This window comes from Passer montanus, unplaced genomic scaffold (genome assembly GCF_014805655.1).
Source record: "Passer montanus isolate IOZ18808 unplaced genomic scaffold, ASM1480565v1 scaffold140, whole genome shotgun sequence".
Taxonomy (NCBI): Eukaryota; Metazoa; Chordata; class Aves; order Passeriformes; family Passeridae; genus Passer; species Passer montanus.
In genome coordinates, this window is record NW_024360942.1 from 937,060 (window position 1) to 1,008,239 (window position 71,180).

The 71,180-nt window shown below is 48.3% G+C and overlaps 1 protein-coding gene across 1 annotated transcript; it reads left to right on the forward strand.

Moving 5' to 3' along the window:
- The first annotated feature begins 4,161 nt into the window (after window positions 1-4,161).
- LOC120498089 (tyrosine-protein kinase ZAP-70) lies at window positions 4,162-39,745 on the forward strand. Its single transcript, XM_039700414.1, has 13 exons — window positions 4,162-4,305; window positions 22,224-22,702; window positions 25,958-26,118; window positions 28,047-28,185; window positions 30,209-30,287; window positions 30,949-30,989; window positions 32,214-32,262; window positions 33,290-33,470; window positions 34,277-34,483; window positions 35,076-35,268; window positions 36,290-36,430; window positions 37,122-37,234; window positions 37,688-39,745. Exons 2-13 carry the CDS (start codon window positions 22,301-22,303, stop codon window positions 37,809-37,811), a joined length of 1,830 nt encoding a protein of 609 aa, XP_039556348.1. The 5' UTR covers window positions 4,162-4,305; window positions 22,224-22,300; the 3' UTR covers window positions 37,812-39,745.
- Window positions 39,746-71,180: the final 31,435 nt, after the last annotated feature.

The window sequence follows — 71,180 nt, forward strand, 5'->3', positions numbered from 1 at the left end:
AGCTGGCTGAGGGTGGGAGATCACAGCCCCCAGCTCCACTCCAGCCACTCTCTCTGTGCAGACTGGAAAGGGCTGGCTCTGCACTGGAAAAAAGAGTTCAAAAGGGACTGGGATTGATTGCTGGGCTGGATTTTGGGCCAGTTCCCTGGCTGGGTGGACAGAGTGGTTTCCTTCCTCCCCAGGCCACGCTGGCCATTGTCTGAGCCCCCAGAGCACACCCAGAAAAGAGCAACTGAACAAAATATTTGGGGTTTAATTGAATGGTGCTGCTGCTGGCCAAGGAAAAACTAATTGCTGCAAGTGTGGCCTGGTGCCATTCCAGGGGTGTTCTGTCTGCTGGAGCTTGTCTCAAACACACTCTGTGTGGAATGAACAGGGACAGAGGGGCAGATTTCCTTCCCCAGAGAGTGGCTCTGTTCTGCCAGACCCTTTGGAAAACTTGTTTTTCCCTGATTCACAGGGTTTCCAGTCCCTCCTGGGTGGTAAATACAGAGTCAGACTCTCCTGGCTTACAAGGCAAATTCCCCCAGCCCTGTACCCCAACCCAGCAGTGCTTTGAGCACCCTCATATTTGTACCAGACCAGCTCCAAAAATGGGCTTTACTCCAGTCCTCACCTGTCTCTGAGGAGGGGATGGAGCAGCACAACCCTGACAAGCCCAGACCTCCATCATCTGCACAAATCCTGGAAAACAGGGAATGCTAAAATTACCAGAGGGTCACAGCAAAGAGGAGGAGATGATAAACAGCATAAAGAATAGAAATTTTCAGTCCCTGAGGCTGCTAGAAAGTTTATTTTTCAGATTAGTTTGATATCAGAAAAATCTGATACCTGAAAAATCCGAAGATCAGCCTGAATAAATGGTTTCACGGGGCAACCAACAATTCCCATTGAATCTCCAAAATCACCCAGCTGCTTCCTCTCCCTAGCATGAGGAGACGAGGCTGAATTTCCATCAGAGATTTGCAATCCTCGCTGTCCGGGGGGATGGAGAGGAGCCGGGAGCAGCCCGGTGACACTGCACCCTCCTGTGGCTGCACGGGGCGGCCGGGGCTGCCGGCATCCTGAAACAACGGCGGGAGGATGGAAACACCTCGGGGTGGGGGAAACACTTCCAGGATGATGAAAACTCCCTTAGGATGATGGAAACCCTGCTGGGATCCTGAAACCCCCCAGGATGATGTGCACCCCATTGGGATGCTGCAAACCCTGCCAGAATGATGGAACCACTTCCAGGATGATGGAAACTTTCCCAGGATGATGGAAACCCCAGCAGGATCCTGAACCCCCTTGGGATGATGGAAACCCTGGTGGGATGATGGAAACACTTCCAGGATGATGGAAACCCCTCAGGATGATGGAAACCCCACCGGGATCCTGGAAGAAACAGTGGGATCCTGAAACCCCTCGGGATGATGGATCTCCTTGGGGTGATGGAAACCCTGGTGGGATGACGGAAACCACGTGGGAGGGTGATGGAAAGGATGATGTAAAGCCCCTCAGGATCATGGAAACCCCCTTGGGATGATGGACTGAACCCTCCCAGGATGATGGAAACCCCAGTGGGATCCTGCAAACCCTGCTGGGATGATGGAAACCCTGGAGGATGATGGAAACATTTCCAGGATGATGGAACCCCCTCGGGATGATGGAAACCCTGCTGGAATGATGGACTGAACACCTCAGGATGATGGAAATCCCAGTGGGATGCTGCAAGCCCTGCTGGGATGATGGAACCTCTCCAGAATGATGGAACCCCCCAGGATGATGGAAACCCCTCAGGATGATGAAACCCCCCCCAGGATGCTGGAAGCCCCTCTGGGCTGCTGGCCTGAACCCCAGGGAAGCACAAAGGCTGACACTTCCAGGCCAATTTGGTGCTGCCCAGCGTTGCTGGATGGTGCCCAACGCGTCCAACCCTCACCACACCAAGGCCAGGGCTCGTCTGGAGGCTTGAAAATGCTGCAGACTCTGTCCTGGTTGCCATTAGGACACACAGGGAACGCTGCTGAGGCCTGACGGGGTAATTCTGTGTAAGCATTTTGTACATAAAATGAAATATTCTCCCTGCCTTGCTATGTCTGAACTGCAGGGCCTGGGCAGAGTTCCCAGCTCTGGCTCTACATCACAGCCTGGCCCCAAGTCCGTGTTGGGACAAGCTCCTTGGCCACAGACTCACCCTTTTTATGGCTGTTCAGCACCCAACACAACAAAGCTCCATTCAGCCCCTCAGCTACTGCAGCAATAAACAAAGTGCTCGGCTTTGTTTGGAGCCCAGAGGCTGCAGGTTGGGAACCTGCGAGTGAAACAAGCTGGAAACAAACGGGTTTGTTTTTCCACCGGGGCACAGACATGTAAACTAATTGCCCAACAGTAAAGCCGGGCTTAATTAGTCCCAGGTGTTAAATAAAATGGGCTTGGTGTTTCCCAAAAGTGTAACTCTGGCTTGAAGGAGGCACAGGCTTTGAGAGCAGAGCCATCAGAAGTGATTATCGAGATCCCTGTGCCTGATCCCAGAATTTTGGGGGGATTTTGGGGCAAAGGACCCAAAATCAGGTGGGTTTTGACAAGGGCACTGCAGTGGGGTGCTGCATTTTCATCTCAGGATCTCACCTTGTCCTTGGAAAAAGCTTTGTTGTGGATTTTTGCGTAAACACTGTGAAGAACTCCACGTGAAAACAAAACCAAAGGGCTCCTGGGGGAAATCAACATTCCATGGGGCTGAGGGATGGTCAGGGGTACCTTGTACTCTGACAGTCCAACCTATTCCCATTTTTTTCCTGATTTTTTTTTTTTTTTTATTCCAATCAGTTCTGAACATCATTATACTCATCCTGCTTTATCAGGGCCTTAGTCCTGACTTCTACAGTACAATTTTCTGCCAGCAAAAGTTAAGAAACTTTGGGATTGCCCATTCATCTCCTTGGGACACCTCTTTGCATTCAGCCAGAATCAGTGATGGATGGGGCTGATCCAGAGGGAGGTGTCCCTGCCCATGGCGGGGTTGGAAAGATGGGATTTAAGGTTCCTTTCCAACACAAATCATTCCATGATTCCGTGGTGCCACAGCCTTTCTCCAAGGCTGGCCCTTGTCCCTGTACCCAACAACTCCAGGATGGGTGGCAGCCAGCTGGGGATGAGACACAGAGATTTTTCCTCCTGGAAAGGGAGACATGGAGCAGCTGGAAATCCTGCAGAACTCCAGCACCCTTTGGTGGGACTGGAGATGGAATGTCCCCAGCCCAGCTGGCAGTGGTAGCACTGCAGATGGAATGTCCCCAGCTCAATGGCAACATTCTGGCCACTCTGGCACCACAAAGAGCCCAACACTGATCAGAAACAGGGAGGAGAACCAGGCCAGGAGAAGTTTCTTGGGCTCCTGAACCTGCTCTGGCCCATCACAAACCACAACGCCCAAGCAGCCCCTCCCAGAGGGCCTTTCTGAGTAATTCCTGGCTTGGATGTGGAAAATCCAAAGAAATTCAGTTTTCCTTACTCCTCTATGTCTTCCAAGAGGCCCAGCCTGGCATGACCATGGCTCTGACAGGAGGGGCAGCTGGGGGGGATTGGGCTCTGCTGCCAGGGAACAGGGACAGGATGCAGGAAATGCCCTCAAGCTGCTCCAGGAGGAATTTGGAGGATATCAGGAGGAATTTCTCCGTGGAAAGGGTGGTCAGGCCTTGGCAGGGGCTGCCCAGGGAGGTTTGGAGTCCCCATCCCTGGAGGTGTCCAAGGAAGGGCTGGAGGTGGCACTGAGTGCTCTGGGCTGGGGACAAGTGGGGATGGGGCACAGCTTGGATTTGATGACCTCAGAGGGCTTTTCCAGCCCAGCTGACTCTGTAATCCTGTGGCAAAGACATGCACAGAGATTCCCTTTCCAATCCACATCTGCTCAGTGGGAACTGTTCAAGAAGAGAACTTTGCTCCTCAAGCAAATCTCCTCTAAAACATCCTTTTAAATAACAACAGTTCCTCACTACCTCCTTCTGACCCATTCCCTTCCACAGCAGACCTCTACCCTGACACGGAGAAGATCTCAGAGCTCTTTCACTCTTCAGAGCTGCACAGCTTTTGTTTGCTCTCCTTTCCTTTCCTGTGCAACGAGGAAATAGGGTCACGTTTCAGAGAAACCCAGCCAGCGGTGGTTTGCGAATGCCAGAGCTCTCGCTGGATGCTGTGGCCTCTTCTTTCCCAAAATCGACACAGCCTTCGCTCCACAGAGATTATTTTCCCTCTTTTTTCCCTTCCTGCTCCCCAGCTGCTGTAGGGAAGCCCCCAAAGCTGCCGTGCTCCTCGGCAGAGCAGGTAAGAGGCGCTTTTTGTTCGCTGCTGTTGTTTGGGGTGGCGGGTGCATCATGGCTGCTTTGTTCCCTGCCTGGTGCCTTTCTGCAGCACCAGGGCGTTCAGAGGGAAGATCCTGTGAAGTGTCGGTGTTCAGATTCCAGATTAATTCCTCATGCATGGTTTTCCTACTGATCGCTCCATTGGAAGAAAACGGGGTTGAGTTGGGGCCATCACGTTCTTTTTGAAGCTGAGGGGGTTTAGACAGGTCAGAAGACAATGAGATGATGGCTTGTGGTCCAACACTCCTGGGCAGCCATTCCCTTCCCTTTGCCTCTGGACATGGCATCAAAACTCTGGAAGTTTCTCTTTACATTCCCTGTGAGTCTTGGTGGCACTGCGGGAAGCTTTAGGATCTCAGTGGCAATGTGAGGAGATTTAGGATCTCAGTGACACTGTGGGGAGATTTTGGATCCCAGTGGCACTGCGGGAAGGTTTAGGATCTCAGTGGCAATGGGAGGAGATTTAGGATCTCAGTGACCCTGTGGGGAGATTTTGGATCCCCGTGGCACTGCGGGAAGGTTTAGGATCTCAGTGGCACTGAGGGAAGGTTTTGGATCTCAGTGGCAAGGTGGGAAGGTTTAGGATACCTGGCACCTGCTGGATAATGCTCCAAACACTCCAGAAGAACTTCAGAGGTTTACTGCTGGCCATTACAGCAATAAATAGACTGAAATCCAGAGGCAAACTCACTTTTATTTCCTTGGATTCTTTGCCATCTCCTCGGTTGCTACTCGGTGAGGACAGGCACAGTTCCAAGTCCAGTCAATCCAAACACAGTCTGGGGTGGTAGGGAGCAACCTGGGACAAAGGAAACTTGGGCTTGAACCTCAAAAAAAACCTTTCCTATCTGTTAGACTTGGAATAAACCCCTCAGGAACACCAGGGCAAGCCATCCCAGGGAAGAACTGGAGAAGGGATCAGGCTCCTCACTGACAGAGGATGAACGAAGGGATCTACGGGGCTCTGCTTCCTGATTTATTTATGATTCTGCTGATTTCAATCCCTCATCCTCCTTTTTCCTCTTGGGAAAAAGGACACAATTCTCTGAAAAGTTTGCTTATGCTGCTGGGAATAGGATTTCCTAAAGAAACATGGGGGCTGCCACGGCAGGATTTAGAATTCACACATGTTAATATACAACTTTAAAAGGTAATTCCCATTAAGATGTTAGGGAAGAGGCTTTCTTGGAAACTCCCAGGTAACCAGGACAATCCATAGTCTCTGTGTAAAGCACCCAACTCCACGAAAAGCAGAGATCCTGGGAATTCCCAGGTTCCCTCCATGATCTAAACCCACCCAACCAAGCACAGAGAACTTGGCTTGAGCAGCTGAGGCCAGGAAAGACAAAGGTGACAGTTAAGCCAAGCTTTTCCTCTCACAAACCCCAAGCAGGTGGGACTGGAGGTGCAAAACCAGAGAGGCTGAAGGCAAAGAGTGGAGCTGAACGGGTTTTTTTACCTCTGACAACATTTGGGGTTGAGTTGGGTAAAGAGCAGGGAGCAGCTCCTTGTGGGGCAAAGCAGGAAGTTCTGGAGGGTTGGAAATACTCAAAAAGTACAAATAATTGTTATCAGGTGATTGAAAGGCTGACACGTTTTGTTTAGTGCTTGATTTCCTGGGAATCTCTGTGGACTCCTAGGGAGAATTAGGTGGTAACTGCAAGTGGATGGGTTGGGAATTAGAGCCGTGGAATCCCAGAATGTTTTGGGTTGGAAGGGACCTCAAAGCCCATCCAGTGCCACCCCTGCCATGGCAGGGACACCTCCCACTGTCCCAGGCTGCTCCCAGCCCTGCCCAGCCTGGCCTTGGGCACTGCCAGGGATCCAGGGGCAGCCACAGCTGCTCTGGGCACCCCAAGCCAGGGCCTGCCCACCCTGCCAGGGAACAATTCCTGCCCAATCTCCCATCCAGCCCTGCCCTGTGGCACTGGCAGCCATTCCCTGGCTCCTGTCCCTGCAGGCCTTGTCCCCAGTCCCTCTGCAGCTCTCCTGGAGCCCCTTCAGGCCCTGCCAGGGGCTCTGAGCTCTCCCTGGAGCTTCTCTCCAGGTGAACATCACCAATGTTTAATGCTGGGTAATATAATACAGGCTGTAAGTACACACACCTAAAGTATAGACATAGATACAGTAAATCCAGGTGAAGATCACTAATGTTTAATATAATACAGGCTGTAAGTACACACACCTAAAGTATAGACATAGATACAGTAAATACACTAATATTTAATATAATTAAATGTAATAATAGAATAAAATAGAATATAATAACATAATTAAATATAAACTTGAAGTATAACCCTAGTCCTTAGAGCAGAAATGTGCATTTTTAAGCACAGCTTTGATCCCTGAATGTGCTGATTTAGCCTTGCCTAAAGTATAGACATAGATACAGTAAATACATTAATATTTAATAGAATGAAATATAATAATAGAATAGAATATTTAACATAATTAAATATAAACTTGAAGTATAACCCTAGTCCTTAGAGCAGAAATGTGCATTTTTAAACACAGCTTTGATCCCTGAATGTGCTGATTTAGCCTTGCAATATCCCAGAGGTGCCAGGAAAGGCTCTGCTGGGTGTGGAATTGAATGGGCACAGCAGAGAGAGCCCAGAACAAGGGACAGATCCCAGAGGGCCATGAGGATCATGGGCAGCTTCCACAAACTCCACACAGAGCCAGGAATCAAATTCCAGCCTCAGTGAGGGAGGTAGCAAGGATAAAACATGAACCAGTCTGAAATAACTCCAGTTCCCCACATCCTATGCAAATCATTGGAACAAACGCCCTTTGCTGCTGTAATTAAAAATAAACAAAATGCCCTGGGCAGATCTGACCCTTTATTTCTGCCTCAGAAAATCTTGGCTCAGCTTTCTACTTAGAAAATAGGGATCCCAGGCTGCCTGTGAGTGGAGCATTTCCACACTCAGGGAATGTGGGAACAAATTCCCATTGTCCCTCACAAATCACTGCTCACATGAAGGGATGTCCCGACCCCTCAGAGCTGATGTCCAACACCTTCACTCCCCAGTTGTCTTCATTTTTCTCCTCAGAATTTCCTCTTCAGGAATTTCCTCTGGCCACCCTCTAATCAAGCCCAGTTAGATTTTCTCTTTGATCCCCAGAACAGGGGATTAATAAAGATTAGTAAAGGATAGTAAATGATAAAGATTAATAAAGGAATAGTCTCGGTCTGCTTTGAAATAAAGTTCCAGCAATGATCAGGAAAAGTTTGAGCTCCCAGTCCCATGGAGACCCTTCCAGAGCATCACCCACCACCAGGACATTTCACACATGGGATTTTGGGCCCTCAGCTGCATCCTGCAGAATTCCTTTCCTTGTTGCAGTTTTGATTTCAGCCTTACATTCATCTTTCCTCTTTTAAAACTCCAACCAGAGCATCTGATACACAATAAACTTTCCTGCTCTTAAACTTTCTGCTGGCATGGAGCTCAGGGCAAGGTTCTTGCCCCCGAGGGTGCTGGCACTGCCCAGGCTGCCCAGGGAATGGTCCCGGCCCCAAGGCTGCCAGAGCTCCAGGAGCGTTTGGACACAGAATTCCCAGAATCACTGGATTGGAAGAGACCTCCAAGCTCATCGAGTCCAGCCCAGCCCCAACCCCTCAACTCAACCCTGGCACCCAGTGCCACATCCAGGCTTTGTTAAACACCCCCAGGGATGGTGACTGCACCACCTCCCCAGGCAGCCATTCCAGAACTTTATCACCCTTTCCATGAAAAACTGAAAGAATGATAAATTTTTCCTAATATCCAACCTATATTTTTTTCCTAATATCCAGCCTATATTTCCCTTGGTGCAGCTTGAGATTCTGTCCTCTGGTTCTGTCAGTGCTGCCTGGAGAAAGAGCCCAGCCCCAGCTGAGCACAGGCACCTTCCAGGAGCTGCAGAGAGTGACAAGGTCACCCTGAGTGTCCTTTTCTCCAGCCTGAGCACTGCCAGCTCCCTCAGTGGCTCCTCTCAGGTGTTCCCAGCCCCTCTCCAGGTCGATGACAACGCTCTCAGGGATGCTCAGGGTGGGCTTGTTGGGGTGGCTGTGCAGGGACAGGGGCTGGATTTGATCCCTGATGGTCCCTTCCAGCTCAGGTTATTCTGGGATGCTCAGAAAATCTTCTGTTGCAAGAGTTAAATCCCAAAGCAGAACCTTGAGCTTCCCAGTTCATCCACCTGGAGCTTTGGCAAGGCCTGGAGTGGATGGGATGGAGGAAATGGGACATTCTGGATTCTGCCCAGGGCTGGGGTGGGCAGCACTGGATGAGCAAAACTGCAAAGCAGAAATCACTGAGCAGCAAAAAGCAGCAAAAAGCAGCAAAAGCAGCATCTCTGGGGTTATTTTATCCACCAACTATACCAGGAGTACTCCAGCACCTGCAGGAAATAAATATCAAATTTTCTTTTATGATGATTTCACCAAACCAGACAGTCTCTCCCAGCACTTCAGGGATGTTTCTGCCTGTCAGGAATTAACTGGGCAGGAAGCACAGGCAGGGGCAGAGCTGGAAGAGACCCCAGCCCCAGCATCTCTCAGTGATTGACTCCATCCCTGAGCTCAGATCTCACAGAAAATCCTTCTGCCTCCAAGGTGGCCAACACAGCCACATTTTACCCAGATTCTCTCTTATTGTGGCCAAAAAAAAAAAATCCAGGGGCTGAGTATTTTAAACCTTAAGAGTCTCTTACAAAACCAATTGATTTGTGACTCTGAAAAGCTTCCAAACACCCTCCCAAGCCAGAGCCTCTGAAGTCACTCAGGTGTGACAGGTTGGGCAGGGAAGAAGAGATTATTCAGGTTTTTGGGTCTCCTGCTCCACATCTCTCCAGAAAACTCCCAGCGTCGGTCTCTGAAGCAGAGTGAACCCTTCTCACTTGATTTTGGAAAGGTGCAGTCAGCACTGAGCACCTTGAAGCAGATCACACCCGAATCTGTTGCTGAGATCTGCAGGGCAAGTGGAAAGTGCTGAGTTTTTCAGTGAAAATCACAACTTTTTTCCTGTCAGTTGTTTGTGCAGATCCAGCAGATTATCTGTGAACACATCCATGTATGGTTTGCCCCTCAGTTTTTATCTGGGCTTCTGATCTTTCACGCACAGAGGCCGAGGTGGGAGCACCCCCACAAATAAAATATCACAACCAGAGCTTAACTAATTAATTAATTAATGTTTTATTAATGCAGCCCTAGGGAGGAGGGTGAGACTGAGCATAAACTAGTGGAAAAACATCTCCCAATTTCTGTGTCAGACTTTCAAGGTCCTGTTGTGGTTGTCCCCTCCAGGACAGAAGGGGGTGGATGAGGAGGGTCCTGCCAGAGCCAAACTGGGCAAACTGGGCAAAACTGGGCACAGACCCCAGAGCTGTGGCTGAGCCTGGAAAGCATCCAGCAAATCCTGGAAAGATCCAGCAAATCCTGATGATATATTACTCTTTGAGCTGGGTATTATGAGGTCTCAGAGATCCCATCACACCCGAGATAGCCCAGCTAGCCCAATGGCATCAAATTAGCAGGATGGCTTCTGAGGTAGTGCTGGAAACAGAAAAAGGTTTAATGAAAGGCAAAATAACAAAGCTCTTGCAGAGAAAAACTGAGCTAGGGGTGAGAGGTCCTTGCTCCTGCTAAAACACCCCACAAAAGCAATTATTTCCACTGTTCTCTTCCTTTTCTAGTGAATTACCCAGGTGAGACCTCTTGGCCTCTGTCTCAGCCCCAGGTCTGAGGTGAAGTCCCAAAGGTCCTATGAGGTGTCTTTGTACCAAATTGGGAGAGAAACTTCTGGGCTTTTTGTCTTTTTAATCAGACAAAGAATTATTTAGTCACTCCATCAACAGGGAGCACATCCCTACATCCTGCCCCAGGGAACATCATTTGGATGTGGAGGCAGACAAGAGTCTGGAGAAAAGCCCCACAGCAGAGCAGAGCAGGGTGAGGGGTGCCAGAGGGACAGGCAGAAGGTTCAGGGGTGCTCAGTGCTGTCTGCACCTCCCCAAAATCCTCTCACATGGCTTAAACCAGGCCTTTCTGGGCACTCAGCTGGGCCCAAGCAGGGCAGGACAGGCCCAGCTCAGCTGCCATTCCCTGGGATGTGGAGGGTTTTCCACCCTGCAAAGTGCTGAATAAAAGCTGCTGGCCCTGTGGGGGAAAAAAACTCTGCTCCCAGTGCCCCAAAACACAGCCAGGAACATCCCCCACAGCTGAGAGGGACCTCCAGCACCCATCCCCACTCCTCTGAGCACAGGGAAATTTGTGTCCAGTGAAATTTGTGTCCATGGGCTCTTCTTGTCCCCAGGTCCAGCTGAGGGGGAGCAGAACATGAGGGCCCCAAAGGTTTTCTGTGGGGCAGCAGTAACTCTCCTCTGCTCCTTCTGGAGTCCTTTCCAAGAGGGAAGTGCTGGGTTTTGCCTGCTCTGGGATTGCAGCTGCAAGGTCACCTCAGAGATATTTTTCCTGGGTGGAAAAGTGAAGGGAGAGGTGAATAGTGCCCATGTGAGAGCAGCCTGAGCACGGGCAGTTATTGATTAATGCAACCTCCCCTCGAGAGCACAGGAAGGACAAACACCAGGAACTCACCAGACCATGGAGAATGAGTTGTTTTTTCACCTCAGTCCTGATCACTGAGTTATAAAAACGTGCTAGAGAGCATTTACTGCTGTGCATGGGGAGGGTTTCACTCTCCTTTCATACAAAAACACCACCAAAAATGTCACAAATCCTTCTGTGTTCAGTGGTTTTCAGTTTGCCACAAATGGCTGACAGAACTGGAAATCACATTAGCCCCAGAAAGAAACTGAAAGCAGGATTTTCCCTGATGGAACTCAGGATTGCAGGAATTAGCTATGGGAAAGTCCTCTGAGCTCATCCCTGTGGGTTCTTCCTGCCTGGGGAGGATTGTTCCCATCTCTGATCCAGTGCTAAGGGCCTGGCAATGGCATTTCCACACTCTCCCTGCCCCAAATCCTGATGAATCTTCTTGCTTGGAAATGTTTCTTGATACCCAGACTTCCTTTCCACTGATTAATTTCTTCTGCCTTAGTCCTGTTCCATTTTAGCAGCACATCCAAACCAGTTTTTCCTCTCTGAAGGAAACTTGTGCTCCTCAGATGCTTCTCCTTTGCTCTCAGATGTTCCCCCATCACTCTTGGCCAACAATTAATGTTTGTCTCCATCCCCCAGGGCCGAGCCCATCAATCAGCCCAGCCAGGCCCTTCATCTCTTCCACTGCTCTTTCCTGAACTTGTCACATTTCCAACACTTTGAGGCTCAAATCACCCCTCAGAAAAACTCATTTCAACCTCACCAACGTGCTGGGATCATGGCACTGAGCCCCAGGGGTGGTATTTATTTTACTCCTTAATTTTCAAACTGCAGGGAATGTTTAGGTCTGTCTGTGTGGACTGAGCTCCTCGTGGTGTGTCTGAGGAGCAGTGAGAGCACGCAGGGCTCCTCCAGCTCTTCCCCACCTGGCAGCAGCTTTCACCCTCTGTGCCCACAGGAATATTCTGATTATGAAGATGAACCCAACACGTTCATTTAGTGGTGCTGGGAGCTGCTGGTGGCCCCTTCACCTGAGGTTTCAAAGACTGTGACTCACAGACAGCAGAGCCCCTGGCACTGCAGGCACAGAGAATTCACTTTGGTGCCTCAGCCAAATCCAGAGCTGCATATTTCTGTATTTTTGTATTCCTAACCTGCCCAAATCCCCTCCAGCAGGGCTACAGGAGGTTGTGTCCCTGCTCCAGGCACTCCTGGAGCACAGGAGCTGCTGTGCCCCACCAGAAGTTGAGGATGAAGCAGCTCCAACATCTGCTGCAGATGTTCAGAGACCAAAGTGGTCTGGGGCTTCCCCTTGGCAATGCCCCAGGCAGAACTCCCTGTCCAGTGGTTGTGGGCAGTTTTGGGGCAGCTCAGGGAAACCTTTCTGTGTCCAGGCTGAGGTGATAAATGCGTGGCACCAACACAGCAGCAGGACAACGAGCTCAGGGCTGGTTTGGGTGGCAGTTGCTGGGGTTGGGATGGATGATGGGGAAAGTTCCTGACTGAAAGGGTGGGCAGGCCCTGGCTTGGAGTGCCCAGAGCAGCTGTGGCTGCCCCTGGATCCCTGGCAGTGCCCAAGGCCAGGCTGGGCAGGGTTTGGAGCAGTGGAAGGTGAACCTGCCATGGCGGGGGGGGATGAGGTGGGATTTAAGGTCCCTCCCAACCTAACCCATTCCTTTAAGGTCCCTCCAACCCAAACCATTCCATGGTTCTGTGACTCCCTGTTCCAATCCTCCTCTCCAGGAGGGATCTGTGAGGGTGGCTCCAGTGGAGAACTGTGAACCAGAAATGTCCAAAATTCCACATCTGCACAAAGATGCTTCCCAGAGTGAGAATTCCTTAAAAACCCACCTTGGGAAGCAGAGAGAGGAGAAGGGAGGTGGCTTTGGGCAGGACCAGCCGTGTCTGGCAGCACCCAGCACACAGAGCCAGAGCAGAGCTCAGCAGGGAGATGTCACTCAGGGAGACACAACAACCGTCTCAGAATAAATTAAAGAAGAATTTAATAAAAAAATAAAATTAAGTTTTAGTAAATTTAAGTAAAATTAAATGAGAAGCAAATGAAGGCAGAATTACTGAAGGAAGGAAACCCAGCCATGCCAATAACTTCACACATGTGTCACCTTAATTTTCAAACAGCAGAGGCAAGGCAAGAACACAGCTGTTCATGCACCAAAGCCACTGTCACTTGTGGTTAGCAATAGAACTGTGAGCCCCTGCAGCACGTGGAGCAGGGAGTGGGGCAGGGGCGAGGAGGGCTTGGTGCTCAGGGCAGCTCAGAACCTGCTCAGCACCTTCAGGAGGACCCAAACCAGTGCAGGTCAGGGTAAATTTATTTTCAGGGCTCTCAAAGCCCTCTGTGCCCCCTTTCCTACACCCTGCTCAAGGCTGTGCTACTAGCAGGAGTAAGGAGGTAGTAAAGTAGCCAAGGAATGGGCTCAGCCATAATTTCCTCACATAAATATCTCATTTAATCTCCCTGCAGTCTGACACTCTCCAAATCCTCTGCACTGGCAGGGGTCAATCTCCAGGTCCCTGATGCTGTGCATAAGTTGTAATTTCAGCAAAAGGTGATGCAGGGAGGCCAGGGAGAAGCAAAGGAAAAACCAGAGCCCTTCTCCTCCAACTTGTGCACAAACTGCTGCAGTGTCCTGTCCTTGGTTCCCGCTCCATCCCAAAGCCAGAGGAGCTGCAGCATTTCTGAGTGCTCTCCATTTGTTGCCAACACCTGCGTGGCAGGAACGAGCTCTGTGCTCCTCCAGCCCCAGGACAAAGCTCCTGGCATCATTTGCCGAGAGCCAGGGCTGAGCTCTCAGCCCACAGGAGCACAGGGGGGTGCCAGGCAGGAAATGGGGGGGTTGAGTTTAACTCTGTGCCCCAGCCCCTCATTAAAAACTGTTCAGGATCAATGGCTCTGGAGCCAGGAGCGTTTCCAGTGGCCCCACAAAGGCTCAGCAGGGTGTTTTCACAGATTTCCCAGCCCAATCCACAGCCAGCACAGGAGCCCAGGCTGCCTGAGGACAGCACAGTGACATGGCTCTACACAGAAGTGTCCCAGCAGTGCCACCCTGGGCCCAGCACTCTCCTGCTCCCTCCTGTTCCAGGGGGAAGCTGCTTACCAGGGACATTTGGCTTGGGAGAAGATGCTTCCACAAACCAGGGGCAGCTCCAAGGGCTCCTGTCCCTGCTCTAACATCTTGGAGTCTTGGGCAGCACGAGAGCCCAGCCAGGGCTGCACCCCAGGTGAACCAAAATGGTCACAAAATGCATGATAGCTCATGGGGTCTCTCAGTTTTATAAGTTCTGCTCCATTTCCATCTTGGAGTTCATTGTCAAGTTACAGCCCCAGCCCATGCAGTCCCATCCTTCTTGTTTTTCTCTCTTCATTCCATGTTGTTTGTGCTCTTGGGTCTGAGATTTGGATCCTTTGTCCCCAGCTAGAGCAGGAATTGTTTTGTCTCCCTGCTCTGTGCACAGAACTCACCATCCCTGATATGAACCCAGACCCACACACTAAAGAAGCACAGAACCTGAAAAACAGAAAAGCTCAAACCTGAGGCATCAACCTTCTCTGGTGGCTGTGACCTCACAGAAATTCCTGTCCCAGCCTCTGTGGGGAGGCACCTGAGAAAACCCAGAGGAAGCAGGGTGACACCAAAAAATTGCTTTCTGAGAACCAAAACCTGCTTTCTGGCAGTGCCAGCCGTTAGAGAAGCCCAGCCTGAAGGGAGCAGCCACAGAGGTGTTCCCAGTGCAGGTGGCCCTGTCCCTCCCCTCCCCTGCTCCCAGAGCAAATCGCTTCCTCCTGTTAACAAATAACCCTGAGAGGAAAAATCCCTGCAGGATCAGGAGAGCCCAGGGCTTTGGGGCCATCTGAGGGCACCAGACCCGCCTGGCAGGGACCTTCCAGGCTGCCTTTGGGGAGGGAGGAGCATCCTCAGCCAGGAGAGTCAGAGCAGGGCAGCAGGAGCATCTGAGAGGTGACACCGGGCAGAGGTGACATGAAGCAGAGGTGGCACAGGGAAGAGGTGGCAGAGTGTCAAGAAGGGCTCTGTGAGCAGTGTGACCCCCTCCAACACGTGAGAAACGACTGCTCACTTTTAAAAATCTTATTAAACTTTGACAAAAACTAAAACAAAGAATTAAATAAAGAAAAAATACAGCACTGAGAATCCCCGTAACTACCAGCCACATACTCATCTACAAAATGGATGCTCTGCCTTTTATATCTTTAACCCCTCCTAAAGTTTTCTCAGTTAACTCTTTCTCTGCCATCCAGGTGGAGACAACTTTTTACACCTTGATTGGAGGTCAGCTGTTGTTATGCCACACCTCCTGTAACAACCAGCCTCCTCTAAATGTCCTGACTACCAAGGCTATCACAAGGGGGGAGGGAAAGATGATTATGAGATGAAATATGACAATAATATTATAAATACATCTATAGATCGACATAATATCTACATATTAATACATAATATCTATATAAGATTAATATAATATAATATAATATAATATAATATAATATAATATAATATAATATAATGTAATATATAATATAATATTATATATATCAATTACTATCTAATATCTATCTATTAATATATTAATATCTAATATATATATACACTATACTATACTATTATATTACATATATCAATTACTATCTAATATCTATCTATTAATATATTAATATCTGATATCTATCCATCTCTATCTATACAATATCTATCTCTCAATTGTGAGAGCCAACTGTTACATCCCTTATCTATTACAAACCCTCCCCAGAAGCACTGACTGCGGTGAGGAATGAATGTTGAGCAGGGCTCAGGGTCCCAGGGCAGCCTGTGCAGCTCAGCTCCTGGCTGGGCAGTGACAGCAAACCCCTCACTGGGTCAGCCCTGGCTGAACCACAGCGTTGCTGAGGGTGGAAAAGGCTTTAAGGTCCTTTAATCCAATGGTAAACCCAGCACTGGGAAAGCCACTCCTTGCCCTGTCCTCAAGTGCCACATCGCCCTAATCCCTCCAGGGATGGGCACTCCCCTGCCCTGGGTTTAAAAGCCTGCTCCCAAATTCAGCCTGAGCCTCCCCTGGCACAGCTTGGGGCTGTTTCCTCTTGTCCCATCACTTCTGACCTGGGAGAAAGGACTGACCCCACCCAGGTGCACCCTCCTGTCGGGAGAAGGGAGAAGGGAGAAGGGAGAAGGTGCCCCCTGAGCCTTCTTTTCTCTGAGACTCACAAACACTCGAACAGAACCATCCCCTCTCTTCTGGAGCTCCACTAACGCTGGGATGGGGTGGCATGAGGTGTCTGGAAAGGATCTAGAAGGAGGTAGAGGGACATGAGGTGTCTGAAAAAGGATTTAGGAGGGGGTAGAGGGACACTGAGCTCCCCAGGACCAGGTTTTGCCTGCCACTGCCAGGAGCCTTCCCACACTGCCAGGTCCCTCCATGGGCCTTGCCAGTGTTGTGGAATTCACTATTTTTCCCTCTGAAAAGGACTGGGATTGTCCCTGGAGCCAAATGGCTCCCACATTTCACCCCAGAGCGGGAGGAGGATATCAGGGAGGATTTCTTCATGGAAAAGGAGTCAAGCACTGCAATGGGCTGCCCTGGGAAGCAGTGAAACACCTTGGGGGTGTTCAAGAAACAACTGGACATGGCACTCAGTGCTGGGGTTTAGGTGTTGGGTCAAAGGTTGGACTTGGCCTTGGAGGTCTTTTCCACCCTTGGTGATTTTTTCTGGAGCATTTCTGCATCAGGCAGCGCTGGGGCACTGAGGACCCAGCTTGTTCAAGGCCAGACCAGGTCCTTGGTGGGAATCAGGGAGATTTTCCTGCAGATTTACTGTAAACTCACCCATTTCAGGCAGCTGTGAGTCAGTGAGCTCCCTGAGCAGGGGAGCAGATCGTTATCTGCACACAGCCCGTGTTTGTGAGCACAAACACAGACAGGCTCTCACAAACTCCCACACAGCTCAAGTGTTAATCAAGAGCTGAGCAGCTTTGGCTTTAATTAGCAGCCAGCAGGGAGGGCAGAACAGCAGCTCCAGCCAGGAATCTGAGTGCTCCTAAATGTTGGGAAGAGCTGCCATGGAGTGCTTAAATAATTAAACATTAGTAATTAGAAGAATGCAGCCAGGTCAGGGCAAAGTGAAGTTTTTCAGGTTTTTTCTTTGAACTAAGGAACATTGCATTGAATCAAAGTTATTGCAAGTAAATCAAAATTATAGCAAGTTTTCTGTTTAGGATTTAAAAAAAAAATCTCATTTTTTAAAGATTAAGATATTTAAGATTAAAAAAACCCCACATCTCCAGGAATCCTCCAGGAATCAGCTCCTCAGTTCCTCCTCTTGCACAGTCCCAGCCAGTCCTGGGATGAACGATCTGCAAAAGCAACTTGGACACTGCAGGTGTTTTCCAGCCTTTTTCTTATTTTCAACCACAAGTCAGAAACAAGAGAATGAAATGCAGGGAAGGGATGGGGACAAGCAGGAGGTCCCTGGTCGTGCCCATCACCTCTGCAGCAAACAGCACAAAAACAAAGTGCATTTATTCTGGCATTAAATGTGCATTAAATGCAGGTGGGTCCAGGCAAGGCACCACCAGAAGCAGCTTTGTGGCCATTTGGCATCAGGAGGGGACAAGGGAGGCAGCAGAGGCTGGGGGTGATCAGGGCAGAGCTGGTGCCCCACACCCACCCTGTGCCTCCACTTGTGGTGCTGCTGCCGGATGGGCAGTCCCAAAACTGCTCCATCCCTTGTCCATCAGGAATGACCCCAGAGCAATCCCAAACCTGGGCTGTCCCCTGTCCATCAGGAATGACCTTGGAGCAATCCCAAACCTGGGCTGTCCCCTATCCATCGGGAATGACCTTGGAGCAATCCCAAACCCATGCTGTCCCCCTGTCCATCAGGATCCCACTTTGGAGCAATCCCAAACCTGGTCCATCCCCGTGCCTGTCAGAACCCACCCTGGAGCCTCTCCACAGGACACTCCAGCCCTGAGGGCAGCAGAAGGAGCCCCTGGAGCAGTGCAGAGCCCCCAGGCCCCATCCCAGGCTGAATTTCCCTCTCAACCATCCCCAGGCACATTTTCCTTTGAGTTGCCCTCCCCAGTTAAACTCCATTTAGGGAATTGTTAAAACCACCCCACACTGGCAACACAAACCACCCCCAAAGGACAGAAGCCCCCCAGATCTCCCTTTTTACCTCTCCAGGCAGGTTCCCATCACAATTCCCACCCTTCAGCCCTTCCCCACCTGCTCCCCTCCAGACAGGTCCCTGCTTCCCACCAGACTGTCTCAACCACCTTATTGTGGATGTGTTATCAGGGATTATTTGTGGTGTGTGGGATTATTGCTGCCAGGAGAAGAAGACAGAAAACATGGTCCTAACAGGATGCTGAACATTCCAGTGCTGCCTCCAGTTTCACCAGTACAACCCCTGCTCTCAGGAACTGGTCTGGATTTGCATCAAGTGCTGTTCTGGGAAATTATAAAATCAAACCAGTTCCTGCTGGTTCTTGTCTGATCTGAGTAAAAATGAGTGGCCAGCTATAAATAGATCTGATTGAGTGACATCTCCAGGGCTTCCTGCCTGCTTTTCCTGTGTTGTGGGGCACAGACCCGACTGATTTCACGTGGGAGGTGGTTTTTTTTGGGTGCATCTTCACGTCATCACACCAACTTGCCAATGTGGCCATCACCAGAGGAGCCCTGGGCTTCCAGCCCTGCCTGGAGAAAAGGAGACTCAGGGGTGCTCTCATCACTCTGCACAGCTCCTGAAAGGTGCCTGTGCTCAGCTGGGGCTGGGCTCTGTCTCCAGGCAGCACTGACAGAACCAGAGCACACAGCCCCCAGCTGCACCAAGGGAAATTCAGCTTGGATATCAGGAAAAAGTTTTTTACAGCAAGGGTGATAAAGTTCTGGAATGGCTGCCCGGGGAGGTGGTGCAGTCACCATCCCTGGGGGGGTTTAACAAAGCCTGGATGTGGCACTGGGTGCCAGGGTTGAGTTGAGGGGTTGGGGCTGGGCTGGACTCGATGATCTTGAAGGTCTCTTCCACCCCAGTGATTCTGTGATTCTGTACACAACCTGTGGGACCACCCAAACCCAAGGGAATGCCCAGCACCTGCAGACCCAGGGACACAGATGAAACTGGAAAAACGAGGTCCTGTTAATTGAAATTAATAATGGTGGAGGGTGCCTTGCACAGGTTCTTTCAGGTGTTGGTCCATGAAATTGGTTCTCATTTTTGGCTGCATTTGGCAGCGTGGGAGAACAAAGTTGAAGGAGATTTGTGCAGGTCTGTTGAGGTTGTTCAGGGTTGCTCATGTCCATGCAGAGGTGGTGCCAAGGAACAGAGTTTGGAAGAGGAATTAGAGGAGACCCTGAGCTGGTGTGTGGGCAATAAAACCAGCCAGGACAAATATTTAAAACTAAGAGCTTTAAAGGGATTAGAAATCTTCCTGTTCAAATCTGCTCTCAGGCTTCAGGGGGTGACTTTTCCTCATGTCTCAGTACTGGGAAGGTTTTTCTCAGCAGAGTAATTTCCTACCAGGAAATCTGTGGCAGCAAGGCTTGGGTGGCACTGCCTGACCCAACCTCTGTGCCCTGGGTCCCTCTCCTATCTCTGTGAGGGTTTCTTCACTCCCACCTCTGTGTTTGGAGAGGAAAAACATCCTGTTTATTACAGAGCACCCTGTGTGGGCAGCTGGAAATTCTGTGAGGGCTCACATGTCATCAATAACTTCTGACCTCTCACTTTCACCTGGCTGAGCTACTGACACAGGTGCTCCACTTGCTGTGATGTTCTGCTCCTGGACTTTCCAGGGAAGGGATTCAGCAGGTTTGGGTGCAGATGTCATGGTGTTTGTCCCAGTTCAAAGCAGCAGCTCACAAAAGAGGCCATCGACGTCCCTCTGCCCACTCATTATTTCCTGTTCCTCATGAACGTGACTCATGAACCTGATTGCAGCTAAACCCAAGAGCTGCAGTCCTCACTGCTCATCTCCTCCAGCCCATTTTCCTGGGAGTTGCTCTCTTGGGAGCAGGCTGAGGTTGGGCAGAGCTGGCACCCAGCTGGTCTCAGGAGCTGAACCTGGGGAACCAGCTCTGGGAACCTGTCTGGGGTTTCATATCTGGAGCTATCACAGGATTAGGATGCTTTGCTTTGGCCCCAAGCACCAACTCCAGTTTGGGCTTGAGCCTCAGGGTATTTCCATTCATCTCCATGTTCCAGACTGGCAGCTGTACCAAGACCCCACTTTGCTCCATTTGGTGAATTTGGTGACAGGGCCTTCAAAATTTGGGCTGATTTGAGCTGTGCCTGGGATGGTTTCTGCTGGTCCCTCACCCTGGCTGTGAACCACTGATGCTTCCTGTTGTGGTTTCCTGCCTCAGCTGAGACGCCTCCTCTCTGCTCTCCCTTCCTGTTCTCATCAGGGCCATTTCAGAGCCTCATGGGGACAACAAATAGGTCGAGGAGGCTCTGGTTGCCATAAATCCAGCTTCTGGCAGGCCTTTGCTGCTGAGAGCTGAGCAGGGCAGGGTGCATGGGGCAGAATGGCTCCTCCTGAGCCCTTCCAACACAGAAATCCACCCAAGCCCTTCCCAGCTCCAGTGATGCCAGGGGATGGCAGGAGGTCCCTGTGCTGCAGGGAGGGATTAACCAGGCTGGAATGAGCCAGAGCAGGGCAGGCCTGACCACATGCCCAGGCACAGCTCCGGCCACTGCCTGGGAGCAGAGACCACAGCAGTGGGCTCAGCCCATGGGGAAGAAACTTCTCCCACCACGTCCAGGAGAGTGAAATTAGGAAGAATCAGGGCAAATACCCAATGTGCTGACTCAAAATCTGGTGTTTCTTTGCTCCTTACATGAGTGACATGTTTGCAGGAGGCGCAGGCGGAGAAAATCTCTCTGATCTTTTTGGGGTCATTGTCTGCGCAGGAGCAACCCCGAAGTTCAGGCTCCAGGGAACAAATGAGACCCTTTGGTCACAATAATGTTTCCATTGATTACAGCAAACACCCTCTGGGTGGGATTTTAGGTGATTCAAGACAGAGATACAAGCCCTGTACAGAGACAAGCCCTAAAGCTCTTCGGCACCAGGGCTCTGCAGGGACTTGGTCAACGAAGGACCCTTTCTGCCAAAGGGATCAGAGCATCAGGAACCAGCCAGAGCCAGGTATTGTAGGGAAAAATTCCACAGATTGTTTAAAAAACAATTCAAGGAAGGTTTCTTCTTGTTTCTGCTGGCTGATGGTTGATGTCTGCCCAGAAGCACTTGGGTTTCTCTCCTTTTGCTGTGCTTGGTGCATTTGTTTATTTAAATGTTGTTTTAGACGTTTCATACCCACTTAGTGTTTTAATCTTATTGCATTTAAGGTTTTGGCCTTCTAGATCTCCATGGCAAAGCTCTTTTAGTCAGACAGGCCAAAGAATTTCCTTTTATTGTGAACAGGGTTGGAAAGAAAATGGTAGGAAGTCAAGGCTAAAAATGTCAGGATGGATTTAAGGAGCATATTTTTAATAGTGAAGGTAATCAAGGACTGGAGGGACTCACTGTAGGATTTGGGGCATTCTCTCTTGCTTGGGATCTTCAAATCAGGTTCAGCTAGTTTCTCTATTCCTTGGCATCTATAAAGCAAGATCAAGTGGATTCTCTCTTGCTTGGGATCTTTAAGTCAAGATGAGGTGGATTTTTATTTGTACTTCCCAGCACCAGTAAGAGCAGAATAGAGGGATGTGGGATGCTCTGAGTTTGAAACAACGCCACAGAGAGCCAGTGGGAGAACTCTAGACAGGGAAGTCTGAACCCCAATTAAACCATTTTGCAAAATGATGCTTCAGAGACCAATTTTTCCTTCCAGGAAAAATTGGGGAATTTTTCCTGGGGCCCCAGCAGTGCATTGTCATTGTGGGTGTTGTTCAGAAGGCTGTGATGTTCCCAAAGAAACATCTCGAAAAAGACACCTTGGGGGCACAGGCATGTCTGTGATTCTAGCTCTTCTGGGATCCAAGTGACACAGAAGGAGAGATGGGGTTTTTGTGTGGGGTTCCAAGGAAAACTGGAAAACCTTTACTGAGCCTCTGTCCCAGAGGGATCCAGACACCAAGAGCCACTCAGGCAGGGAAAAGCAGGGGGTTATACAGGAATCTCAAGGGGCGGGACAGAGCACCAGGGCCAATGGGATGAGTGCACAGGGGTGGAGTGAGGCAGCAGGGCCAGTGGGATACATTGAATCTGCATTCACAGCAAGGCACACTGGGAGAAGCCTTTTCCCTCACCCTAACAAAGGTGGTTATAACCTGAGGGGTTTTTTTCCTCCAGGGGAGCACTGTCTACTTCTTCCCTGTCGGCCCACCAGCCTCCACAGCGCGTGAGCCATCACGGCGAGTGAAGGGGAGATGCCGGACGCCGCCGCCCACCTGCCCTTCTACTACGGCAGCATCGCGCGCTCGGAGGCCGAGGAGCACCTGAAGCTGGCGGGGATGGCGGACGGGCTGTTCCTGCTGCGGCAGTGCCTGCGCAGCCTGGGCGGCTACGTGCTGTCCATGGTGTGCGACCTGCAGTTCTACCACTACCCCATCGAGCGCCAGCTCAACGGCACCTACGCCATCCTGGGGGGCAAGGCGCACTGCGGCCCCGAGGAGCTCTGCGAGTTCTACTCCAAGGATGCCGACGGGCTCTGCTGCCCCCTGCGCAAGCCCTGCAACCGCCCCAGCGGGGTGGAGCCCCAGCCCGGCGTCTTCGACAGCATGAGGGACAACATGGTGCGAGAATATGTGCGGCAGACCTGGAAATTGGAGGTACTGGAGCTTTCCAGGGGTGGGGTGGGGTGGATTCCTTTTTTTTTTTTTTTGCTTTCCTTTTTTTCCCTTCTCTTTTTTTTTTGGCCAGGGTCAGAATTAATTGCGCAAGATGGTATTTCTTGTTGGGACTGAGATGTTTATTAGTTCTTATCTGTGTTACAGTCTCACAAACCCTGAATTCTACAGCACTTCACTCTAACAAACCAAAAAATGGAGCCCCATCTCTCTCTACAAGGCCTTTTAAGGATAAACTGTCCAATTAAGAAATGACACCTAAATTATTTTTACTTTTAACCCAATTACCAACCACCCCTGCCCCGCAATGTGGACTTTTTTATCCAATTACACAAAACCACGCAAACCCATGGAGAAGAAGGTGAAGAAGGACCAGCCTTGGCCCTAAAACCTCCATTTTGCTTTATATATATTACTAGATTCTAAAACCTCAAACTCTAAGTTTTCCCCCCTGTGCTATCACACACTTCTGTTCAAACTCCACACCCACAATCCCAGTTCTATCATTCCATTTTGGAAGCCTTCTCCACGGCCTCAGGTCAAATGCAGTGTTCTCTTGGGGGTCAGCACCTGTCAGCAGAGAAAGTCTGAAATTCTCAGCAGCCAGAGTTCCAACAGGGTGGGGAGCTGTGATCCCTGTGGTGCTGTTGTGTCCCACCTGCAGCACAGCAGAGTAAGGTTCCTCTCCTTGGAGGGTGCTGGCTCTGTGAGAGGTTTGAATCCTTCTCTTTCCCAGTTTCTTCTTCACACACTGGTCTAAACATCTTCCCAAGCCTTCAGACCCGTCCTTGGAACAGCTGGAGCTCACTTTGCAGGCCTTTCCCCAAAATGTCCTTCTCCTCTGCAGCCCATAGAATGCTCCCTGCCTTAGACCAGAGCTCTGATCCCAAAAGCCAACAACCCATCCCAAAAGTCAACCACCCATCCCAAACCCCAACAAACCCATCCCAAACCCCAACAAACCCATCCCAGAACGAAACCAACTCATCCAAAGACCCAATGACTCATCCCAGAAAAAAATAAACCCATCCCAACCCCCAACAAACCCATCCCAGAACTAAACAAACCCATCCCAACCCCCAACAAACCCATCCCAGGACTAAACAAACCCATCCCAAAACCCAGCCACAGAGCTCCAGAGGCACATAAAGACATGACCCCCATGCCATGGATGTGTCCCTGGCGCTGCTGGCAGCAGATTCTCCATCCCAGTCCTGGGATTGGCTCAGTTGGTCAGAGCATGGTGCTAATAATGCCAAGGTTTTGGGTTCCATCCCCATATGGGTCCATTTACTTAATAATTGGACTTGATGATCCTTGTGGGTCCCTTCCAACTCAGAATATTCTGTGATTTCTGGGCACATCTCTCCATATGTGAGGTGCTTGTGCCTCCAAACATTGTGCTGAAGATTAAATGAAACCAGACTTAGACTTTTGCTCTGGTCTTTTCACTCTTTGGAGTGGAATTTTTGCCTCTCTGGAGAGTTGTTTTTTTCAGTGAAACTTTTACCCATGAGACCAAGACAGGGGGCACTGGATCAGGTCTCTGCGTTATTTAAACTTAAAAATAGCTACAAACATGTTCCTGCATTTTATTGCAAACTGGAATATCTACAATATATGCATAAATCAAAACTCTAAATGGTCCCACTGGCAGCCATTTCTTTCTGTCTGCTGCCACCTTGGCTCCTCATACACTTCCAGGGGTCATTTTGTTGTTTCCTTGGCAGGGGCTGCCCAGGGAGGTTTGGGGTCCCCATCCCTGGAGGTGTCCAAGGAAGGCCTGGACATGGCACTCAGTGCTCTGGGCTGGGGACAAACTGGGGATGGGGCACAGCTTGGCCTCAATGACCTTGGAGGTCTTTTCCAACCTAAATAATTCTGGGATTTTATATTTTCTTTTAAGTCCTCAGAGAAGTATGACTCAGGCAGTGTCCTTATGGAGCCTTTCTACAGAAGCTTTCTAAATTTGGCCTATTTACACCAAATGTGTTTGACAGAATGAGGTATTTTATAGGATGAATGAGGTGTTCAGTAGGGTTTCTATAGCCGATTGAGGTGTTCTCTGTTAAATGAGGTATTTTCTAGCAGAATTCTCTCCCAGAACCAGGGATTCTGTAAGATTTTCTCCAACACAGATAGGTAGCCACCTGTAGATAGGACAAAGGACATCGCCACCTCCTGGCAAAGGAACAGTAACGGTTTAACCCCGGCGTGAGAGGAACACAATGCCTCCCTCGTGGCTGCCAGACTGCACCGACCTTGCCAAGTCCTGGTGCCTGTGGGTGGTGGGCAGCCAGGAGGGCAGGGGCACCAGAAAGGCTGTGCTGTCAAGAAAATCATGGAGTGATGGAATATCCTGAGCTTGGAGGGACGCCCAGGGATGCTCAGGGCAGCCCCTGTCCCTGCACAGCCACCCCAACAGCCCCACCCTGAGCAGCCCTGGCAGCGCTGTCCAAACGCTCCTGGAGCTCTGGCAGCCTTGGGGCCGGGACCATTCCCTGGGCAGCCTGGGCAGTGCCAGCACCCTCGGGGCCAAGAGCCTTGCCCTGAGCTCCATGCCAAGCCCTGCCACAGCTCCAGCCCTTGGTGGGCTCCTGGCCCTGGCCCAGAGCAGAGCTCAGCCCCTGCCCCTCTGCCTGCCCTGGGCAGGAGCTGCAGCCCCCAGGAGCCTCCCCTCAGTCTCCTGTGCTCCAGCTGAACGAGCCAAGGGCCCTCAGCCGCTCCTCAGAGCCTTCCCCAGCTCCGTGTCCCTCCTCTGGGCACTCTCCAACAGCTTTGGATCCTTCTGATCTTGTGGTGCCCCAAATTGCCCCCAGCCCTGGAGGTGAGGCTGCCCCAGTGCAGAGCAGAGTGGGACAGTCCCTCCCTGGGCCTGGTGTCCCCAGGACAGAGTGGCCCTTTGGGCTGCCAGGACACCGATCCAACTTGCCACCAACCAGGAACACGAGGCTGAATGACACCCCCCAAGCCCAGCATTAAGATTCCCCACATAAACGTGGTGCCTTCTCTCTTCCCTCACCAAAGTCAAAGGGCTTAGCTTGGTTTAAAGTATTTGGTCAGTTGAGATAAACCAGAAATTCTGCTCTGCAGCAGAACAGAATTCAGCTGATATTGGGTCTCAGTTAATCACGAGACTTTCCAAGTTTCCTGTGTCCCGTGTCCCCAGTGAGTTGTGCTGAAGCCATCAGCAGAGCAGCAGGATGGCAGGAGGTCTCTTTTCCTGCTCTTTCCCAGGGGGATGCCCTGGAACAGGCCATCATCAGCCAGGCTCCCCAGGTGGAGAAGCTCGTGGCCACCACAGCCCATGAGAGGATGCCCTGGTACCACGGCAATATCAGCCGGGAGGAGGCGGAACGGAGGCTCTACTCGGGGGCACAGCCTGACGGGAAATTCCTGTGAGTATCCAACCCCTGCACCATCCTGGCATCCCAGGATTTTTGACCATTTCCCACCCCCAGTGCCCTGCTGTTACTGGTTTCACCTCACAGAGGAGATGTAGCTGAATTTTCTCAGAGTGGTTACAGATATTTCAAAGGTGGGCTGAACCCCAAATCTGTTCTTCCTCACATGGGGCACCACTGTGTGGATTCTTTGGGGGTTTTCCTTCTGTTAAGTAGGGGTTATGTGTGAGAAAGTATTTTTTATTCAGACTTAGATGTTTATTAGTTCTTATTTATATTATAATTTCATAAACTGAGTTTTATAGTACTTAACAAGCTTAAAATGGAGCTGTATCTATCTCTCTACAAGGCCTTTTAAGGATAAACTGTCCAATTAAGAAATTACACCTAAATTATTGTTACTTAATAACTAACTACTCATTACTTGTAATGTGGACTTTTTAATTTAATTACATAATACTACTCAAACCCATGAAGAAGAAGGTGAAGAAGAAGGATTAGCTTCTGCTTTAAACCTTCTATCTTGCTTTATATCTATTACTGTATTCTAAAACCTTCAACTCTTAAGTTTTCCCCCTTGTGATATCACACACTTCTATTCAAACTCCACACCCACAATCCCAGTTCTATCATTGCATTTTGGAAGCCTTCTCCACAGCCTCAGGTCAATGCAGTGTTCTCAGGGGGGTCAGTGCCTGTCAGCACAGAAAATCTGAAATTCTCAGCAGCCAGGGCTCCAACATCTGCCCCTCCATGAAGAGCCAGTCTGGAGTTTTATTTGTTTCTCATATTTCAGTATGTCTATAAAGTTTGGTTGCTGCCGCACAGGATGATGAGGGATAGAGGGTTCAGTAGGGGAAGATATTAAACACTGACAGGCTGGCAATGTAAGGCCCAGAAAACACAGGAGAAAGTTTTTCTCTGCATCTCTGCCCAGGTGAGATGAATTATTTTAAATTAAAATAATTTAATTCTCTCCTGGATGAGTTGGGGAAGGAGAGAATTAGCTAGAGAACAGTTCATCAGGAGCTGGAGTGATAGGACACATGGAAGTGGTTTGAAACTAAGAGTTGGTTTAGATGGGAGATTGGGCAGGAATTGTTCCCTGGGAGGGTGGGCAGGCCCTGGCTTGGGGTGCCCAGAGCAGCTGTGGCTGCCCCTGGATCCCTGGCAGTGCCCAAGGCCAGGCTGGGCAGGGCTGGGAGCAGCCTGGGACAGTGGGAGGAACTGGAACTGGGTGACCTTTAAAGTCTTTTCAAACCGGAATGATGCTGAGATTCTCTGGTTCTATGAGAGGGGCAAAAAACTGGAGGTGGAGGGTCCCTCCTCAGCCTCTGCAGAGGATGGTGGGAGGGTGACAATTCCAATGAACCCAGCTTTAGGCTTTTGGTGAGGTCTGCCTTAATCTTTGGAGTGGAGTTTTGGCCTCTGTGGGGGTTTTTGCCTTAATGGATGGGTTTTTTGCCTGAAGTAGCAGGTACTGGATCAGGTCTGTTATTTAAACTTAAAAATAGCTGCAGACATCCTCTTGCATTTTATTTTAGACTGGAATATATACAATTATATATAAAATATAAAATAATATAAAATATAATATATAATATATTATATATATTATATGCATTATACATTATGTATCCTATTATACATAATATATAATACATAATATATAATACATAATATATAATATATAATATATAATATATAATACATAATATATAACATATAACATATAATATATAACATATAATATATAACATATTATATTGATATATAGGTACACTTTTATATGTAATATATATAATTTTATACAGGGATGCAGGGACTCCTCTCCACGTACACATGCCCACTCACCACTGACAATCCTCAGAGTAAAACCAAGAGCTGCTTTTAATAATTTTCCTCATTTTCCTTCCTGCCAGGCTGAGAGAAAAGAAGGAGAACCGTGCCTATGCCCTGTCCCTGGTCTATGGCAAGACCGTGTATCACTACCGGGTGGATCACGATAAATCTGGGAAATATTCCATTCCTGAGGGCACCAAATTCGACACACTCTGGCAGGTACCAAGAAATTGAGGCACCTTTTCCTTGCTTTGAAGCATTACCAAGTCCCTCAAAATCATCAGGATAAATAAACCTCTCTAATGCCATGTTTTTAGTGTCAGCAAGTCAGGAATTATTTTATTCCTGGCCAGGGTTTGTGTGCGTGGCTGACAAAATTCTGGCCTCCACACAGACCCTGATCCAAAATGTTGTTACTTGATTGGACATTTTATATTTATGTAAAATTATATAAAACATAAATATTTATTTATATTTACATATAACAGATGTATATTTTTATACAGTTATTATGTTTATTTTTATTTTTATATAAACTTTATATTTATAAATATATTTATATTACACAAAATATATTTTTATGATTTAAAAAAATTTATACTTATTTATACAGAAAAATAAATGAATGTTCATTGGTTCTAAACGACATCATAACACCATGGCTGTGGTTTGATCCCCATCACTTAATAATTAATAATCATCACTATTGATCCTCAGGGGTCCCTTCCAACTCAGACTATTCCATTATTCTATGCTAATTCTCTTTTATTAATTAATATTCTCTCCATTATTGGGTATTAATTTCCCTTTTTCTGCTAAGTAGATAATATTTTAATATTTTTAAAACTAAAAAAGATTTTTTCTTATTTTTTTTCTATAGCAGGGACTCTCCAATGCTTAAACTGAATATTTTTTGGTCTCTTTTTCTTCTTGTTTCTCCAAAGTTTCCTTCTGATCCATAAATTCTGCATTCCAGATGTCCAACCCCAATCCATTTTTCTCTCCCAGGCTTTGTTTATTGGGATATATTAGAGTTAGTTTATCAAAACTTAAAACTCCAGTAATTTTCCCCAGCTGTGCTCCTGCAAAAGTAGCTCATGACAACCTTGTTCTATGCTGGCTGAGAGTAATTGAAGAAAAACCCAATATTTATAATTAATACATATATTAGTTGGGATTAATTAATTAAAACCAGTCATTTAAGAGTTAAACCATTAACTAAAATTATCCAGGGAGTGGATGCCAGAGCTTCCTCCTGGCTAGGGCTGTCTGAGGGACAACAACCCCATTTTTGCTGAATTTTCTGAAATCCCAGGGCTATTTTCACTCGGAATTTTATTGAAAACAAAGATTTTGGGGCATTTTTATGGTGACAGAGCCGTGCCGGGCTCCCGATTGCAGCTGAAATCTGAGCCAGCCAGGAGGGAAGGGAAAGCCTGGTGTCCCTGGGCTGGGCTGGCTGTCCCCAGGCTGAGTGATGTCCCCTCTGTGCTGGATCCAGTGGTGCTGCCACCCAAAACTGCCTGGGATCCACAGAAAAAAACCCAAACTCTGGAAAAAAGGATCTGCTTTCTCTCAGGATTTATCCCACACAGCAGGGCCCAAACCCCTTCCTGGCTGCCACAACAATCCCACTGCACTCACTATGCCCTGCTCAGACTGCAGATTTTGTCTTTCCTTGGGCCTTATTGAATTCCCCAAGCTCTTCCCAGCTCTGGCAGATATCCAGGGATGCAATCACACCCGGGGACATCCTAAGTGCACGCACAAAAGACAGAAACAATCTGGTGCCTGACTGCCATAAATCTGAGTGTATTAATTGCCCTAAGCCACAAAAGATTAATAATAATAATAATAATAATAATCGTTCTTCATAGTAATAATACTAGAATATTGACAATATATATTATATTATATATATAAAATAATATAATGTATATTTTATTATATATAATAATATATATAATAAAATATATTAAAATAGATATAATTAAATATATATTATAGAGCATTATATACTTTTATAGAATATATAATATAATAATAACATGAAATTACTGTTGTATATAATATATAATAATATATATTATAATATTAAGATATCATATATTTTATATATTATCCATAATATATTATATATTACAATATTAATATAAATACATATTATATTTTCTATAATCTATATTATATATTTTTTTAAATTCCTCACAATAATCTCTTTTTCCTCCCATCCCTTTCCCAGTTGGTGGAGTACTTAAAACTCAAACCAGACGGGCTGATTTTCTACCTGAGGGAAGCCTGCCCCAACCCCAACATGCCAGGTGAGCTGACACCTCTCAGTGCCACTCCTGCTTGGTTTGACACCAAATGGTGCCAGTTGGAGCAGTGCCAGCCCAAATTTCCCTTCCTGTGCCCAGCCCTGGTGGGGGCAGTGACCCTCTGGCAAATGGGGTCAGTGTCCCGTGGCACTGTCACTTGCCAGGTCAGCCTGAGGTGGCCCAAAGTGGGGGAGTCAGTGGCCAAATGGATTTGGTGCCCAACAGATGGATTTGGAGTGTGACCTGCTTTTGGGGCAGCAGGAAAATCCCTGTCCTGCAAGGCTGGGCCCTGCGGGCTCTCTGAACACTCAGAACCAGGGGCCACTTTGGGTCCATGTGTCACAAATGTCACTTGAGACCCTGCCCTGTCCTGGGGCACAGCTCAGCCGGTCCCTGCCCCTGGACCCATGGGGTGCTCCAGTGCTGGCACTTTCCCTGAGAAAATCTGGGAATAACAGCCACATCCAGACACGTTTCCACATGTTTTTAGGCTAAAGCTGGTGAAATTTTCCTCTGGGGGTTGGAGGGGATGGGATCAGACCCACAGGGTCCTTCAAGGACCCATGCTCTGGCCCTGCTTGGGGCAAACTGCTGACAACAGACTCTTGATAACAAATTCCTGTTGACAAATTCCTAATAACAAATCCTCTCTCTTGTTTTGCAGCCTCTGCAGCACCAGCTCCACCCACCCACCCCTCCGTGAGTGTAAGTTTTGGGGAAGCTTTGTTTCATTGGGAACTCAGTGGTTTTAATATTGCTGCATTTCAAGCTTGGCTGATCAAACCCTGCTCTTCAAACCCTGCTTTTGTCTAAAAGCTCAGGAACTGTACTGGACTTTATTAAGCCCAGCTGGGATGTTGTTCCCTTTCCAGCTTGGGTGGGGGTGGGGAATAGCTGGGCACAGCCCTTGGTAGAGCTGAGAAGGGTTTCCATTCATCCAGAGCTCCTTGCAACATGTGGGCCAGTCCTTGGGGAGCCCTCCATCCCTGCCCTGCTGGCCAGGCAGCAGCGAGGAAGCCATGCTGGGATTCTGGGAATGCTCAGCCCTGCTGCTCCCACTGGCCCCCAGCCAGGGCTTTGTGCTCATCCTGCCCTGGGGAATGTCCCTGCTCAGCCCCTGAGTGCTGGGCTGGGCTGAAAGCAGCGGGTTTGGGGATCCCAGGGGGGCTGAGTGAGGCCTGGGGGCTCAGCCATCACCTCAGTGGGCTTTCAGAACCCTCAGTGGCCTCCAGGGTGCTGGGCACTGCCCAGGCTCCCCAGCTGTTGGAGAGTGCCCAGAGGAGGGACACCCCAGCTCAGGATATTGTGAGGCTGAGTGATGTCCCCTCTGTGCTGGATCCAGTGGTGCTGCCATCAAAAACTGCCTGGGATCCACATTCATAACTCCAGAATTCCTCTGGGAAAAAGGATCTGCTTTCTCTCAGGATTTATCCCACACATCAGGGCCTAAACTCCTTCCTGGCCCCTGGGAAAAAGGATCTGCTCTCTCTCAGGATTTATCCCACACATCAGTGCCTAAACCCCTTCCTGGCTGCTACAACAATCCGCTGCACTGAACATGCCCTGCTCAGACTGGAGATTTTGTCTTCCTTGGGCATTATCAAATTCCCCAAGCTCTTCCCAGCTCTGGCAGATACAGTCAGGGCCTAAACTCCTTCCTGGCTGCCACAACAATCCCGCTGCACTGAACATGCCCTGCTCAGACTGGAGATTTTGTCTTCCTTGGGCATTATCAAATTCCCCAAGCTCTTCCCAGCTCTGGCAGATACAGGAACAGGAATGTTGCCTCCAGATCACTCCAGTGTCAGCCCACCTCAGAGGGATCACCAGCTGGGGCTGTGTTGGGGTGCAGTTTCCCTGTCCCTTTCCCCTCCATTTGCAACTGAAACAATTTCTCCTTTATCCACTTTCTCCTCATTTCTTTTCCAGAGAAACCTGGGCCCTCTCAATGCAGACGGATACACCCCAGACCCTGTTGGTGAGCACCTACAGAGCCCTCTCCTCCTCATAGGGGACAGGACTGGGGATATTCCAGGAGCCCATGGGTTCCCTGGAGCCCTGCTACAAAGCCCCTTTCTTACAAAAGCACTCAGGAGCACCACAGACATTTTGGTGCCCTGCACCCACACTGGGCTCCCAGGAAATCAAGCCCTACCCCATTCCTTGCCTTACCCAGGAAGTAAAGCCCTATCCTATCCCCGTTTTTCACAAAAATTTACATTTTTTTCACTAAAATTTACATTTTTCACTAAAATTCATATTTTTCAGTGGATTCAACTGAATTTCAGTGGGGTAAAGCCCTGCCAAGGCTGGCAGGGCAGATGTGTGGAGTGGGAATGCTCAGACCCCTCTCCTCATCCCACCTCTTTCAGCAACCAGGACTGTATCAATGCAGGATGACCCCCAGCCACAGGAATAATGTGTAATGACTCCAGGATTCAGAAGGCTGAACAATTGCTTTGTTCAAAGCAATTGAACAAATTAAGTTATACTATATTATAGTATATATTAAGCTATATTATATTACACTACATACTATACTAATACTATACTAAACTATACTACTAAAGAAAAATCCATGACCCTCACCAGACAGGGACGACACAGCTTTGACCTAATTGGTCAATCAATCCAAACCATCACCAGAGTCCAATTAACAAATCACTTTGGGTGAACAATCTCCATAACACATTCCACACGTGCCAAATAACAGGAGCAGCAAAGAGAGATAAGAATTGTTTTCTCCTCTTTCTCTGAACTTTCCCACTGCATTCCCCAGGAGAAATCCTGGGAAGGTTTTGCCTGCTGCTCTCTGTGAAGAGAGCTGCAGCCACAGGACTGGGAGGGACCCTGGGTTGTGAAAGGAAGGGAGATGCCCAGGAGGGACCAGAAATGCTAGATTTGACGGTGAATTGGCCAAAAAGAGCAGAGAAACCCTTCCCAATCCATGAGGGACAGCAGGATGGGGAAGGGCAGGTTTATAACCTAGTTCTCCTCTTGGGAAGGGGCAGGAAAATCCCGCCTGCTGCCCATGGACACCAGTGTCTACGAGAGCCCCTACAGCGACCCCGAGGAGCTGAAGGACAAGAAGCTGTTCCTGAAGAGGGACCACCTGATGATTGATGAAGTGGAGCTGGGCGCAGGAAACTTTGGCTGTGTCAAGAAGGGAGTTTACAAAATGAGGAAGTGAGTGAGAGTGCTGGGGAAGAGGGAGGAGAGGGACCTGGCTGGGCTTGAGGTGTCCCCAGCTGTCCTGTTGGTCACTATATGGGCCCCAAAGTGACAATGGAGGGGATTAGAAATAATCTGGAAGGTCAGGGGTGATGGATATGATGGTTGAGGCACCACCCCTGGAAGTGTTCAGAAAATGAGCAGGTTTTGTGGTGGGATTTATTGGGGATGGTGGAGTTCAGTCAGGGGTTGGACTTGATGGTCTTGCAGGTCTTTTCCAACCCCAACAATCCCAGGATATTATGACATGATGCTGTAATTCCATGGCTTCCCATGGATTTTCACTGACAGCTGCATTGCCCTGGGTGTGTAATTCCACATTCCCAGGCACACAGCTGCCACTTCCAAAGGGACTTGCTGGGCTCAGAGGAACAACTCCACATTCCTGAGGTCACCTCTGTCCCTGCCAGGCCAAAGCAGTGACACTGAGGAGTTGTGCCACCCTTAGCTCTGTTGCTGATTGTCTGTGATGGTCTTTACCTACTTGTGCCTCAGTTTCCTCCTGGAAAAATAGCACTGATGACCTAGATCTCAGTGTGGGAGGGGAGATGCCTCCAGATCAGGGATGTCAACTTCAGGCTACACCCACAAGGGTTAGGTGACCTTTCCTCTCCATCCTGGACACCAGAATGGTGCAGGGCCCTGCCAGAACAGGCTGTTGAGAGGTCAATCAGTGTCCCAGGAGAAGGGATTTTCATTCCTGGCTGTGACCCCTGATTCCAACTGTGCTCAGCCCATCCCACGGCTGTTCCCCCATACAGGAAGCAGATCGATGTGGCCATCAAGGTGCTGAAGAGCAACAACGAAAAGACAGTGAAGGATGAGATGATGAAGGAAGCACAGATCATGCACCAGCTGGACAACCCCTACATTGTGAGAATGATCGGGGTGTGCGAGGCCGAGTCGCTGATGCTCGTGATGGAGATGGCTTCTGGAGGGCCCCTCAACAGGTTCTTGGCTTCCAAGAAGTGAGTGTTGGATAAAACACGGCTGATTTTCTGTGTTTCTTCTCGAAATCTACTTCAAAAGCCCACCATTGCCTCACCATTGAGTCAGAGATGACACATAGCCAGATCAGAAGGCAAAGTGGCAAAAAAGCCTTGTTTAGGTCATACTCTCTTTTTTTTATAGCTTAGTTTGCTACAGGTGGACCTGATTGGTCATTTAATCAATACATTTCACATGATTGGCTAATTAACAAAACACCCATTTGTAAGAAATCTTATGAGAAAAACAGAAAACCAGATTATTATAAAAACACCACCTGCAGGTTGTTTTTAATATTTGGCTATTATTGTTTATTTCCAGTTCCCTAAAGCTTCCCAGGCTGATTCTGGGGACACTTATCTAACTTTCCGTCTCTCTGACCAGGCTGTCACATCCACACCCTTGTAGATGCAGGAAAGCTGAAAAGAGCAGAAAGAAATCTTTCATGTGAAGCTCCAGGGGCTGCTGCTTCTGGAGCAGAGATCTCCATGCTCATTCTACCTTACAGCTAGAAAAGTCAGAGGGGACCACAGCAGGTCCTTTATGACTGAGTTCTCCTTTCACCCTCTCCAGGGATGAGATTACAACGAGCAACATCGTGGAGCTGATGCACCAGGTGTCCATGGGGATGAAGTACCTGGAGGAGAAGAACTTTGTCCACAGGGACCTGGCAGCCAGGAATGTCCTGCTGGTGAACCAGCACTACGCCAAGATCAGTGACTTTGGGCTCTCCAAGGCTCTGGGAGCTGATGACAGCTACTACAAGGTGGGTGTGAGCATAGCAAAGGGTCTGGAGCAGGAGCCCTCCTGGCTGGGAGGATGAGACTCCCAGAGACTTGAGGATCTGGGCTGTTCATGGACCCCTCTGCAGAACACCAGGCTGTGCCTCACTGCTGTGACATCAAAAGGGGCTTTGCAGAGCTCTGGTGACAAGGAGGATGCAGAGGCAGCCAGGAGGATGTGGGGCAGGGGGATGAGAGGAGCCAGAGAGAACAGAAGGTGATGAAGAGTGAGCCAGGGCTGATCTTCCCAGCAGTGCTCAACTAAAGGAGAAACCCCACCTGGAATTCTGTGTCCAGCTCTGGGGCCACCAGCACAAGATGAGGACCTCTTGGAATGAGTCCAGACAAGGCCACTAAATTGGTCACAGGGCTGGAGCCCCTCTGCTCTGAGCCAGGCTGGCAGAGCTGGGGCTGCTCCCCTGGACAAGAGAAGGCTCCAGGCAGAGCTCAGAGCCCCTGGCAGGGCCTGAAGGGGCTCCAGGAGAGCTGCAGAGGGACTGGGGACAAGGCCTGCAGGGACAGGAGCCAGGGAATGGCTGCCAGTGGCAGAGGGCAGGGCTGGGTGGGAGATTGGGCAGGAATTGTTCCCTGGCAGGGTGGGCAGGCCCTGGCTTGGGGTGCCCAGAGCAGCTGTGGCTGCCCCTGGATCCCTGGCAGTGCCCAAGGCCAGGCTGGGCAGGGCTGGGAGCAGCCTGGGACAGTGGGAGGTGTTCCTGCCATGGCAGGGGTGGGATGGGATGGGATTTAAGGCCCCTTCCGACCCAAACCATTCCATGATTCCATGGTTTAACTGAGTCCTGGGGGCGGGTGGAAGGAGGAGGGTGGCACCGTGGTCACTCAGCACCTGCACAACAGGACAGCAGGGCCTGGACTGGGTTTAGGAGCTCCATTTCGGCTGATTTTTTCAGCAGTGTGAGATTTAACACAAACACTGAGCAGAATTCAGGTGCAGCTCCCATCACTCCATGTCTCAGGCTGCAAATGCCCCTCCTTGCTCTGCTGCAGGCCAGGACAGCAGGGAAGTGGCCCCTGAAGTGGTACGCCCCCGAGTGCATCCTCTTCCACAAGTTCTCCAGCAAGAGCGACGTCTGGAGCTACGGTGTGACCATGTGGGAGGCCTTCAGCTTCGGGCAGAAACCCTACAAGGTGAGGCAGGGCCTTACAAGGTGAGGCAGAGCTGGGTCTGTCACCCATGGGTGTCACAGCCCCACTCCACTTTGGGAAAGGCACAAATGAGGATGGATCCTGCAGCTTTGTGTTCATTTTAAGAGAGAAGAAATAGAAAACAAGTGGAATTAATTTGGGTTTGAGTCAAAACAGAGTTTTTTTATTCTTCTCTTTGATCCTTCTGCTCACCTGAGAGATAAAAAAATCACTTCTCATCCACTGCTGGGCCTGTGCTTGGGTGGGGTGGGAGCTGGAGAGTGGGCAGGATGGGTGGAGTGGGGTGGGCAAGCTGAGTGGGATGGAATTGGTAGGACTGGAGGGATGGGGTGAGTAGGGTGGGCTGTACTGGGACCATACTGGGATCATGGGATGGGATGGGATGGGATGGGATGGGATGGGATCTGCAGGCTGGGCAGAATGGATGGCTGGGATGGGGTTTGTGGGATGAGGTCTGCAGGATGTCTGGGATGGGGTCTGTGGCATGGGGTCTGTAGGGTGGCCTGGCCACAGCGAGGGACACCAGTTCTGGCTGCTGGGGTGGGAACAGTGACTGTCAGGTGTGGGGGGTATGGGACCAAAGCTCCACCCCAGGCCCAGCTCTAACCCATCTCCTCTAGCCCTGCTGCCTGCTCTGAACACCTTAATCCCCTTCCCCTTGCTCCCATCCCAGAAAATGAAGGGCCCCGAGGTGATCAGCTTCATAGAGCAGGGCAAGCGCATGGACTGTCCCCAGGAGTGCCCAGCAGAGATGTACTCCCTGATGCAGCAGTGCTGGACATACAGGTGAGCATTTCACCACGGTCTCAGCTCTGCTAGAGTCACCAAATTCCAGAATGGAATTGGAAATTTGGGTTGGAGAGGATCTTAAAGCCCATTCAGTCCAACCCCCTGCTATGGGCAGGGACACCTTCACCACACTGTTTGCATGCTGACAACAAAAAGCAAATGGTGTCTCCTGCCTTTGTTTGTGATGATTCCTCAGGCCAAGATGATTTTTTTATTATCAGACCCCCCCCATCTGCCTGTGCCAATCCTGGAAGATCCCCAAGGCTCGGTGTCTTTGACCCTCTCTGTCCCTGAAAAGTCTCAGCTGCCTCCTGAGCCCTGGCACAGCCAGGCTGCTGCTCCCCCCCAGTCTCTGTGTGTCCTCTCAGTGCATCAGGCCAGCTTTGTCCTCTCTGACGACTTTCTTTGTTCCTCTCTGACGACTTTCTTTGTTCCTCTCTGCCCTTGCAGATGGGAAGAACGTCCAGGATTTGTGGCTGTGGAAAACACCATCCGCTCCTACTACTACAGCATTGCTGCCAAGCCCGAAAATGGGCCAGACACAGGGGACAGGGCCAAAGCAGCTCTTCCTTGAGGCTCCTTCTCTGCTCCTCCACCTGCCCTCAATGGACCTGGAAAGGCTCTTTGTGAAGTTTTGCTTTAATCTCTCAAACTCTCCTCAGCAGCTGTGGAACTGATGATGAGGGGGACGTTGGTGTCCCCACAGACAGGGACACCCAGCTGTGCCCCCCAGCTCCTCCAGCCTGACCCAGCCCAGGAGCACAGACTGTCAGAGTCCTTCCCACCCAATTCCAAAGCTGTCCCAGGACCCCAGAGCTTTGTGCCTCCCAGGCTCACTGAGGATGAACTGTGTTGGCTCCAGAAAATCTGGATTTTTCCAGATGCCTTAACAGTCAATGCTTTCCCAGGAAGCCACCAAGTGCATGTTGGGGTTTGCACGGGTTAGGACACAGCACAGGGAGCCTGTGGTGGCCTTTTCCCCTTGGATTAGGGCAAGAAGCAGCTGGTTTGCAACTGGGATGGGGAGGAGCAGTGGGACAGAGCTGGTCCCACTGGTTTGTACCCCTGCACCCCAGGCCAGCACAGAGCAGGTGTCACCCAGCCCTCCAAGTGGCTCCCAAACAATTCCAGGGCCAATCCCCCAGCTCCTGGATCCCACCTGGCCCCTCTGCACTGATGAAATGTTTTTCAAGCTTAAAAGCTGGTCATCCTATAAATAAACTATTCCATGTTCTGAACATCCCATGGCTTGGATCACTGAACTTTGAGAAATGCTGGCAACTGTTTCAGGCTTGTTACCAAAAACCCCCAAACCCATCAGGATAAGAGAACCCTCCAAGGCTGCATTTTTTGTGTTAGAAAATTGCTTTATTCACAGCTCTGGGTGTGGATGGGGCTGACAAAATCCCAGCCTCCACACAGCCCCCGATGCAAAACCTCCTCACCTTTTTATACATTTTTAGCAAACAAAGCAGTGAATGTTCATTGCAGCATATCAAGGTTAGCTCAACAAACTTTACAGTTTTAGTTGTTTTTCCAGCCTGTGTTCCCACAAAAGGAGCTTTGCTATATGCTAAGAGTAATTTAAGACTAACACATTGTCTATAATTAATATATTGGTTATGATTAACAACTAAAGCTTATTTTAATAATTTTATCATTTCCAACAGGCTGACAAGAAAATAAATGTAATTTCCCTCTGTTAAGCCAGGATGTCCCTCCTTGATGCTCCCCTTGCCAAACTTTGGGCTGGTTTTGCTGCACAGCTGGAAGGTTTTTGGCATGTTTTCTTGCAAAAAAACCTAAAATTGCTCGGCTGGGTCTGCAGTGGATCCCAGCTGCCCCCAGTGCAGGGGATCGGCCGAGGTGGGGGCTGTGCTGCAGAGGACAGAGAGATCTGAAGGCTGGGACAGCGGAGGAAGGAGGAGGTGGGAGCCCTGCGATGCAGAGAACACGAATTTATCTCTCACCATCTCCTGGTAGTTAAAGCCACAGAGCAGCTCCCCACCAGCACCCTGTCCTGGGGGAAAACAAACAGCCTCAGGCCAGGGCATAGCCAAAAGCCTCGATGAGAGTGGGATTTGTGCTGAAAACAAAGTTCTGGGGAGCATTTAGATAGTTAACCTTATCAACCTCTGTCCCAGCAGTCACTGAGCCAGCTTTGGTGACAAACAACTCCTAAATTTCCTTGCTTAGACAGAAGCCTCCAGAGACACCAACTCTTCACATGGTATTTTCTCTTTCAACCCCATTTCCTTGTCCAGAATGTTGAACTTGGGATCTATTATCCCTCCCAGCAGAGAGGAAAACAGGTATCCAGGAGAACCTGCCTTGTTCCTGTTTGTTCAGTCACTTACTGCAGAGAGAGGAAAAAATTCTCCTCTCTGTCCTGTTTTCCTCCCAGAGAAAGCAGCTCTTTAGCTGGAAAAGAGAAGGCTCAATGTGTTTACTACTTGAGAGCCACTGCCAAAACATTTTGTTTAGACTTTGTTTTCAAAACAAATTCATTTTCTGGTATGAAATGGTTTCTTGCAATAAATTTTTAGTTCACTGGACACTGTTATTATTTTTTTTTTCAAACAGGGAAGGAAAGCACCAGTATTCCCAGAGAAACTTCTGCTTTAGCTGGAGACAGCTTTGAGTTTATCAACACCCTGACAGACAGGACATAAATAATCCCTTGGGATTATTCCAGAGGACCAAGGGAAAGGGTTTATCCTGCCTGGGCTGGGGATGGTTTGGGTTGGAAGCTGTCTGTTCCAAGAGCATTGGAAAATATCAGGAGTTGCTGGAAGGGGAAAAAGGAGTGAGACAAGGAGGACCTGAAGTTAAAGGGCTCCTGTGAATCTTTGTGATTCCTGCATTTGGGATGTGCAGAGTCTGACAGTCACCCCTGATGGGAATTTCCTTGGAATTGAGGCCCTGATCATCCCCACTCTGCCATTCCAGAGGGGAATTCCTTGGAATTGAGGCCCTGATCATCTCCAACAGTCACCCCTGATGGGAATTTCCTTGGAATTGAGGCCCTGATCATCCCCACTCTGCCATTCCAGAGGGGAATTCCTTGGAATTGAGGCCCTGATCATCCCCATGATGCCATTCCAGAGGGACTCAGCCCCCTCAGTGGGAACATCTCCAGGTCTCCAGGCTCTGCAATCTCTCTCTGCCATCCACAGCAGGGATTTATCCAGCCCTGCCTCTCTCCCTGCTCCCTGCTGCAGGTGGAACACCCTGCTGGACCTGCAGCCCCTTCCCTGTCTGGTCCCAGGGGTCTGGGCTTGGAGAAGAGCTGTGTCACTGATAAAGGCAGCAGTTGGAGAGCACAGAGCTGCTGCTCTTCCAGAAACTTCCCCAAATCCTCTCCTTCCTTCCTTCCTTCCTTCCTTCCTTCCTTCCTTCCTTCCTTCCTTCCTTCCTTCCTTCCTTCCCTCCTTCCTTCCCCCCACTCACCCATCTCTCTATTTTACCCAAATCTTTGGAATTTTCCACTCTCTGTGTTGTGAGGGAAGGGATGAACTTCCCCTCCTGTGCACCCACAGCGATAGCGTGACAGTGCTGGCACCCATCTGATCATCACTGTGACACCTCATCACATCCCCCAGCCTGATCTAGCTCATCCCAACCCATCTTATCACCAGCACACCTATCTTATCACCAGCACACCTATCTTATCACCAGGACCCCTATCCTATCACCAGAACACTGGTGGTTATCAGATGAACACAGCACAAGCACAAAGTGACCTTTCCATCCCTCTCAGGTTTTGGTCAGCAGCACAAAAATGGGACCAAAACCAGCTCTGGGCTCCCTGACCTCTGTTTCAGAGCCCTGAGGAATTCTCTGAACCCACAGAAAAGGAGATTTTCCAAGTTATTTTCCCTTCACCACTGGGCTGTTCCCTCCTTGGCCAGCAATGAAATGTCTGGCAACCATGAAGGCACAGAGAGCTTTGGGTCTGCCAAAAATGCACCTCCAAATCTCACATCTCGCCATGGAATTCAGGTGAACCTCTTATCCTACACTGTCCCCTCCTCACCCTGCAGGACAGGAGATCCTGTTCCTTCTGTTCCTAAATCCATGTGAGGCAGGGAGGGTCTGACTTCTCAGGGGTTGTCAGTGGCCTGAAAGAAAATCTCCCACCCACCTTTGTTTGTTTTCCTACTTTCCTCCCCTCCTTTTTATATTCCAAGGCTTTCCTAGCTCAGAGCAGCCAAACCACACCCAGCACAAGCAGTGCATCCATGGACTGAGCCATGGCCACCTCTGCTCTGCTCCCAGGAGATCCCACCTGGAATTCTCTGCACGTTCTGGTGCTCCCAGCATGAGAAGGACACAGAACTGTCCTTGAAACCAGTCCAGAGGAAGCCACGGAGCTGACAAGGGGACTGGAGCACCTCTGGGTGGTGGGGACACACTGGGACACTGCTGGCAGGCCCTGCAGCAAGGTGCAGAGAGCATCGATGACACCCATGTCACAAAGAGAGGTTATTTGTGTCCCTAACTGCCACCAGCCAGCACAGACAGTGACAGTGGTTTCAGCAGCTCATTCTCTGGGCTGGTTCTTGTGGCCATCACCAATGAGCCTTGGCCACTGGATGTGCCCAGGGGACAGGGCCTGGTGTCCTCCTGGCCTCCTCAATGCCTCTGCTCTGCTGAGGAGGCACTTCTGTGGCCTTGTTCTTACAACCTGGAGAATTTGTGGGTACCCAGGAATTTGGCTCTCGATCCGAGGTGCCCTTGGGTCCCATCCTGCTTCTCTCCTCCACTTCTGGGCTCTCCCCTTTGTGACTTTCAAGTCTTCCTCCTGTGACCTCCAACTCTCCCTCCTCTGACCTTCAGCTCTCCCTCCTGTGCCCCTCAGCCTGGGCTTGTAACTCTGGACCAGCCTGAGGGATCCTCAAACTAAGCAGAGAAATAATTGGGTGTCAACAGGTTAAAAAACACCTCCAATAAATAAATTTTGCTGTTGAATCAATTAATTTAATTAATCTACAAAGTCATTGCTGATGGAACTTCTTCTCTTTGCTGCCCTGGCTCATCCATCAGCTGGGAAATGCTGTGGCCACAGCTCCAGGGTGTGTGGGGAGGGGGTTGAGCTGGCAGGGCTTGAGGGCCCATCCGAGGGCCTGGCCAGGCCTTGCTTTGTTTCCACCGAAAGCTCTGATGAAATAAAAACCTTCCCCAGAACTCTTCAGTTGGGCCTTGTCAGCGTTCTCAGGTGGAAAACTCTTCTGTTGGAAAATTCCTGTCCAACCCAGGGAGTGGGTGTAGAGCACGGTCCTGGCAGGGCTGTGGCAGTCCCCACATCCTTTGACGTGATGGAAACAGGGATGTGGTGGAGCAGATCCTTCCCCAGACCTACAAAATCCACGTGCCACATCATCCTGGGAAAGATTTTGGCCATGTGCCAGTGAATTTTGGGCAATAGACTGGAATGACAAATAATCATCAAATAATTTAGCCCTTGACCTAAAAAAGAATAAAAAATCCTGTCGAGGTGAGAAGCATCTGAAATGTGTTGATATCTCCTTATCTTCTCCCAGGGATGGGATGAGAGGAAATGGCCTCAAGCTGCTCCAGGTGAGGTTTAGATTGGATATTAGGTGGAATTTCTTCATGGAAAGGGTGGTCAGGCACTGGAAGGGGCTGCCCAGGGCAGTAGTGGAGTCCCCATCCCTGCAAGTGCTCAAAAAAACCTTTGAGTGTGGCACTTGGGGACACGAGTTAGTGGTGACCATGGTGCTGTTGGGTTGATGGTCAGACTTGATGATCTTGAAAGTCTTTTCCAACCTTAATTCCATGATTCTCTGTGAAATTCTGTGACCCTCTGATTTATCCCTCTGACTTTCTTGCTCCCAGAGCTGTGATTCCGGAAATTCCCAGTTAATCCTTTGGGAATTGGCCTCTTTGTTGCACAGCAATGCCTCAACGTAAAATAAACATTTACATTAATAAATATGAATAAATAAATAAATAAATTAATAAATATTTTGATAAATAAATCTGTTAATTTGCAGGTTTTAGTACATTTTGCTCTACTGTAGCAAATCTCACAGAAAATGATGATTTTATTTGCTTTTAAGAAGCACCTGTGCAAGAGACACCTTCAGGAAGGAACTCAAGGTGTCTGTGGTAAAAATGTAAGGGAATCACAAAAGTAAGGGAATCAGAGAAATAAGGGAATCACAAAATCTCCTATCTTGCTCCAGCTTTTAAAATTGAAAATGTAATTGGTAGATATGCACCAAATTAAAAGGAAAAATAAAAATACCGATTGGAAAAAAAAGTGTTTGCAATGATTAATAAAAGATAAAACATCTCCTCCAACCAGTGGAAAAGGGGAAAGTATTTTCTTTCATGTGTTTTTGCTTCTACAAAGAAGAGAAAAAAGGATGGAAAAAGTGTCTGATGCACCAAAACTGGGTTAAAAACAGACACAGGAAGGCAGATACTGAATCCTGCCAGCAGATCCCCAAATTCAGCACCCATTTTCCCAAATGTGAAGCAGCAAAGACTCAGCAAAGAGGAAAAAAATACGGTAGAGAAGGCTGAGAGCTGTTATTTAGGGCAGCCTGTTTAACACCCCAGGGCTGTGCTGGCACAGTCAGAAAAATCACAACTGAACTGACACTGGGAGGAGCTGCAAAGACACTGCAAAGGTGGAAAAGAGACAGAGCAGCTGCTGAGAAAGAGCAGAAATAATGACACAGACTCAGGTACTGAAAGTGGAACAAAAGGAGGAAATTTTGGGGTAGAATATAAAAATCTACCCACAGACAGAGCAGGGAATTGAGTGAAGGACAGTGGAGCCTCAGAACAGGGAATATTTCAGAGATTATTCCAAGTATAAACTACAGGAAGCAGATTTAAAGGGAATATTGGATTTTACTTTGCCATGTTTAATTCTGATTTCATGTCAAATCATCTGGTTTATCTCTGTTATTTTAACTTTAGAAATGAACAAAAAAATCTCACCTCTAGGTTTTCTTAATTGGCTTTTCTAAATCAAGGGTTTGGTTGTAGCCCCTAATCAAGAATTCTTCATTAGGATTTAGTGATTTTTGACCTTTTTAATCTGGCAGTAGAACAGGCAAAGGCCATTCCCCTGAAATGGGTCACATTTGCCTCCAAATCCACCCTGCTTTGCCCTCAGGGATCAGAGCCCTTGAGAGGATGGGGAAATCCAGCTGGACAGGATGGAAATGGGAGCTCACTCTGCTAGAGGACACTCCTTCCACAGTTACCCCTTGGTCCCTGGGACCAAGATGGAGCAAGATGCCCCAACACAGCCCCAGGCTCAGGAAAACCAATGTAAGGGAAAATCAGGTTCACAAGCAGAGTCAAATGGAGAGGGAATGAAGTGATGGGAATTTGTGGAGGTCATTCTTCCCAGCAAGTCAATGGAAGGAGGATGTCAGTGTTCCCTTGGAGCAGTTTCCAAAGGACAGTGTCACTTAGGGCAGATTTAATAATCTTTTTCTCTTCTGGTATTTTTGGGCTGGAGCCTTCAGAGTGGGGAATGACATCCCTGGGGCTCCTGGGAATTGTCAGGTGTGTCCTGGTGTGTGGAGGAAAGGTTTTGTGTGTCTGAAGTCACCCAGGGCTGTGTGTCCTGCACACAGGGACAGAGCTGGGACTCTGCTGGCACGAGTGGCTGTTATGGAATCATGGAATGGTTTGGGTTGGAAGGGACCTTAAAGTTTATCCCGTTCCATGGGATACCATGGCAGGGACACCTTCCACTGTCCCAGGCTGCTCAAAACTCCCTCCAGCCTGGCCTTGGGCACTGCCAGGGATCCAGGGGCAGCCACAGCTGCTCTGGGCACCCTGAGTCAGGGCCTGCCCACCCTCACATTGTGTGTGCCCCTTCCTGCAGCACCTTCATTCCTGTTTCCCCAAACCCACACCATCCCTTCTGTTGGGGAACAGCCAAAGGGACTCTCTGGGAATCCTGTGGGTAGGAATAACCCAGGGAAAACCCCTCTGCTCCCAAAGCTGCTGCAGTCAGGGAGCCACGGGGGTCTTGTGCTGCCCCATTCCCTGTCCAGGGGTGGAAGGGAATCATCCTCCAGTGAGTAACCAAGGAGTAAAGTGCTGGCACTGCCCAGCCCTGGGGTGACACTGCAGATGTCACAGTGGTTTCATCCCAGGAGCTGCTGCCAGCCCTCAAACAATGGCTCAGGCGTGACAGAAGGGACCAGGGAGCTTTCCAGCCCCTCAGGCCAGCTATTCCCCAGGGATGGGTCCTGCCAAAATCCTGAGCAGACTGTGCATGCCAGCAAATCCATCCCAATTCCAAACCCCTCCAATGTGGAAGAGGTTTTGCAGTGACTTCTGGGAGCCAGAGAGAAGTTTGATATGAGGATCCATGTTTACCCTGAAAGAATTTTCTACCAAGGTCATTGACATAGAAACCAAGAAAGAAAGAAGGAGAAATAAGAGAAACCTGCAACTGTGTAGTCCAATGAGCACTTTATTGTCTTTCCTGACCAGTGAGTAAAGTGTAAACTTATGAGTTTTGTAGGAATGTATAAAAAGCGTGCATGCTCAAATAAAAACAGTTTGCAGGCTTCTGAAAATGGAGTGTGTTGCTTTGTATTATCTCTGTCTCAACTACAACACTCCAAGAGCACAGGAGTGGAAACCCAGCTCAGTGTCAGATCATCCCTGCAGCCCAAACCCAAATCCCCTTCCCCAGCTGTGTGGATATTGGAGGTCCCCCTCCAGTTCTGGCTGAGTTTCCTTTTCTCCTATGGCAGCAACTTACAGAGCTTTTTCTTACAGGACAGGCTTTGCTTCATTTAGGATAAAATGTTATTAAAGCCCTGCAGGAATTGGCAGGATGGGCTGAGGAGCTGCAGACAGGCTCTATTCTTCTGGGCAGCTGGGGTGGGTGAGCACTGAAAATGCCATCGTGGCACTTCCTAGTCCCTCCCAAAACACAAATAATGCCTTCTTAGCTCAGTGAAATGTTAAAAGAAAGGTAAAAATTTATAAACCCCAGCTGAGCTGGACTCAAGCTGGTGGCAGAGCAGTGATTTGCTTTTGGAGGTTCGGGGCAAAGGTGGTGAAGGAAGGTGAAGGGGTGAAGAAGCGCCGAGGGAGGAAAGCCCCTGGTGCTGGGCTGTGGTGGCTCCTGTGGGCACTGGCTGAGCTGAGGGTTTGAAGATGAGGTTCAGATGCCACATCTCAGCAGGAAAGGTGAGACCTTGTCACAGCTGAGACGGAGACAACACAAAGCAGCACACTCCATTTTCAGAAGGCTTCAAACTGTTTTTATTATAACATGCACGCTTTTTATACATTCCTACAAAACTCATAAGTTTACACTTTACTCACTAGTCAGGAAAGACAATAAAGTGCTCATTGGACTACACAGTTGCAGGTTTCTCTTATTTCTCCTTCTTTCTTTCTTGGTTTCTATGTCAATGACCTTGGTAGAAAATTCTTTCAGGGTAAACATGGATCCTCATATCAAACTTCTCTCTGGCTCCCAGAATTCACTGTAAAACCTCTTCCACAAGACCTGACCTTGAAAAGGAGCATATGAGCCCTGCCTTGAGTTAGGAGGGGAAACAGAGCAGGACCAAACCATCTGAACCACAAAAATCCCCTGGGGGAGGTGGGAAATCTTTCTGCAAAGAAAAGTCTGGTGGTGCCACAACTTTGTGGAGCTGCTTTGAAATTCTCAGCTCCTGGCAATGATTTTGTCAACAGAAAACAGAAAAACTGTTTTGGGTTTGGAGAATTTTTGTTTGCAGCCTTTGGAGGATTTCTTCAAACAATACATCTGGGAAGTAAAGGGTATTTTGGATTTTTTTTTGGCTGCGATGTTTTGATTGTCCAAGCTGGAAACCACTGGGAGAGGGAGAACAACTGAGGGTGGTTCCCCATCTGCTGTTATGAAATTCAGTTTGAATTGAAAATTGAGGGTTGCTGTGGAAAATTCTCCTTGGTGAAAATTCACATTTCTGTGGAAAACCTGTTTTGAACAAAACATGTCCTTTTTCATGACAGACTGCCCAGTGATGAAGTTACCTGACCCCTGAAAATCTGAAATGCAGGAAGTCTCCTTTTACAGCTGGATGTCATGGGCTCATCTCTGTTCCCTGCACTTCCATAAAATCACTCTATTTCCTTAAAAATGCTTTTTATTCCTCTTTTCACAACAATCCATTTTAAATGTTGAATTTCAACTCCAGTTTTTGGAGCCAGCAAGGATCCTTATGTCACAATCTCGTTCCTTCACAGATAAAAACCATTTCTTGCAAATCTGGCATTTTCTGAAGGAAAAGTTCTATATTGCCAGACCAAAAAAAAACCCCAAAAAACCAAAGCCAAAACAAACCAAACCACCCTTAAAGCATTATATTAAATTATATTGTATTGTATTATATTATATTACCAATAAAAAGATGACAGATCTGTTTCTTCTTCTCAAGATAAAAATCTAAAATAGATCAGAATCTTGCAGAAGTCTGTTTATCTCCATTCACTAGAAGGGCAATCTTACAGGATCTTTCCATATGGAGAAACCTTTCAGGAACAGACATCTAAAGTTCAGTGCAACCAGGAATCTCCCAATTCCCATTTTTGGGAGCAGTAAGAGAGAAGAGTTACCTCTAGAGCCAGCCCTGATTTCCTGGGAAAAAGGATTCTCTCTCTTCCTTGTTCACACTCATCAGAACCAGTGTAAAATAAAACAGAATAAAGTAAAATAACAAAGAATCAGCTGACACCCACAGCTGTGAATGAAACTGGAATCTCTGCAGAGATGTGGATTGGGCAGGAATTGTTCCCTGGCAGGGTGGGGAGGCCCTGGCACAGGGTGCCCAGAGCAGCTGTGGCTGCCCCTCTGATGAAGATCCTTGTGCAGGCTGACCTAGAACAGAGACTGGACAGAGCTAAACAGACTCACACACTAAAGCAGCACAGAATCTGAAAATAGAGAAGCTCAAACCTGAGGCATCACTGCATCCCTGGCAGTGCCCAAGGCCAGGCTAGACAGGGCTTGGAGCAGCCTGGGACAGTGGAAGGTGTCCCTGACATGGCAGGGGTGGAATGGGATGGGCATTAAGGTCCCTCCAACCCAAACCATCCCGTGATTCTACGATCAGTCCAGGGAGGCTGATCATTTTTACCTGGCAGATGTTTCCTTGCTGCTCCTGCCCTGGCAGCACTAAGATCTTCTCAGTTCTTTTATTCTGCAGGGATGGAAGAGCTGCCAGAAGTGTAAAACCTGTGCACACCTGAGGACAAGGAGCTGTTTCTGCTGAGCGCTGGGTGCAGTGCAGAGAAGAAATCCCCCCTGGGCTTTGCTGCCCTTTTCCCTCTTTGTGCCCCTGCCAGGACCCTCTGACAGCTGCTGGACACCAAACAGGACCTGGGCTGCACCCAGAGTGGGCTACTGGGTGCAGTGCAGAGAAGAAATCCCCCTGGGGTTTGCTGCCCTTTTCTCTCTTTGTGCCCCTGCCAGGACCCTCTGACAGCTGCTGGACACCAAACAGGACCTGGGCTGCACCCAGAGTGGGCTGGGAAAAAAAAGTGGAATATTTCATACTTAGGTTTGAATCGTCCCAGTAGCAGAGGAAGTTTTTATTCACTTTTATTCCAGAATCATGGAATGGTTTGGATTGGGAGGGAACTTAGGGATCATCCAGTGCCACCCCTGCCATGGCAGGGACACCTTCACTGTCCCAGGCTGCTCCAAGTCCTGTCCAGCCTGGCCTTGGGCACTGCAGGGATCCAGGGGCAGCCACAGCTGCTCTGGACCAGGGAGAGGTGCTGTGACCCGCTGAGTTGAGGAATTCAGAGGGGGAAATTAATTAATTGGAATCAATTCATCAAGTGGGGCTGTCTTTAGCACAGATTTGCTGTGTCCCAACTGCTGATTTGTCAACAATGAAACATCTCAAAACCTCAACCAACCCTATTTACTCGTGCCACTCTGTGTTGCCAGGATCGCTGAAATTAAGATTCAAATTGAGATTTATTTTATTTTTATGGCTGCATCCACCAAGCCCTTCTCACCTTCCTCCTCTTCCTCTCTGTGTCCAACCCCACGGGGGTCCCGTGCCACCCTCAGGGTGCCGCTGTCACCTCTCTGGGGCTCCTCACCCCCTCCTGGGTGACTCCAGTCCGGCACGGAGTCCTCCCCTCGCCGCCTGCTGCCTGCAGATGTGGACGGGAAGCTCGAAAGCAGCGCTGCTGCTGCAGGAGCCACCTGCCACCCCCGCTCTGTCCCCGCGTGTCACCGCCTCTTACGTAACGCGACATCGCTGCAGCTTCCCCGGGGCTGCTCGTGCAGAAACAAACAACAAAAAAAAGTTTAAAAAAACCCAAAAAGCCAAAAAAGGACCCAGGGCCATGTGTGGGGGTGCGGGGCTGTCACAGGGGCGGGAGGTGAGGGACACTTGGGGACACGTCCCCCTCTCGCCCTGCCCGGGTGGTTGCAGGGCTTGGTGCCATCCTCAAGGTAAGTCCTGCCAGGTGGGGCTGGGGAGCCCCCGGGATTGGGGCTTTTCCAGGTTGGGGAAAGGAGGAAACCACGCTGGGCTTGTCCCCAGGGCTCCGGGGCTCTGCTGGGATGGGGCTCGCTGGTGGCAGGAAAATCGCTGCTTTTTAAAAATTAAAAAAATTTTAAATACGTGAAAATATTGAAAATATAATTACATTTATATTTTACATTTTTATATTTTATATTTTATATTTTATATTTTATATTTTATATTTTATATTTTATATTTTATATTTTATATTTTATGCTTATATTTATGTTTGAATATTTTATTCAACATTTAAATACTGAAAATACTTTTCATATTTGTTCTTTATTTTAAAATACATTTCTATTTTCCCCGCGCTTTTTCCTTCCCAGATTTTTAAGTCTTTTTCTAACCTCTTTTTAGTTCTTTTCTTCTTTCTCACTTCTTCCTTTTTTCTTCTCTTTCCTTTTTTGTCTTTACTTTTCCACCTTCCTTTTCTCTCTCTTCCCCCTCTTTTTATTATCTCTTTGCATTCCCTGCTTTCCCCCACCTGTCCCTGAATTTCTGTCTCTAAACTGGCACCCAGCACCCTCCTTCCCTGCTGACACCTGGATGCACAAATATTCACTGGTCTGCCATGTCCAATATCTCCCTCCCTAATTCCTTTTCCTATCCTCAGATGGAAATGCTGATCTTCGTAGATTTTTTTGTATTTTTCCACTTTATTTTCCTCATTGTCAAAGTTGGACACTTTTGCTGCCTCTTCTTTCCACTGTGCTTATTTGAGCAGCCAGCATTGCTTGGATTTCAAGGAATTTGGAGATCAAATAATTAAAATAATTAAATAATTACTCTGTTGATTAAAAACCCTGCAAAATTTACATTTTTTTGGGTCTTCCCAGACTAAAAAGTCTTAACTGGGCACCCACCCAAAGGTTGGAGCCTCCAGTTCCACAGGTGACAAAAGCCCTTGGTTGTAGCAGAGGGAATAAAAGACTTAAATTTTTTAAATATTTAATTTTTTTTAATTTTAGGCCATTCTAAAATAGAATTTGCTTGTGCTCTGGCTTCTCACTGGTTGGATTTCTTGGGGGCAGCCAAGGATTTGTTGGGATAAAGGAAATACAGTTCCTAAGGGTCCTACATGCCAGTTATCCGTATTAGAGCCCTGCTCATGATAATTATTGCAATAATTAATTATAGGGTGACTTCCAAGCCAGCACAAGTGGAAGAACCTGCAGATATGAGGCAGAAAATATGAATTCCTCCAATTTCTGGCATTTCTGGTTGCCAAATGCAGCAGGTTTCACTTCAAAAACACTGCTTTCAAAATTTAAGCGTGTTTAAGGTGCCTCAGAACTTCAGTTCTCTTAGAAAGAGTCTAAACCCTCAACTGTACCCAGAAAATATTCCAATCCAATCTGAATTTCTTTACAGTGTGCCCTTAAAAGTTAAATTCAAATGATACTGGGGTAGGAAATCAAATGTGAAGAACTTTTGGTTTTGTTTTGTTTTGTTTGTGGGGTCAGGTTTTTGCTGTTGTTTTCTGCCCGTCAGGTTTTTAAGACCCACATTTTTCTTTAATTAAAGGGTGAGATTTCTATAATGAGGCACATTTAGCTCACAGAGGCTTCCAGGAAAACAGCAGATATTGGGAAAATCTTATAAATTCCAGATTTTTTTCCTGAGCAGCTGTAAAGCATCTTGGAAACAACGACACCAGGTCCCAGCCCTGTTCTTGGGGTTCCTGCTCTGATTTTTCCTGAGGCAGAAACCTCTAGACCACAGCCCAATTTCTGCTGTTCACAAACTGTTTCTCACTCTTATTAATAAATTAATAATTGATCTTTAGCTTGCCCTGTCTGCAGGGGTGTTTTCACTGGATTTGTTTGAGGGGGGCTCATACTGTGCTACCACATCAGTGTGGCCTCAGCAACTGGGGATGAAGTGTCCCCTTAAATTTGGATTTTGGGGAGTTGGGGACTCGTCCCAGCTTCTGGGGCTCTCTCAAACCTAAAAGATGGGGTGGGTGAAACTTTTTTGGTGAATAACCTGCCCTGAGTCTGCTGAAATTGGTGCCAGGCCACAGCTCTCTCCTTTTCCAAAGCTGTGCAATAATTCAGGTAATTAAAATGAGTCAGGTGAGGTGAAATTAATAGCAGAAAATCAGATAAGGTGGAGTTAAGAGAAAATTTTGCCTTTGTGTCTTGAAAAGGAAAAGTATCTTTATTTTCTTGTGGACTCAAGAAACTCCTCCTGCTTCCACCTTGTGCTTTTTTACTGTGATCCTTAATATTGCAATTACTGGAATATTGCAAAGATTGGAATAAGCAGGGAATGGAAGAGAGAGTTCATTGGTTTTTGCATTTTTCTGTCACGGCCTGGCTGTTTATTTCTGCTGTTTGGGTGCAAACCTGGAAGGAGTTGAGCAGCTTTAGTGGAAACGCTCCAGATTTAGCTCGAATGCACTTTCAGACAAAACCCAAATACTAATTTAGAGCCTTGACTTTATTTAGCCAGCATTTTGAGACTGATAAAGACCTGATAAGGACCTTGCTGCCTTGGGCACAGAGGAACCAAGATTTGGGGTTGAAATAAGCGGTTTCATCTTTCGTGGGTTGCCAGCAGCTCTGTGTGTTACGGAAACTGAGCAGCACTGACTGTGCCTGAAAAATCTTCAGAAGTTTCATTTATTTCCTGTGATAGCAGAGTGAAAGGGAAACCTCTGAGAGAAAATCTTGATATTAGCAATTAATGAGTGAGAGATGTGGTCAGGCTGGGCTGAGAGTGCCTTTGGCACGTGCACGAGTGGAGGAGGCCTGGCAGCCTCCAGGCCAGGCTGGTGGGGATGATTTGCTTCCTTTCAAAAGGAAAAATGAAATTTTTAGAGCACTTCAGGTCCTGTGATTGGATTTCTGCAAAAGCACTCAAGGATTGGAGTGTTCCTGCTGGGAAATGATCATAAAATCGCAGAATCTCAGACTGGTTTGTGTTGGAAGGGACCTTAAAGCCCATCCAGTGCCACCCCTGCAGGGTGGCAGGGACACCTTCCACTGTCCCAGGTTACTCCAAGCCCTGTCCAACCTGATCTTGGACACTTCTAGGGATCCAGGGGCAGCCACAGTTTGTAACTACAAGGAGACAATGACAAAGGTGCCATGTGCAGAAATTCATGGTCCTTGAGATGCTCCAGTCCCCATCTGCTGAATATTCTGCACATCTCTGTGGGAATGGTCTGGAACAGACGGGGAAGCAATGAAAGGAGTTTTATTTAGGTCCTGCAGAAACTCCTGTAAATGGGACCCTCTAACCCTGAGTTCTGGAAGTGCTTGTGCTGGCTTAGGCACAGGAAAAGACTGGGAGAAAGGGAGGGAGAGCTGGACTTGGTTTCAGTTTGTCTCCTCAAAGCTAAATAATTTCTTAGGGCTGTGTTTGCAAAATCCCGTGGGATCCACTGCCTGTGTGTGTCTCTGGGGCTTAGGGATAAAGTCGGAGCCTGGTTCAGTTTGGTAAATCAGAAATAATTTGCAGCTGCTGCTGTGAGGAACCACACAAGGAGCAGGAGGATAGGGATCCTGGAAGTTTCATGGGTTGTACAAAGTATTTTGGGTTGGGCATTGTGAAACAGATTTGTGGAAAGATGAAGGAAGGAATTGGGAATATCAAATATAGGAGAAGGCTCTTTCCTGACTGGTGTTTGCTGGATAGATTTGGAAAATGAGGGGAAGTCCTTGTTTTTACAAGGATTTGTTCTGCTTTTCCTCTGGAAGTGTTGCCATGGACTTGGTGACAGTGGCACCTTTTTAGCTGCTGCAGAGCAGGGGGATTTTGTCATTTGCAAATGATAAAAAATGACCAAAATGACAGAATTCCAATCTGCTTTTAAAATAGGGATTTCTTGTGCCTTTAAGACCTGCTGGCCAGGGATGGTTGCACCTCCAAAAGAGTAGAAATGTGGTCTATTATTTCCTGATGGGTCTTGACTTCTGAATTGGAGTTCTTGGGAATTCCAAGACAGAATCCCCTGAGTTGTCAAGGCCGATGGCAGTTCTTGCTTGAGCCAGCATTTCTGGCCTCATCTCAGGAAAAAACCTCTTAGATTGTGCTTAATTTTAGCTTTCAGTTTAGGCCTCCTGGATCTCAGGGCCTGCAGTGACGTTCTGTGGGGAGGAAGGGACTTACCTTGGGCTCGTGGCTGCCTCTCACTTCTTCCTCCTGCCGAGGCATCACCGTAACCTGTGGGGTAACCTTCAGATAATAATGAGCTTTATCTCTGCCCATTGATCTTCATTCTTTAAAAAACCCTATTGTGACAGCAGTTTTGGTCACATTCAGTACGAAGCAGATGGAATTTTCCATCCCTCTGGGTAGGCAGAGAGGGGAGGAGGGCGGAAGCCGGGCTGCACTCTCCGCACGTCGCTCGTGGGCATCCACCTGCTCCTCCGAGGAGCTCCTTCAGCTCCTGGGCTCCTTCTCTTCTCCTCCCATCGTGAGAGTGAAGATCCAGTGCCAGGAAAAGCTTTCCTGCAGTGCCATCAAGGTAAATGCAGCCACACCCTGCAGGTTCCTTCTGCAGCCCCAGAGTGGCTGCTGGAAATATCCCAGGAATTGCCAGGTTCATCCCTGCCCTCTGTGAGGGGCACAAAGGCTTTGTGTGCTCTTTCCTTTCTCATAGATGATATCATAGATGATATTATAGATGATATTTTGAAGGAGACAGGTCTGATATGGAGGGGCTGCTCCTGCACTCTGGTCCCTGTGATTGTGCTCAAGTGTGATCTCAGTGAGGGGCAGTGTCAGGAGTTCCTGGCCAGGTTGGGTTGGTTGGCATTAGTCAGCTGAGGGGAATTCCAGCCTCTCTCAGCAGCGTTTGATGTGAATGAAAGAGCTCAGATATCTCGAAGAAATGGCCAGGGGAGAAAGAATAATTCCATTATTCGTGTTCTGTGTTCCTGGGCCAGGGTCTAACAAATGGGTGCTGAAGCTGAAGGATCAGCTAAAGATGTTTGTAAAATGCTCTGTAGTGTCCAGATTGTTTTTCTGACATAATTGGCTTCCAAGGAGAATTTTAGTTCTTTTAAAAAATAAGCATTAATTATATGAAATTATTATATGAATAGTTTTGAGTTTTTATAGAATCACAGAATGATGGAATGGTTTGGGCTGGAAGGGACCTTAAATCCCATCCCATCCCACCCCTGCCATGGCAGGGACACCTCCCACTGTCCCAGGCTGCTCCCAGCCCTGCCCAGCCTGGCCTTGGGCACTGCCAGGGATCCAGGGGCAGCCACAGCTGCTCTGGGCACCCCAAGCCAGGGCCTGCCCACCCTGCCAGGGAACAATTCCTGCCCAATCTCCCATCCAGCCCTGCCCTCTGCCACTGGCAGCCATTCCCTGGCTCCTGTCCTTCCATCCCTTGGAAATATTATCTCTCCATTTTTCTTGGAGCTCCTTCAGGTCCTGGAAGGCCACAATTAGTTACCTTCTCTTCTCCAGGCTGGACATTCCCATTTCTGTCAGCCTTTCCTCCCAGAGCTGCTCCACCCCTCTGATCGTCCTGGTACCTTCTCTGGACTCACCCCAGCAGCTCCAGGTCCATCTCATCCTGGGGACTCCAGAGCTCATTTCAGTTTTTGGCTGAAATACTCGAATCTCTGATTCTACTACTTCTAAACTGTCCCAGAATCAATACTATCTATCCAAACTATGAAATAAAACAGGGGAATAAAAAGGATTTCTTGAAAGTCCTTTCCCAGAAGAAAAAAATCCCCAACCCACATTTATGAATATCTTGCACTGATCCAAGGTGGGAATGGTCAGATTTCTCAGGCGCAGAAGCAACTGAAATGGAGCAAACACTGTGAAAATTCATTATTTTCTGATTCTGTGATTATTCAGCAGCTCTCACTGAGGCATTTGCAGACCAAGAAATGCAAAACTCGGCCACTTGTAAATGTTCAGCAGCACCTCAGGGCTTTTCAGCGTTTTGCAGCCTTATGGTCTGTCACAGACCCACAGTCAAATTTAGACGTCAGATTGTTCCAGCCTGAGGAATACCTGAGTTGCTTTTGAGGCTTCTTACCCTGAGCAGAGAAGCCTCAGAGCTGTGGGCTTGGACCACAGGGCCTGGGAAATAAAGGAAGGAGCTGCTTTGGTAACTCATGGTGGGTTCCCAGGCTTTAAACTCTCTTACCTCAAGACTGAAAAGACAAAATTAATTCTACCAAGCTTCCAACAAACCACATGTTGTGATTAGGCTGTGGAGACGGTGATTTAATAGCTTAGAGCTTAAATTTTTAGCACATCAGGAAGTTCATCATGTCCTTTTGACCTGGAATCTGTAGAGGAAAAGGTGATTTTTGGGATTTCAGCATCCATGGCTGCAATAGTAATGGTAATAGTAATAATAATGAATAGTAACTGTAATTTGATCCAGAGAATCCTTCTGGGATCTTGAAATCTAAACTTCCAAGAAAGGAATGCAAAGCTTGAGTGATTCTAGAAAAGTTGAAGGTGAAAATGCCTAATTTTGGAAATTAAATGCCCTGCAATCCATTGCCAGGCCTGCAGCAATATTCAACACTTGGAGCCAACAATCATTTGGTGTTTTCAAAATAGACATGCAGCAAATTGGGGCTTTGGCCCACTGGGGCTGTTTCTGAGTCAGTTTTGATTTGAGTTTGAGTTTAAAGCTTCCAGTCCTTCGGCAGTGGCTGCCACAGGTCATTGGGTTTTGTTTTTTGCTCCTTTTGTGCCTCTTTTCATCACCAGACCACGTTATTTCCCACTGAGACATAAGAAGTGAGTAATAAGTGTTCCTCAACAGCTCCTGTTAACCACTGTGCCGTGTGAATGTCAAATACTCAGGAATATGAGTAATTAGAGTGGAGTTCTTTTATCTTAAACAGGCTGGGAGCTTTAAAGAGCACCCTGAGATACCACCAAACCACAGGGTTAATTTTTTTCTTACTACTCAGGTGAAGAAGCAGCAGCAGCAGGGATCAAAACTTGTTTGCTGCTTGCAGTGTTTGCGCAGCACACTGTCCTCGGGAGAAGTTTTCAGAGGTTTCTGATGTAAATCAGCACCTGGGCCTCATCTTATCGCTGTAAGTTCTCATATCAGTGAAAAATATCAGAGTTATCTCATTTTATCAGAGCAAATTCTCAATAACTCCTGTGGGTTTGATATTGATGTGCTGGAGTGACTTGAGATTAAGAGCTGAATTTTGATTTAGTTTAGGATGAGATAATTTAAAAGATAAAAAATAGTCAGCTCTCAAGCTCCTTTATATTGATGAGAAGCAAGGGCAACTCGGCTCAAACTGTGAGATTTAAAGTCCAAATTCCAGATTCTGAGCCCAGTTTAATAAAGGTAAATTCCAGTGATGTTTCTATCGATTGATGCTTATATATCCAGGTGGTGAAGCCAGAGGGATCAGGAAATTGGGAATGAAAATTTGATCCAAAGATTGTCTGTGGGGCAGTGAATTTCATAATGGAATTGGGTGTTTTATGAAAAACCAGTGGAAGTTTCCTTCCCTCTGCTTATTTAAAATTGACCATTTTCACTTCAGAGCCAGGAACAGAAATCTCCAACACCAGGAAGTTCTGCCAAGTCACTCTGTGCCTTTTTATATTACATTGATTGTCCTATTTAATTAAAATGTATGTAGACTGAGGCTTGGATTTTTATTTTTGATGTTTTAGTGATGAATGCTCCTCTTGGCTGTGCTTTCAAATGAGCCTTCAAACACCAAATTTTTATTGATTGTTGTAGTTATAATTTTTGATATAAGGATAAACATGTGCAACGATTTAAGAAAAATTTTGCAACATAGAGAAGCCATCGAGAGATGTAGCAAAATTTAGAGTCACACATTAAAAATGGAGGAAAGTGAGAATAATAAAATACAGACATGATATTACAGGGATTGAATTTTGTATTTAATCCACGTCATCCTTTCTAAGCCCACAGTAAAAACCATGACTGTGGTTCATTTGTATATCAATAACCACTCGCTGCTGAACAAGGCTTGATCTTTGTCCCATTTTGCTGACTACATTGTCCTGAGACAAAGAACTCCAAATTTTAGTTGTGCTGTATTAAGATTTCCTTTGTTTCTTTGCGATCCACTATGTGACAATCTCAGTTCATTTTCTTTACTCCTGACAAATAATGAGTTGAAATTTTTGTTTGGAGAAACTGTTCTGGTTGCCCTTTGCAGGATTTTAGTTTTACTGCATCCTTGAAACAAAAAGAATAATCTGAGTGTTGAGGGCTTGCCTTGGGCTTGAAGCAAAGGGAGATTTAGAAGCTGATTTCAGGGTGGTTTGATTGTGTATCAGCTCGGGGCGCAGCACTGAATCAGTTCCGCTGAGATATCGAGTTTTTCCTGGAGGGTTTTGCACACTCTGCTGGAAAGTCCAACTCATCAGAGTCCCTTCTGATCTGTGGCTCAGGGGGGAGATAAGGGAAAGAAGGGGAGATAGTGCTGAACCCTACAAGGACCTTCTTTTAGTGGTAGGAGAAGTTTTTAACCAAAAATAAAGATCTTTTGAGCAGAGCGGTAGAGGGAAAATGCAAACCCTTGAGTACAGCATGTCCTCACCCTCACAGGGGTTCACATTAAGCCAGGGCACTGCACATTTAGCCCTTCCCAGCTGATCAGAAGTATTGCAGTAGTGATTAGGATGGGTTTTACTGCTTATCTTCATGCATTTAACAATCTTTATATTAAAAACAAACCTTGCTTTCAGCCTGCTCAGAGGTGAAGCTCAAAGGCTGCTCTCTAGGGAAGCAGAGCTTCTGAGAGATGCTCTGTCTGAACAGAACCAGAAGATTTAGTGCAAAAAAGAGGTAAAACCCAAAGAAACAGAATAATTTTACAAATATTTTGGTGCTTTCTGTCTGGGATGCAGATAACACAGAGCTTGGCCTATATTCAGACGAGACGCTGGTAAATCTCTTTCATACATCCAGCTGCAGAAACAACGGGCACCAAAGCACCTTAGAAACTCTTGGTTGCATAATTCACCTGACCAAATTGCTCTAATGTCACTGTAAATATTAATATTTCCACTGGGCCCCGTGGGGACGGGCTCGGTGTCACTTTGTGCTCTCCGCTGCTGGAGGCCGCGCTCGCCAGGAGCCCCAAGGCCCGTGTGGGCACTGGTGTGAATTTGTGGGCTGCAGATAAAAATAACAGGTAGAGGTGAGACTCTGTGGCCTAAACCCTGATGCTTTCACACACTGGCCCAGCTCAGGCTTCATTCCTTGACCTTAAAAGGCCAGATCCTGCCTCCGATAAGAGCTTCTTCCCCTGCCTCCCACTTCACACCCAGCCTCCTTCCCGGCCTTCCCCACCTCCAAGGAAGTGGAAATGTTTGATTCTTCCCTTTCCTCCTGGGTTCAACCCTCACTGCTCACTATTTCACATCCATGTTCTTCAAGTATTGAGTTCTGAAGGAAATTCCCACCTTGGAACCGTCACTTGGAGTGTGAGGGGTTGGATTCATGTGGGAAAAGTTAAAAAAATTGATTTTCAGGAAGGTTCTTTGCTCAAGCCCTGTCTCACAAATGCCTGTTTTGGGTTCCTTTTCCCCTCATGCTTCCCAGGCAGACTGAGCAGGGAATATTGGGAACAGTAATCCTGAAAATTCCCATAGGATCCCCTTGTGATGGGCACCAGGAGCAAGGGAAGGATGGTGAGAGAACAACCTGCTCTGCCCACTGTGGGAGAGGAGTTTACTCAGTGAAAAAGCCATCTGTAGATTTTTGACTCATTCAACAAACAACTAACGTCACCTCCAAACCTGAAACATTCCTGCTAAGTGATTAAGCCCTGAAAAAACTGCATTTTATGCCTCTTGACACTGTGAAAAACTACAAATCCCCTTGCTGAAAGTCTCCTTTTGATGTCTTTAGGTCAGCAGTAATTTTGATCACAAGCTGCAGGAATTACCCCAAACTTATTCATGCTAAAATACATTCTTTGTTTTGGTTTGTTTTTGTTCATTTTGAGTTATGCTCAGAACCTTTGTGTACTCTTTGAGATCTCCAGGGTTTAGGGAGAAATTAAAATAAATGCATTCCAAATGTATTTAATTACAAAATCCCACTGATTTGTGCAGAGAGCTCTTTGGTGGGACTTGTCCTGTTTAAACCAGAACAAAACTCTGGTCACACTGGGCAAACTGGGAGAGGGAATAGATGTGGATTGGTCTGATTTGCAGGTCTGAGTTGTGCAGAGGTCACTGGTGATTACAACTGGCCAGTACTGAAATTTTCTTAACCTGCATAAATAAAGATTTAATCTACAAGCAGTGGAACACTGAATCAAAGGCCTTGAACAGCATTTTAGGGTCAGTGCTCACCTTTCTGCTGTACAATATTTGTGTAACTCTGTGTATGTATGATGGAGTTAATTTAATCCATTCTCACATTGTTTGATCCTCAAAATCCTCCAGAGATCTTTCTTGCTTCATTTGTTGGGTGCTTGGGATACCTTAAAAAGAGATCTGATTTTCTGAAATACCTTTAAATGGACACTGAGTAGATTTAGCTGGGAGATTGGGCAGGAATTGTTCCCTGGCAGGGTGGGCAGGCCCTGGCTTGGGGTGCCCAGAGCAGCTGTGGCTGCCCCTGGATCCCTGGCAGTGCCCAAGGCCAGGCTGGGCAGGGCTGGGAGCAGCCTGGGACAGTGGGAGGTGTCCCTGCCATGGCAGGGTGGCACTGGATGGGGTTTGAGGTCCCTCCAACCCAAATCATTACATGATAGCAAAGCTGTTCTGTAACCCTGCTTCAGCTCCTACCCAAAATCCGTGACTGAGGTAAATCAGTTCTTCTCCCTGTGCCTTCCTTATCTCCCAAGCAGAATTAACGACTCTTATTTCCGCTGTAAGGCAGCTTGAGATGAGTAGGAGATCACTACTAATTTTTATCATCTTGACTGAAGTTACTTAGATAAAGTGTGACAGTTCACTGATGAAATGTGTGGGTTTGCTCAGTCGTGCACAGTTTTTGGACATCCTGGGTGAGATGTGATTGATTGATTGATTGATTGATTGACTGATTGATGTGCTGACACACCAGAACCTGAATATTTTGAAAAGTTACAGAATCTGAGTATTTTGAAAAGGTGGCTCCAAGATGAGAGGAATAGGTGAGAGAAGCTGTCCTCATTCACATGTGTGTCACAGAGTGTCTTGGTTTGAAAAGACAGGTATCTGCTAAGGAAGGCAGGAGCCTGCCTTGAAATGGAAAATGTAAACCCACTCCCTCTGAATTATTACAATTTTGAAATTAAAGGGCTCTCAGGCAAGACAAAAAACAACCCCATTCCGATATTAATTTACCCAATGACACTAATTAACAGCACCATTAGAGGTAACTAATGAGCCTTCTCATTCCAACAGAACCCCAGCTGCCTTCTCCACCACCATGGAGAACTTCCTGGCCCCTCAGAGCGAGCTGCTGCTGCAGCGGGGCCGGGCCCAGCTGCTCCTGGGGAAGGTGGGTGGACACTCCCGGCGGAAGAGGGAATTCATGCCGGACGACAAGAAGGACACCATGTACTGGGAGAAGAGGCGCAAGAACAACGAGGCCGCCAAGCGCTCGCGGGAGAAGCGGCGCCTCAACGACGTGGCCATGGAGAGCCAGCTGGCAGCGCTGAGCCGCGAGAACGCCGTGCTCAGGACCGAGCTGCTCTCCCTCAAGCTGCGCTTCGGGCTCCTCAGCCCCGCGTCCAGCCCCTTCCAGGGCCGCCCCCTCGGGCTCTACCTCAGGGGGCACCGGGCAGCCTCACCCCTGCTGGGTGTGGAGCCCTTTGCTGGTGACTCCTGCTGCGCTGCCCAGAAGAGTTTTGTGCCCAAGGTGCTGGAACTGGCTGAGTTTCCTTGCAAAACCTTCAACCCCTCCGCAAACATCCTCGGCTGTGACTCCAAACCCGCTCCCATGGACACACATGGCCTCCAGCAACCCAAAATGTTTGAGGAATCCTTCAGCCCCAAAAGGTTTGATGCATCCTTCAGCCCCACAGTTTGCTCTCCATTCCTCAGCTACCCCTGCCCAGACAAACACCCCTTCCCCTGTCCTTGGATGGGCAGTGCCTGCTTCTTGTGCCCATCGCCCGGCACGGCTGAGGCCAGGAAGGAGAGCAGCACCGTGGTGTTGGATGAAGATGACGAGCAACAAGTGCCCAAAACTTCTCCTGTGCCTTCCTGCAGCCTGCCCTGCCCCTTGGAAGAGCAGCTGAAGGGCCGGAGCTTTGCTGCCCTCCCGCACAAGCTCCGGATTAAGAGCAAAGCCCTGGGCACTCTGGAGGAGACTGGGCTGGACTCACACTGAGGCAGCACAGGAATGGCTGTTGTGGGGCCAGAGTGAGACATTGCAAGGGAACAAAGGGTTTGGAAGTACCAGGTGAGAGGGAAATCTCTTTTTGTCCAAAGATGGACATAATTTTCCCTGCTCTGTGTAGATGATGAGGGAGTTTCCGGGGCTGCATCACTACAGCACAACTGCAGCTGGCCAGGACCCTGTGGTCACCCCCTGGTCTCACTGGTGGCTCTGCTACCACAGCAAGCTCAAATTGGAGGTGTGAAGGGGCAGGAAGAGGCCAAGACAGGGGAGATGGTCACACAATGTGACACCACTACATCTGGTGGGGTTATCAACTACTGTAGTGACCTTTGCTCCATCACCGCCTTCATCCTCACCAACGTGCCTGAAGCCAGAATTACCTGACACAGGAAACTGTTGATGGAACCAGTTTCAGACCCCTCAGCTGTCTGGAGAAAATAAAAAGGGGTTGTGACTTTGGGAATGTGGATTTACACTGACATTAAATGAAAGCAGGACCTCCTGCACTATATTCCAGTTTACCATCATTTATCTCAGAGAGAACAAAGTCTTTCTCTGTGTCCAGACATGCTGTAGTCCAGAAGAGTTCATTTATCTTGGCAACTGTTATAATAGAAGACTAAATGTTATTTTTTTATTATTATTGAAATGCAAAAAAAAAAAATTTAGTTGTGCTATTTCTTTTAAAAAGGCATTTTCAAATTTGATCTTTGTGCATTTGGGAGCTCATTATCAAACAAGCTGCACATGGTGTTTGTATTCCTGCATCTGCTAGGACTCAGTCCCTGTCCATCCTGACTTCTGCCTGCTTGTCCTTTGGAAAAGCCTCAGGGAGAGCAGCCTCCTGCAGGGCTCTGGAGCCTGCTTGGAGCTGTTCCTTAGTTTTCAAGCCGAAGAGAATTCTCAGGGATGCACTCCAGGTAGAGCTGTGACTTCCTCTCTTCAGATCTTTCCTGCTTTTTCTCTTTTCCCAAGAAAAGGATGATCCTGCAGTTCTGATGGTGCTGTGTCTGTCAGCCCCAAACATTTCTTGACATGTTAGACAAGACCGACCCAATCTGATTATTCCATCAGCCCCAGTCTGATGGAAATTTTTTTCAAAGTGAAAAAACAACTTCAAGATGATCTCCTCTGCCCCAACCACACATTTTCAGTCTGTGTCCCGTGTCCCATGTCCCAAAAGACAGAAGAGCTCCAGGGCCCTGCTGGGAACCAGAGCTGACAGTGGAGCTCAATATCCTGGCTCACATCCCCTGGGAGTCTCCACCTCATCAGTTCCAGCTCAAGGGATTCTCCTGTTCCTTTGTGTGTCTGTCCCTCTGTCCCCTCAGGTGAGACCCCAGAGCTGCCCCAGCCCTGGGGCCCAGCACAGGGAGGAGCTGGAGCTGCTGCAGAAAGTTCAGAGGAGGCACCAGGATGATCAGAGGGATGGAGCAACTCTGCTGGGAGAGCTGGGATTGCTCACCTGGAGAACAAAAAACTCTGGGATGACCTCACTGTAGTCTTCCAGGACCTGAAGGAGCCTGCAGGAAACATGGAAAGAGACAATTCACAAGACAAGGGGGAATTGCTTCCACTGCCAGAGGGCAGGGCGGGATGGGAGATTGGGCAGGAATTGTTCCCTGGCAGGGTGGGCAGGCCCTGGCCCAGGGTGCCCAGAGCAGCTGTGGTTGCCCCTGGATCCCTGGCAGTGCCCAAGGCCAGGCTGGACAGGGCTGGGAGCAGCCTGGGACAGTGGGAGCTGTCCCTGCCATGGCAGGGGTGGCACTGGATGGGATTTAAAGTCCCTCCAAATCCAAACCATCCCATGATCCATGAAAACTTCAAACTCTGGAGAATAAGGACAGTTGACAAGAGTGTTTTTCTCTGAATAATTTCATAGCCAATAAAGGAACGCAGCAATAATAGGACCGTGCAAAAGGACAGCCCACACTGCCTGACAGAGGATGGAACAATCCCTCAAACTGGTTTGGAAAAGAGGGCCCTGAGTGAGAGCTGTACAAGGGATCTGAACTGGGCGGTGGGGGAACTAACAGGTACCAAATAAAACTGTTTGCAGGAGCTGCAAAAGGTGTCATGGTTTGACTGTTGGGACTGGATCTGCATCTTTCCCCCTCAGGAACAGCCAGCATGATAAATCCATCCATTGAGAACAAGTGGGAACAAGCAGGGAGCTGTGGGCACCCATTCCTCTGTCCATAAAGGTGTTTTCCCTCTGTCTGTGCCTGAGTTCCCACAGCAGGACCCCAGCTCCCAGCACTGACCCTCCAGCACTGGGATGTAGGGCTCTGTCCCAGCTCACCACTGTTTATAGGGACACCCCCCAAGGATCAGCCCTGTTCTGGCCCAGGATCAGTGCAGAGAAATGGGCAGAGCTTCCTGGCACAGCTGTCAGGGCACAAGGGAGGCTCTCCTGTACCCCTGGCATGAGGGGAAACCAGAGCTGCAGCCGCTGCTCAGGGTGAAATGCGAGGCAGTGATGCGCTGCAGATTAAAGGAAACCACACGTGGTTCCATTTCCTGCCCCATTCCGGCTGTCCCCTCTTCCCCTCACAAGGGGCAGGGACAACCCACAGAAAGGAGGAGGCACAGAAACGGTTTTACTATAAGAAATCACCTCCCTCCTATTCCTGCTACTCCCAGTCCTGGGGGGATCAGGTTTTTTCCCTGCTGGGCTGGCTCTGTGTGCTTGCCAAGAATTTGGGATGCAGCGAGGGGGTGGGAGGGAGCTCAGTTTAATCTGTAGGATGGATTTGAGGTTCACATGTTGCCTCCAGGACTTGCTGTCCTCCTAACCCTGCTGCACACCCTAATCCTGCTGTCTCTCCTAATCCTGCTGTTCCTCTTAACCCTCCTGTCCCTCCCATCCCTCCTGCCTGTGGCCCAGTGATTCAACCCAGAGAAATTTAACCCTGCAAGTGCCCTAAGGTGATTTTTTGTGGCGTGTTGAGAACACTGAAGAAATGAGTAACATTTCCCGTCTGCTGTGTCCCTGCTCTCACAGAAACCAGAGGCCAAACCCAGTTTGGAGTTGGGGCTGGTGGCACTGGGAGCTGTTGGGTGCCTGTGGAGGGAGTGGGAGGGTGGGACAGCAGCAGGAGATGGGAGCAAGATGTGCAGTGAGCCAGCCCTGGTCCCACATCTGCCTCACCTCACAGCTGCTCCCACACCTGCTCCCCTCTTTCCCCTGCTCCAGGTTTTCCTTTCCTCCCCTCCAGGGTCACTCACCTGGAGGAGATGCAGGTGGAATTGGTTCTTCCCCTCCTTCCACAGCTTCACTGCTCCTTTGCTCCTTTGTCCTAGAAAATTTCCTGCATAGGGAATATCCATCTGTCCATCCATCCATGCATCATCCATCCATCCGTCATCCATCCATCCATCCATCCAGCCATCCATCATCCATCCATCATCCATCCATCCAGCCATCATCCATCCATCCATCCATCCAGCCATCCATCATCCATCCATCATCCATCCATCCAGCCATCATCCATCCATCCATCCATCCAGCCATCCATCATCCATCCATCATCCATCCATCCAGCCATCATCCATCCATCCATCCATCCAGCCATCCATCATCCATCCATCATCCATCCATCCAGCCATCATCCATCCATCCATCCATCCAGCCATCCATCATCCATCCATCATCCATCCATCCAGCCATCATCCATCCATCCATCCATCCAGCCATCCATCATCCATCCATCATCCATCCATCCAGCCATCATCCATCCATCCATCCATCCAGCCATCCATCATCCATCCATCATCCATCCATCCAGCCATCATCCATCCATCCATCCATCCATCCATCTCCATCCCTGTCCATTATCCCACACTCCACATCCAGTAACACCCTCAGGAAAGAGCCTTTGTTGTACCAATTCTGAGGCTGGGCTGGAAGTGAGCTGAGCTATTCCTGCCTCTGCTTAGGCTTAGTTAATTCTTTAATTAGCCTTTGTTCCAAAGTCATTTCAGGTAGTTTTCAAGCTGATTAATTACTGGGCTGTGCATTATACAATAAAAATTCCTCTGTGTGTCCTAAGAGGGGGAGACAAGGGAGTATTTCTTCTTTGGAAAATGATTCCAGTATTTTTTATCTGGCAGGAGAGGGAGGTTCTGCCTTGGAGCTAGCAGGATGTACCTGAGAGGGACATGCTGCAGACACCTAAATATACTTCAAGGGACATGGAGAATGGGAGCAGGGGAAAATTGCTCAGTGCTATCCACACCTCAGAACGAGCTGGCACCCAGGGAAAGTGGGTAGAGGCTCTGCAAAAACTGCAGGATGGATTTTTCTCGTGCAGCTCGTGACTAAACCCTGCAGCAAGGGATCACGGGGGTCAAAAAACAAGGAGCGGATTTCAGGAAGGATGAATCTGCTGGGAGGAACTGGAGACTGAGCTGGGGGAGACTCTGGCTCAGGGGAGCTGGGGGTGGGTGATGCTGCTGCTGCTCTCCCTGGGGTTTGCTGAGCACCCCCCAGCTTTGGGGACAAGCCTGGCTGGAGACAAAGCCTCATCCAAATGCTTGTCCATGCCTGTGCCTCAGAAAGGGGAATTTCTCTGTCACCAGACACAGTGAACTCCAAAAAACCCAACAAATCCCACCCATTTCAGGCACTGTGTGTCACACACTGCAGAGCTGGGCTGGGAGATGAGAACAGAGCCCTCCCTTCAGAGCATGAGTTAATGCTGACCTTTAGCTTAGGCTCAGGCCCCAAACTGAATCATTGCTGAGGCACAAAACGTCAGCAATGACTTCTGGAAAGAGGTGCTGCCCTCACAGTGCCCTGCTCACACACTGGGGAGCCCCTGGGACAGCAAAGCTGATTCAAAAAGCAATTTTAAATTTAATTTTGCTTCTATTTCTAGCATTATAAAATAATCTGAAGGGAAAATTCCAAACCATACAGCACAAGCAGCATTAACCATCTGAAAATGAGCTGCACTCTGCATTGCATCCTGGCCCCTCTCACCCAGGAGAGCAGACACTGTTCAGATCAAACTGAATTTCCCCATTCCCATCCCATAGAATCCTTTGCATTTAATGTTTCATCACTCCTAGAAGCATTTCTAGAGAAGTGGGTTGGTCTTTTTGTGGAAAAGAAAATAATCATCATGCCCTGGGTTGGTGTTTGCACGATCAAATCCCAGGGGAGCTTGGCAGGGTCAAGCCTGACCTGCAGCTCAGGGAGAGCTCTTGGGGTCCCTGCAGGGCAGAGGGTTGGGGTTCTTCCCAAATCCCAGCCTGGGGGGACTGCAGGGGGAAGGGGCTGGTTGGGCAGGAGTGGGGAGGAAATGCAGCATCACCTCTCTGAGTTCTTGGTGAATCTGCTCTGAGCCTGGCGTGAGTCACAGCCTCTGGACTGGGGTTCAGGCTGGGCTTTGCTGTTTCCTACACAGAGATCGTGTGGGGTTTGGCTGAGTGCTGCCCACAGGCAGCTTTTCCGCCCCTTATCTCCTGCTGGCCTTATCTGCTGCTCCCTGCCTGCTGGGCCGGCTCTGTTGGACCTGTCCCGTTCCTGCTGAGCCTTGTTCCCCCTACATGTCCCTTGTCTTGAAGGAATTTAATAAACGAACTTGTTAACAAACTAAACAATTCATACTATTTCTCTTACACTGACCAATTTGTTAACTAATGTTCAAAGCGTAAGACATACAACTCTACAAAGCAAAACTATTAATTTTCTTTTGTTAGTACATAGACACAAATATAATGACTTTGATAAAATATATTGCATGAATCTCTCCAGCCATTCAGTATCTATACATAAGAACATACAACAATTACAAGGAAATATAACCAAACTCAAAGTCAAAAAAAGATCATAGTTAATTAATCTATTTGATTAACTAAACCTTACACCAATTTAAAGAAAACTTTTAAGAACAAACATATATGTACTAATTGTCATCATAATTATCATAATATTTATACCTTATCTACTTCAGTGTATCCAACAGAAGTTCAACAAAACAGTCAAAACAGTATTCATAATTCAAACAAGAGGGAGAGATGTGATATATATGTATATCTTTCAATCATAATTCAAACAAGAGGGGGAGATAGACAGATAGACAGATAGATAGATAGATAGATAGATAGATATGATATGATATATATATATTGTCCTTCACACCCTCCCCATTTGAAAATCCCTTCCTTTCTGCAAACTGGTCCCAGTTCCCTGCCTGGCTCATTCACCCCAGGACTGTTCAGGCACTGTCTGGAGAAGTGTTGGGAAAAGCTGGGGTCTGGAGGGTATGTTAAAGGTATTTGGAGGGGGTTTTAAGGCTAGTGGAGGATTTTTATGTGCCCACCCACATCCCTGTTGTTGGAAGGGACAGAACTTGAGGATCAGCACATCCAGAGCTGCTGGGTGCAGAGGAAATTGCACAATTGTTTTGGTGCCTGTTGCACTTCCAGGGCTGGAGATGTGCACGACCATGGAATTATTGGCCTGATTTATCCAATGGGGATGTTGTGATGATAAACCTCAGAATGTCTGTGAGATCCATCTGTGAGTCCTTCCACAGCATGGTCAGTCTGGGACAGAGCTGAGGTCACCCCCTGACCATTCTCTGGGGTGACCTCAGCCTCCTGTGTTCCCTCAACTGCAGCGCCATCCTTTGGCTTGCAAAAAGGAAAAAGCATATTTTGCAATTTGGTGTGAAAACCTGGGAGTTGCTGCCTAAATTCCTTATTTCCCCCCAAATCCTTGTCCACGTGCAGTCATTCACAGCAGGGTGTTGGGATGAAAGGATTATTTGGGCTATTTTGGGTGCAGGACACTCAGATTTATGGAGCTGCCTTCCAGCTTCAGTCTTTCTTTTATCACATCTTATGAGTTCCTGTTGCTGAAAACAAAGAGAAACAGAGAGATCTCTCCAGGAACCTGCTGAATACTGCAACCAAGTTATTCATCCCAGGCCAGGTTTGTGGTCTCAGTTCTCCTGAAGACCACAAGCTCTCATTTCTCACAGCTTTACTCAAACCTGACGAGTGTTAAAACATCAGAGGGAGCAGGGGAGGTTTGGCAACTCCCTGACCTCAAACTGTTCAGAGAGCAGCACTCCAGGGTGAATTGAGCTGGCCTGGTCCTGATTTTGTTCTTTTCAGGTATTGAAAATCCTCACAGCTGGGAGGTGTTCAAGCTGGGTGGGCCAAAGGAACAGCTAAAAACTGCTCCCAGCTCAACCTTGGTCCCCAAACCTCTCACAAAGTGGCCCAAGTGTCTCCACCCAACTTCTCCTCCTGCCTGGTGCTGCCCTGGCTCGCTGGAGCAGACACAGCCCCTATGCCCTGCTCAGGAGTGGTTTTCTCCTGACTTTCCCCCTCTCTGTTTTGCAGAAGGCTGTGACAGAGCTGTGCTGAGCTCCCCAGACCTCGCTCAGGGTTGTGTAGTCTTTATTTCTGCTTTTTTTTTTTTTTTTTTTTCTGCCCAAACTCCCTCAGTTATTGACGGCTTGGCCGGAAATGTGAACCAAGTCTACCTACAACCCCAAATTCACTTTTCTGGGTAAAAATCCCTCAGGTCTCTCCAGAATTCTTGGTTTACTGTGTTTAAACCTGGGAATTGTTTGCTCTTCCTGCTGGTTTATCCCTCCTTTGCACAGACCCAGAGCTCCAGGGCTGGTTCAGCCCTGGTGCATGCAGAGATCAACCACCCCCTGCACATCTGGTGCACAGCTGCAAGGGTCACAGAGGTGTGGGGGACAATATTGGATGCTTGAGGGTTGGATCTGGATGAACTTTAAGGTCCCTTCCAACTTTTCTATGTGCAAGTGCAGCTCTAGCCCAACAAAGCCCAGCTTTTGGGAAGTCAAGCTTTATTCTCTGCGCCCTGGGACAAAGGGAAGTGCTACTCAGGCAGTGGGGAAGATTTTTCCTTACAGATGGAGCAGTGGAAGAGGTGTGAGGAGCTGGTTGTGTCTCTCATGGGGAGAGACCCCCACCATGTTCCCCACAGCCATCAAACCTGCAGAGGAGGCTCTGCTGTTCAGGAGTTTAAGCTCCAGGATTGTCCCTTCTCCTGGCTGGGATGCTCTGAGCCTCCCTCTGCTCTGCCATCTCTGTTTGGTTCCCATGTCAGAAATTCTGAATATTGCTGACACAAAATCGCTGCTTCAGCTGCCAGAGGTTCCTCTTCTGGAAGAGATCAGAGGAAAAAAATTAAGGCTGTTATTGATCCCCCCAGATTTCCTCTGGAATGCAGCCACAGGATGTCAGAGCAGCCATCCAGATGTGGCCTCCTGGTCACCCCCAGCTCCAGATGTGCTGCCTCTGCTCTCTTTGTTCCCCAGCTGAAAACTTCCTAGGAAGTTTTCCTGCTCTTCAGCAATTAGAGCTGCTCAGGGAATTCCTTTTTTCCTCCCTGGCAGGTGAAAGAGGCATGATCTGATCCTGCTTTTCCTATTGTCAGCATTTCCCTCCCTCCACTGCACTGAATGTCAAAGGTTTCAATTTTAAGTTGCACTTTTGGGTCTTATTTCTGTGACCAAAATGAAAGAAGAGGAATCTCCGTATTGGAATTTACTTGAAAATATTGGGGATTTTCTTCAGGATAAAATAACCTTTCTAGGAAATGTTTGGAGCTGGCTGGCATGATTTTAATAATTCCCTAATGCCCTTGGAGAAAATGGAAATGCATCCGTGGGAGATACAGCTGAGGGGCACCAGGACTCATCCCCAATCTGAACTGGTTCCACAAATTAGACAAAATCAGAAAGTTTTAATACAACCCAAGCAATTTTCCTACTTGTTTCTTCATTTCCCTGTGGCATAAACAATCTTCCTGAATTCCTCAGTGTTTGAGAGTTGTGGGTAAAAAAAAAGCTTGAAAATGTGGAGAAAAAGGAAGAGCATAACACAAAATCCAGAAGGGAATGGAAATGCTGTTGCATTATTTATGCCATGCCTTGAAGAAACAGTAGCAAAATAATCCTTTTTGGTGAGCACCACTGTGAAATCTCAAATTTCAGTGTGGAAGAAAGTGGGGGAGTTGTGTTTGAACCCTGAAATTTTGCACAACTTCACAGGAACAGAAAAAGAGTCCTGGTGGCCACAGGTCTGTCACTCAGTGATTCATTGT

Excerpts from the sequence above, each read along its gene's own strand:
- LOC120498089 (XM_039700414.1), top strand. The coding sequence starts at position 22,301 with ATGCCGGACGCCGCCGCCCACCTGCCCTTCTACTACGGCAGCATCGCG. Across the intron at positions 33,471-34,276 it reads GGAGTTTACAAAATGAGGAA|GAAGCAGATCGATGTGGCCA; the intron begins GTGAGTGAGAGT and ends TCCCCCATACAG. Across the intron at positions 34,484-35,075 it reads AGGTTCTTGGCTTCCAAGAA|GGATGAGATTACAACGAGCA; the intron begins GTGAGTGTTGGA and ends CACCCTCTCCAG.